This window comes from Pipra filicauda, unplaced genomic scaffold (genome assembly GCF_003945595.2).
Source record: "Pipra filicauda isolate LSUMZ 115617 unplaced genomic scaffold, ASM394559v2 scaffold228_size1260155_pilon, whole genome shotgun sequence".
NCBI lineage: Eukaryota > Metazoa > Chordata > Aves > Passeriformes > Pipridae > Pipra > Pipra filicauda.
The window spans coordinates 939752-1000699 of record NW_024104341.1 but is presented as its reverse complement, the minus strand read 5'-3'; the positions used below and the strand labels follow the sequence as shown (position 1 = coordinate 1000699).

At 37.6% G+C, this 60948-nt stretch overlaps 2 protein-coding genes across 6 annotated transcripts; both read right to left on the bottom strand.

Moving 5' to 3' along the window:
* Positions 1-1047: 1047 nt before the first annotated feature.
* Positions 1048-36014, bottom strand: CENPE (centromere protein E). 5 transcript variants are annotated; one of them, XM_027717922.2, is made up of 42 exons: positions 35924-36014; positions 35606-35697; positions 34108-34197; positions 33911-34029; positions 32740-32859; positions 31902-31983; positions 31636-31703; positions 31483-31554; positions 29919-29970; positions 29010-29097; positions 28700-28826; positions 27911-28030; positions 26453-26611; positions 25952-26096; positions 24684-24778; positions 24307-24363; positions 24059-24226; positions 22006-22080; positions 21640-21759; positions 21396-21530; positions 20596-20773; positions 20014-20168; positions 18689-19003; positions 17572-17883; positions 17219-17377; positions 16220-16426; positions 15026-15310; positions 14761-14919; positions 13623-13865; positions 12843-12963; positions 12655-12788; positions 12426-12572; positions 10801-11013; positions 9369-9578; positions 7746-7955; positions 6432-6653; positions 5597-5800; positions 4900-5012; positions 4298-4395; positions 3576-3735; positions 2867-3129; positions 1048-1981 (listed from the first exon to the last, which is right to left on the bottom strand). In XM_027717922.2, exons 1-42 carry the CDS (start codon positions 35977-35979, stop codon positions 1884-1886), a joined length of 6246 nt encoding a protein of 2081 aa, XP_027573723.1. In that variant the 5' UTR covers positions 35980-36014; the 3' UTR covers positions 1048-1883. The 5 variants fall into 5 exon arrangements, with proteins under 5 accessions (XP_027573723.1, XP_027573722.1, XP_039237441.1 ...); XM_027717921.2 differs by having other exon boundaries at positions 12655-12963; XM_039381507.1 differs by having other exon boundaries at positions 12655-12963; positions 16238-16426.
* A 930-nt stretch (positions 36015-36944) lies between these two features.
* On the bottom strand, positions 36945-44200 carry LOC113986306 (radial spoke head protein 6 homolog A-like). Its single transcript, XM_027717919.2, has 6 exons — positions 43463-44200; positions 42723-42957; positions 40327-41064; positions 39083-39224; positions 38127-38244; positions 36945-37508 (listed from the first exon to the last, which is right to left on the bottom strand). Exons 1-6 carry the CDS (start codon positions 43684-43686, stop codon positions 37286-37288), a joined length of 1680 nt encoding a protein of 559 aa, XP_027573720.1. The 5' UTR covers positions 43687-44200; the 3' UTR covers positions 36945-37285.
* Positions 44201-60948: the final 16748 nt, after the last annotated feature.

The following is a 60948-nucleotide window of genomic DNA, read 5'->3' as shown; positions in this document are numbered from 1 at the left end:
TATATGAAAGAGGTAGCTCTCATATATATATACACACCTTTTTCCCTTCTGGAAGAAAAAAAAGACAGTTTAATTCATTTATTAGAACACCAAAATGCTGGTACTCGAAGGAAGTATCTTTCAATCATAGTGGAAAATAAAAAAAACCCCAACCCAACCCAAAAAATCCTCCAACCAACCCCTAAACAAAAAACCTGCGACAAATACATCAGCACTTTGCATTTGTCCCTGTAAGAAAATAAATTGCTCTTGCCTGCCTATGGCTGTGGTCAGAAAGAAGACATTTCAGTTCTGAACTCCATAATGGTATTTAGAATCTGTGTATTTTTGGCTAGTAATATCTTCAAATGCTTCCCAAAGCATGTTACAGGTCAGAGCTTGAGAGATAAATGCTTGCAATTTCTTAGTAGTTACCACAGTTGGCAGTTTTCAGCTACTCAAGGGAAATGGATAGTTGGTTCTTTATTACAGATCTCTGAAGTACCTCCATTAGGTAAATAATCCCTGTGTGACTCTTCCAATTCCAGTAACTGCTGAACGCCCAGGAACGTGTCAACGTAGCCATTTGCTTATCACTTTGGGTGACCCAAAATGGAATACTTATGAGACTGAGCATCACTGAGAGCTTTATTCCTTTAAAATAAGGATGATGCTTTTGATGCAGTTATCTTTCTTAGATACGACTTTCTTATCTCATAATAATGGTTTCATTTTTAATGGAGTTGATCCAAGGCTTTGAATGCCAAATTCCTATTTAGTTGGCAGTAGAGGGTGTGGGGGCAGGAAAGAGAGGAGGATCTATGTTTTAGACTTCAACCATTTCCTGACAGAGAGAGACTCAGAAAGAATTAAACAAAATTCCACTGACAGACTTGTGCAATAGTAAGCTTCTGCACAAGTAATTGCTGCAAAAAATTATAGAGATCAGAGACAAGAAGCATAATAATGATGGAAGTGATGAGATTAGTATAAAAAATAGCCTTTAGACACTGAATATTGTAATCAACATCCCTGGATCATACCACAAGTGAACTGAACAACAGAAAAAACTTTAAATACTTAACACATGAAAGTTTATTGTCAAACTTTCTTATATAAAACATACATAACAACATTCTCACAATACAGATAAGTAGGCTAGTAAGAGAGTCCATCTTGCACGAATGATCTGGTCTACATTTAATTCACAAGAGTAGCAGAAGAGCATTAAGTCCATTGCTTACTATTAAAAAAAACCTCCAATACATAACTTCAAACAGATATATTGAAAGATGGTCCAAAATTCAAAGTTACTCTTGGTATCATAATTGGTTGAGCTGCAGAAACATTCTAAGGAGTTTAAGAGGAACCCTGATTGTGTGCTCTATAAACAGAAAATTAGTAACTTCAGTTGCAGATTGTAGTGAAAATGCAGTTTCTGGGGACTTAGAGAAAGCATGGTATAAAAACCACATGCTGAGAAACAAAAAGAATATTTCTTTCCAAGTCAACAGCAATCAGAAGATACAAATATCAACCGTCCAGAAGAGGGCTGTTTTAGGAATGACAGAATGAAAAGTTTAAGACTGAGAACTTTCACAGTAGGTTAGTTTATGATCCATTTCCATTTTTTTCTTCAATATAGTATCTTTTCTTTCTTTGCCATCAAAACCCCCCACAACATCAAAACACCAAAGTAGAACATCATCAGATAAGCAGGTTGTGGACATCATGACTACTTTTCCATTTTTGACCTCAAATTCCAGTTTCCCAATCGTGGGAAGTAGCAACTCCAAGACAGCAAGGATGGAAGAGGCTGATGGCTTTTAATCTGAAGCAATTATCTTTTGTATATGCAGATTCTGGCTGTAGCCACTGCAAAGGCAGCTTCCAACACAGCACCTTTACTGGGTGCTACAATCAGGGGCCTTATCTTTGTCTGAAGTCCCAAACAAGTGCTTAAGATGTTCTTCTGTGGACTGTGTGGCCGCAGGACACGTATCTGTACAGAAGACAAGAACATTAAAGCCTTTCTCAATTAGACAAGCTGTAGGAATACAGTGATTTAATCTTGACTAGTGTTTTGTATGTCAACTATCAAAGTTTGCCCCTGAGTAGCTTTGTGTTGTGAGGAACTCTGTACTATTACCAAGTTGGCCATCACAAAAACAGCAATGAGTCATGTTCTCTCTGAGAGTCTCCTAGTGATACCTCAAAAATGGGTTAACTCTTCAACATGTCTGCTGGGGCCTTCTGAAAGTTGGGGGAAGCAGTGTAATGATGAGGGCAGTAGCATTAATACACTAGCAGAGACCACTAGGAGAGTGGTCACTAGGAGGTGACTTCCCCAGAAGTCACCAGGCCAGATATAAGAAATCAGGAGTGGAGCTAAGGAACTGAAGTCACCATCAAAACTGCTATTACTGCAGCTGGAGCCAGGCAGTGTGGCAGATGCAACACCAAAGACTAAAGCCTACCATCTCAAAAAAAGTCAACCAGCCATTAACTTTCAGTAATTTTACCAGAAGTCTGTGATTAACCAATATAAAGTTAAACATTTTAGAGCATCATTATCTAAAAATGATATTTTGCTGATTCACTTTTAAAAATCAGTCATCACTTTGACTGCAGAAAAGAAAGAAGTTTGTATAATCTTCAGGAGGTGAATGATTCATTTAAATATTTCTGTTATGTAGAGCATATATAGCCTCACAACTCACATGGTCAGCTTTTCAACAGTCAGCTGACTAACCATTCAGGGAAACTGTGTTATCGTGCAAGTTTCAGGTCTGAATATATAAGTACAGAGCATTTACCCTCAACTCAGACTATCCCTTACATTTCTCCTCTCCAAATCTTTACAGGACAACACCACTATGTTACATACCTGTTAGCATACCGAGGTTGGAATTATCAAAGAAATTTGTTGGACAACTCAGTGGCAGAGGTTTTGATAGGTCCTGAGTCACAATTTCCTGAGAAACAGGTTCCTTGGAGGGCGAAAGCATTTGTTCTTTAAAGAAATATGATACTGTCTTTTTTGGAGACTGTCGTATTGTCTCTCGAGTATTTTCTCTTGAGGATCGTTCTCTCCATTTTAGTGCTCTTTCTTTCCATTTCCTGAGTTCCTCTTTCAGCTGACGCTCATTACTGTAAAGAAAAAAACCCCAGCATTTAATTAAGAATAAAAAAAACAAAACACAGTTCCTTTAAGGAAAAATTCTGGAACACCAGACAGTTCCTATATTTTCAGATGACATACTACAGACATGGCAATGCAATAGTTGTGTATCTTTCAGAGGAAATTTTTTTTTATTTTTTTAAGCTAAAATTCCTCCCAGCATACAATTCAAGTGTATCTTCCAACATTTAAGAGATTCTTATGAAAATAAGCAATTTAAAGTTCCAAAGCCATTTATGGCTTTATAAACCATAAATCACTGGCTTTAAGTAAAAATTTATGAAGTGAAAAAATCTAGCAAATTTCAAATTAATGATTAGTTACTTCTATAGGTGTCCCAGAAAGAAACACTAATGACATGCATGGTTAAATACAACAAATGTTTTGACATTTTGCCAGTCAGCTTTACACTTACCTTAGTAGAAGGTCATTTTGTTTCTTCAGGTGCAAGTTTTCTTTCTGTATCTTAGCTTGCTCAGATTTTAGCACGAGTATTTGTGTGCTCTGCACAATACCACTGCCACCACCACAAGTAAGGGGTATTTGGGATTCCTGAGGAGCTGCTTCTTTCAGCACTAGAAAAACAATTTTATAGAGATGTGTGTGCGTTGTTTGGACAGGGCTTAAAACCAACTCAATATACTTTTTAGCCTATTCATTCTTGTGGTCCTATATGTAAAACCTCCCTAGGTTACAAGTGCTATTACAACAGCTATTCTTTTTTCTACACAAACACACCTCCCAATATTCCCACTGCCAGGGAGATACTAAGAAACATAAGATTCTTCATTGGGTCATTTAGAATTAAAATAGTTTGTTTCAGGTATGTCATAACTATGACTAGAACTAGCTATTTGTATGTGCAGTCAGTCAAGGAAAAAATGGCAATGTGAGCTACGACCACAGCAGCTTGTCTCTCCACAAGTGCAAATGTGGCCAGAGAAGTAAACACAAGAACTGCTGTCATTCTAATGTAGTGTATCTGGAGCTAATGTAGTCTGCTTTCCATCTCATCTTTCAATGCACCCAGTTCTCCTCATAGCCTTTGAGATACAAGGCCTGCACCTCAACCTCGTCTTTAACCATATAACCTTAAAACGTAATGTCAAGAGTCCCTTCTATTTATCTTGAATTTACCAGTAACATCTTGGTCTTGGTGTGCTCTTCTGAGTTCTTCTTTTAGCTTTGTTAACTCTTGTTCTCGGTGTTCTGACAGAGCTTTATAATTAGCAAGTCTATGAGGCAGGAAGGGAGGGAAAAAACCAAAACCAGAAAACCTCAGTTTAATAGTTATTACAGTTGCAGAAGGGCTAATTTGAATTCCAATGAGCTATCAAATACAAGAAATACCCAAGTTATACAAGAAGAACTACATAAACCTGGTTGTCAGTTAGATTTTAGGTAAAGTGCACAAATCCAAAAGTTGGACTAATTATTCTCTGCGTATCCCCTCTCTCTAGTGAATTAGAGAAAGCTTTCAATTACTGCTTTCCCCTTGCCTTCTTTTGTCAGAACAGTTATTTCAGTTATGGCTGAACATGGTTGGTTGAGAAATTTTGGTGGGTGTATAGGGAAGGAGTTGTGTAAGCAACCTAAGGTGCATATACATTTTGCCTTCTCTGGAATCTAGACACAATAAAACCCTGTGACAGCTAAAGCTTAATGCTTACTTCTTATTATGTGGGAACATAGAGAAGTAGAAGCTAAGAACAAAGTAGCAACATAAAATTTGAACTTACTTCATTTCAAAAAAGTTGGATTGTTTCATTCTTTCCATATCACATTTTACCAATTGTGTTTTGAGATGATCAATTTCTTCTTTGTACAACTCAGAACCTTTATCTAATTTTGCCTGAAATGAAAATATTTAGTACAAAGAAAGGCTTGTTACTTAACAATGGAATTAAGGGTTGTTTACCTTGTATCTTTACTATGATCTGCTAGATTTTGCAGGACAAGAATGGGAGCAGGAAGTTATTTTCACTAAGGTGGCCAGCATTACCAACTAGCACTATAGTAGCAGTTGGTATCCTACTCTCATGTATTACATGCAATCATATTTTAGCAAGTTTTGCTGACTTCTGCACAGGTGTAAGTCTGGGAATTTTGGACTAGCGTGCAAATGTATTACATTGAAAAAGCAGATCAGGCTTCAGTTTAAAAGTTTTAAATTTTTTTAGAACGTTTCACAAATGCATTACAGATAAATTTACCTTCTAATATTATAATATGGGTTGTAAATTTTGCCTCTGAAGGTTGTGCTGGTAGAATATGAAACTGCAATGCTAAATATGCAAGTAGAGTGTTTTACTCTAGGAATGCCATACAGAACAATATGTTGACTTTAGAGCACTATGTCTCATTACAGCTGTTCTCAAGCATGCTTGTTTTCTTTCATCAGAGGAAAATGAGAATAGTAAAGTATTTTGCTCATACCTGAAGACTCTGATTCTCTGTTAAGGCAGTCCTGAGGCACTTATCCATCTCATTCAGTTTGGCTTGCAATTGGGTGAGCTCACTTGTCTCTGTTTTTATACTTATCTGTGCTTGTAACTTGTTTATTCTGTCATCTTTCTCTTTGACATTTTCTCCTACTTCATTTATTACATTTTCCAACTTCTGAATTTTTACTTCCATAGCCTATTGAAATATATCAATCAGTTATGAGTAGTTATGTCAAGAGACAGTAGCTGTAACAGCACACAGTCATATTCTTAGCAAAACCAAAAAACCCAAAACACAAAAAAAATCCAACACTACAGGCTCAATGGCAACTCTTTGTGTCTAGATCATTATTTTGTGTCCCCTTTTAACAGTCTGGAACACTCAAGTCTAAGAAAAGAAAAAAAGGTTTTGAAGAAGGGTAACTGTGACAAAAATCCTAGGAAAGAGAAAATGAGTCCTCAATTCCTATGATTAGAGAGAGCTTTTCTCCAGCTTTGCATTTGACATAGTGAATACCATGTACTTACAGGAAGCATCCAGAGTATCACACTACTAAAATCAATACTTCAAAACCAAATGAAAACATGTAATATGAATTTCTAAACTGACATCTATTTGTGTACAGAAATCAGGTAATTAAAATACTCACATTATAGGCAAGAGCTCAAACTTGAAAATAAAAAAGCTACTAAAATGTACACTCTGGGCTAACATATTATGGTGGCACAGATTTATAGTTGCCAATCAATCTTTATTTTCATTTTGGAGTACTCTCACTCAGAAAGCAAGCATCAAAGAAGTTTTCCTTAGAAACAAGCATTAGTACCTTTACATCTTGTTCTGCAGCCTTTAATTTATTATGAAGCCTATAGTTTTCTTCTTTTAACATGAGACTGGCAGAGCTATCAGGGGCCAGTTTTTCTTTTAGAGTGTTTAGATCCTGAAGCAACTCTTCATTTTTCTCTTTTCTCTGTTTCAATTCAACATCAGCATTTTTACTGTCATTGGAAGTTCTGGCATCCAGTTCTGAAGAAAGCTGAAGGAGCATCTGCAGTAGCGTCATAGAGATAAAATTTTAAATAATTTCTGAATCAGCTAGAAATAAGGCAAGTAAAAAAACAGGAAGTATCTTGGCCTGTATTAATTTCACATTCTTGTTTCAGTGTCCCATTTGAAAATGCTTGCTATCAGAAATGTAATCAGTAACATTTATAAGAACGGTTTCGTTTCCAAAAGAGAAGATGATAGTACATTGCAGGATTACCAGTGTTTCTGTGTTAACTCAAGCACTATTACAGAAACAAAGGAATATATTAGAAAGACTTCTTGAATATCAGTAACAGAAAGAAACACAACTATTCAGAATTTTTTGCTAGAACATAGTCACTGACTGAAGAAATTTAAACCGTTTTAGAGAAAAAATACACATTGGGCTATTCTAGAAACCCATATATTTAATACGTCAGACAAAGAAAAGCTTCACACTTGTCAGGAAATTACAAATATACGAGATTTTTGTTTGTTTGTTAAAAGCTTTGATCCACAAGCTTTTTTCCAAAAAACTTGCCAACACTGGGAAATCCTGATGAAATCAAGACTGGCTATTGATTCTACAGAAGAAACTTTTTAAAATAGGCTAAACTTAACATTTAATCAGGAAGATGAAATCTCATGAAATCCGCTCATGATGCACTTAACCCTGAAAAATGCTGTCTTATTTTCCAAAGAGGGCAAGACGTAAGAAGAAAGAAAAGAGAAAGGAAGGCTGCCCTATCTCTAGAACAACTTGACTTTTTGAAATTAGAAAAGTGTAATATGAATTACAATTGAGTTTTAAAAATGGCTAAAGTAGCATTGATGAAGTTTGGCAAGCAAAGCTATATAACGATTTTGAACTTACAGTTTCCAGAATTCAGATTAAGACGACCAGAAAGCAAGTTTCCAGGTTTGGATGCATGAGGAAATCTCTAAGATGTAAGAGTACTTAGAAGATTTTTATAGTAAAGTAAGAGTATAGTAAGTGCTGATAATAAATGAATAATCATTCAAGAGCCTTTGTATGTTTTGTTTTCAATCAGATTAGGCATTTACAGACTGCTTATACCAAATACATTTCTGATTCTATAACATTTAATTTTACCTTTACTTTAGGAGTCCAGAAGTTAATGACTTGCAAAAGCCTTTCAGTATCTTTCTTTAACTCTTCTTCCAGTTCCTCTGCATTACAGTGAGTTCCTGAACAAGCTTCCCAGAACTGTACTGTTTCTTTTCTAGCACTTTCTTGCTGCTGTAATTCTGCCTCTATACAGAGAAGTTCACTTTCCATTTCTGATACGTCTTTGAGAATGCTCTTAAAAAAGGGAATTAAAATTTAAATATCACTTTGATAACCATATGTCTAAATATACATTCTGTCCTCTTGGCTATCAATACAGCAGGAAGTCTGTTTTAGCATCTATTTATCATATAAAAGGAGTTTTGCTATACATTACACCCTACTGGGAAAATGAGAAGACAATTGCTGGGGCAGGTGGGAAGGGGAAAAAGTAAAAGTTGATTTCATTGTTTTAGAAGTCATCTTGGTACTAGGCAGTACGTATTTTACAGGGCAAATAAGTAAATAACATTCCCACTATTTTCTAACCTATTAATTTTATTTTCAGCCACTTTACAAAACGGAATCTAGTAGCATAAAAAAATACTAACACAATTCCTTCATCCTCCTTAGGTGAAGTTTTAACAGATCATAGAATCATAGAATCAGCTGGGTTGGAAGGGACCGCCGAGATCATCAAGTCCAACCCTTGATCCAACACTGCCATGGTTACTAGACCATGGCACTTAGTGCCACATGCAGTCTCTTTTTAAAAATCTCCAGGGACGGAGAATCCAACTACTTCCCTGGGCAGCCCATTCCAATGTCTGACCACCCTCTCTGTAAAGAAATTCTTTCTAATATCTAACCTAAACCTCCCTGGCACAACTTGAGACCGTGCCCTCTTGTCTTGCTGATAGTTGCCTGGGAAAAGAGACCAACCCCCACCTGGCTACAACCTCCTTTCAGGGAGTTGTAGAGAGTGATGAGGTCTCCCCTGAGCCTCCTCTTCTCCAGGCTGAACAACCCCAGCTCCCTCAGCCTCTCCTCACAGGACTTGTCCTCGAGTCCCTTCACCAGCCTTGTTGCCCTCCTCTGGACCGGCTCCAGCACCTCAATGTCCTTCCTGAACTGAGGGTCCCAGAACTGGACACAGTACTCCAGGTGTGGCCTCACCAGTGCTGAGTCCAGGGGAAGGATCACTTCCCTGCTCCTGCTGGCCACACTGTTCCTGATCCAGGCCAGGATGCCATTGGCCTTCCTGGCCACCTGGGCACACTGCTGGCTCATGTTCAGCTTCCTGTCAATCCAAACTCCCAGGTCCCTCTCTGCCTGACTGCTCTCCAGCCACTCTGTCCCCAGCCTGTAGCGCTGCAGGGGGTTGTTGTGGCCAAAGTGCAGGACCCAGCACTTGGGTTGAACCTCATTCTGTTGGAACCAGCCCAACTCTCCAACCTGTCCAGGTCCCTCTGCAGAGCCCTCTTGCCTTCCAGCTGATCGACACTCCCCCCTAGCTTAGTGTCATCTGCAAATCTGCTGCTGATGGACTCAATCCCCTTATCTAAATCATCAACCAGATAAACCTAATGCCATTAGATGAGCACCACCACAGCACCCCACGGCTTGAAAGATGAAGTCTTTAATATCTGAATTTTTTTCAAATATTACCTCTGCATCCAAGTGGAAACTCTGCAGCCCTTCACTGATGTTTAATTCTTGAGACGGTATTTCATTCTGGTTCAAATGAATCTTCCTGAGATACTGAATCTCGGCTTGTAGATGATCTTGTCTTCTCTTTTCCTCAAGCAATTCCATTTTATATTTGTTAACAGTAGTATGATAGTCTCTTTTCTTTGTGCAAACACGACTGAACATAAACTGTTGTAGAAGCACAGGATGTATCAGTGAGCATGCTTAAAACAGTACCCTGCATCCAGCTAAAATTCCATATTTTACAATTTATTCTATTTACTCTCCAAGCCTGCAGGTGTCCAGAATAATTAACACATGACTAAGAAAATTAGATTCATGTGTTTTATAGCAATGGCATATAAGACTTTTAGCCAAGACAGCATTTTTCAAGTATACCGTTTCTCGTAGACTCCTAAAAAGGCCAAAAAGTCTAAAAAGCTCCAGACAGCCTTCCATGAATCTCAACTTTGAAAAGCAAACTAATTTTTGGAATATTTATTTCCTCTTAGAGTTATGAAAGGTGCAGATGATCTATGAGAATAATATCAGTGTGATGATTTAAAATTTTTGTTCTAGTTGAGATGACTAGTTTAATGTCTTAAACATCTTTAACCATAAAAAGTTAAAAGCCATCTATGGGGAAAAAAAAGAAAAAAATCAAACCTAAAACCCCTACTCGAAGTTATAAAATAAGGCTATTTGGATTATTAGTTCAGCTGCTTAGTTAATGGATATCTATAGACATGACTGACTCTTAAGATCATGTCCAGTGTTTTTTGTAAACTGGACATGAACCTTGCCCTCTCTCCCCAGGCCCATCCATGTTTCCCTCCCCCAACCAACAAACCCCCAACCCTTAATATTTCATGGTAAATAAAGAAACAGAAAAAACATTATCATTTACGGTACTTCTGCATATGACAACAGGAATACTCTCCCAATTAACCTTAACTTTTTTCTGATAATTATAGTTCAATGAAGAAACTGATTCCAATTTGGGGAAGGTCTGCAAGACTATAAAATCAAACTACTTGGCTAGTTTTACAGAGTAAACGTGCATCTCCAATACAATTTGCACATCTCTTTCTCCCACAAAGAAATACACTATAAGTCATCTATAATTTGATTTATGGAGTACAGAAAAAAATTTCAATTCCTAATTAAAATGGAATAATATTAATGAAATAATACTGTGCAAAGCAGCTGAACTATAGTCAAAAACTAAGATTGATTAACATAACTACGCAGTGCCAGTTGTCTAAGATTGTAAAGCATTTACTTCTATCAGCTTGTTTTCTACAATATATGGATTCACAAAAATCAAAGCTATAGTACATAAAATCCTGGCTGTCAATATTGAGAAAAAAGAACCAAACTCAAGCAATATGAAGCATCCACATCTTGGTACCTTCAGTTTGTTCAATAAACTCTGGAGATGACCGTTTAGTTTCTCATTTTCAGTTTGAAGTCTTTTGACTTGTTTACTCTGTACCAAGGAAAGCTGAGGCAGTATCACAGCTATCAGTGCTTTCTGACTATTCAGTTCACTCTTCAGCTTAAGAGACACTGTAGAGAGGCATTCACACCTCTTCCCCATATTTGAGAATTTCTCAAGAAGCTCCTAAATGCAAGTGAAACAAATTAATTCATTCACAATAAGGGAAAGTGTGATTAGCTATAAACAGAAGCTTAAAATAAACGACCAGACTCCAGAACTAACCTGTACAGTATGTATTGGTTTTACAACAGAAAAGTTAATAGGACTAAGACTTCAGTTTTGACTTGCCACAGGGATAAGATAGAAACACTACGCTAGGGACAAAAGCAGAAAATTTCTTAGTCTCCCAGCAAGTCATTTCACAAACTCAAATTATTTTCGTGGTTTAGATCGCCCAGCCACATCCAGACTTGTAGATCAGGCCTCAAATAAAATTGTTGCCTGTTCACAAGTTTGTCAGCTGGCCTTGTGTCAGGGTGGGCTCCCACATTATTTACTTGGTCCTTTCTCAAAGGAAAGAGATCATAAAATTGTTCCTAGCACTTTGCCATAAAAAGAAAGGTGTGATCAAGCAGCGAACAGGGTGAGGAATGCAACAGGCTTGAAGGTACTCCCCAGTAGAGGGCAACTCAAGTATTGCCTCTCAAGCTACATTATACATTTTAAAGCATAAAACTCCTTTGGCATACTCTCTCCATCGTTCATTGCTAATTGAAAGAACCAGGATTCACCAGTTTTAACTCTTTTACCCCACAGTAAAAACACTGGAACTGACATATGCTCTGCATCCAACAAGAGCAAGTACTAGATACTTGAGAAAACTGTACAAGAAAGAGGTACACAAGATTCCACCTATTACAGAAGTCAAAGGGAAGAGTGCCGTTAAAAGGGATCAATTGATATTACTTCCCTCATTATTAGCTCCCTACTGCTGATCTAGGATAGAGATGGAGAAAGCTACATGTGATTGATTTTTGCAATTTGGTTCTTTACCACTGTTGTCGTTAACTGAAGCAGCACTCAGGGCTCCTCTAGCACATACAGAATAATGCCTGAATCTGCTGCACAGACATATAGTCTGCAGTACAATACTACCGTACTTTAAAATTCATAAATTCTGGTTTATTTTGGCTTTCAGTAGGTTAATAGTATTTCTCATATCTGTGTGAAAGTGTACTCAGGATAGTAAACCAACAAAAGGTCTGAGGATTTACAGGAGTTAATTTATTTGAAGCCAATTTATTATTTGATGGGGAGTAATGGAAGGGAGCATTTGGGGGAGATTTTGCAAAAAATTGGGGTTACTGGACAGTAATGAAAGCAAGTAAGATGTTCTGTGAACATTAAATCGAACTTTTCAGTTGAGACAAGATGTGCAAACACTGAACAGCAACAGCAAATCAACTGATCCCATGGTTTGCAGCTCAGCAAGATATGCAAACCATTTTATACGTAATACAAGAGGTTTATGCTCCAGGACAAGTGGCATTAAGATTTTACATGGATCCTTAGAAGAATCAGAGAAATAAGTTTACCTTAATGTTCAAGCTTTTTTCCTTCAGGCTGTCATCAGCCACCTGCTCTGCAATAACCACTGAGTTTACCTGAATGGACATATCATTCAGGTTTCTCTGCTTCAGTTGGTCTAAAGCACGTTCCAGTTTTGCATTTGTTTCAACACACTAAAATAAAGCCAGACATATTTAAGTACCATTCAAGAAGAGAATTTATGAGTAACTTAGATATGCAAATTGCAACACCCACCATCTCACAATTTCTTTGCAATTCTGTCTTGAGCTGGTCCCGCTCAGTCCTGACGTCCTGAAGAAGTTTTTGTAGCTCATCTTTTTCTCGATTAACTGATGCAATTTGTTCCTGAAGAAGTTTTTGTAGCTCATCTTTTTCTCGATTAACTGATGCAATTTGTTCCTGAAGAAGTTTTTGTAGCTCATCTTTTTCTCGATTAACTGATGCAATTTGTTCTCTAAGTTGGAAAGAGTGACTAGTTCTTTCAGCTAATAACTGGTCTTTTTCACATGATACACTATTTAGTGTGTCAGTTAACTGTTGAATCTACAATAAATAGTGGAGAAAAAGAAAGAAATTACAATTGCAATTTGATAGCCGTGGTCTGAATACTCTGCTATGAAGTACTCAGATCAGTTTTGTCAAATACAAAGAACACAATTTCCAATAACTAAAATTCACATTAACAGCGAGAGAAGTTTAAAAATAATTTTGCTGTTCTAATAACTCAGAAAAAGAAATTCTAAAGAAAAGGAGTAGCCTGACACCCAGAGAACTCTTAGTCAACTTTAGTGTTCTGTAAAGCAAGAAAGCAAATGAAAAGGCAGTCAACATATGTCCATATCGCAAGAAAATTAAAAGAAACAGAAGATAAGCATAAAAGATGGACATTGGATTTATATTTGCTCTAATGAACAGTGACATTTCCTAATCTGAAGCAATCCTCAACCATACTTCCTGATAAACAAAGGAACAGTTTGACAGGTGAAAGTCTAAGGAGTGAAGACTGAAAAAAGACTGAATTGGCAAGAGCTGAGTGCAAGACTCTCAAACTTTACCTGTTATATAGAAAGTGTGCAAAGCAAGCATAAAAATGACATGCTGGGAACTAAAATTTAAACAGGCTTTGTGTTCAACAAAAGTTTAGCACATCAGTAATAAAACATCAGAAGACAAAGTAACTACTAAACCCCAAACCCCTTCACCTTGCTTGTAAGGCTGTCCTCCAAAATCTCTGACCGTCTCTGGACCTTTAACAAATGTTCTTCCCTTTCTTTACAAGTCTCCACCATTTGTTGCAGCTCATCTTTCTCCTTACTAAGTACAGTGATTTTCTCAAGCTGCTGACAAACTTGCTCATTCATTGTCCTTTCAATTTGTTCTTTTTCTGCCAGTAGCTTGCCATATTCAGATGAGACATGAGTCAGCCTTTCAGTTACTTCAGTGAGCTGAAAGAACAAATCAAACCCAGTATTAATATTTCTAATCATCTGTAGTGTGGGTACAACTAATTTGATAGTTTGGAGAGAAACCAACCAGTAACATTCCAAGTTCCTAAATTTTCTTGTCCCACTAATCAGGTTCTGATCTGAGGAGAAGGTTATCCGATCATATTTCATAAGTTTTATTTGCACATATGGGTTGTTATAACAGGATTATCATACAGAAGACATGTCCATTAGTTTCCTGCTATAATTAGCAAAACCAATATAACGGTTTTCTTAAAAGTCAACAAAATTTCAGTGCTTCTCTCTCATTGAGAGTCAAAAGTGAATGTGGGAAAACCTACAGGCCATTCTAATTCCATAAAAATGTCTCCATTGCTGTATCCACACCAGATGGAAGACATTACACACGTAAGAATGAACCCTAAAAACCTAAAAGCTTAAGACATGAAATAATAAGTAGATAGGAAATTTCTAATAGTGCAACAAGTAAAGCATGAGCTAAACTGCCTTAAAGTTGCTCAAGGCTTTTCGGGGCTACATAGCTAAAATACATTATTAAAATTTTTAAAAAATTTAAGACTGGGAAAACACATTGAGGTTCAAAGTGCAGTATTGATGGCAAAAAAAATTCTGTCATTCAGCACTAAGACATATTTAGTTATAAATAAGGGTGGTAGGTTGCAGGTCAAACTGCATTTAATCATCCTTTCCTTGCCTCTGTTTTCATGGAATTCTTTTGAGAAGTAGTACAGGGCAAGAAAAAAAGAAAGTAAAAACTATCAGTTAAGTTTCATTATTTACATTTCCTGGACCCCCTGCAAACTGAAGCCTGCAGAAGACATGGGCTGCCATACATGATGGAATTTTTAGTTTACTTGATAAAACTCTTTCTGACCTTCTGCTGCAGTTCATCAGTTTGTTCCTTCAATGCCTCTTGCGCTTTCGAGAGTTGATTTTCTTTCTCTGAAATGTTTTCTTTCAGCTCCACAATAGTCTCCTGATGTTGTCCAAGAGATCTGTGAGTACACTGCAACTCCTTCTGCATCTCTGAATTCTTTGGACACAATTGAAGTACATTAACACCTGAACAACGCTTCCAAAACCTAAGGCAGAAGTTTACTAAAGCTATTATCCTACAGGAACAGGACTATTTTTATTACCTTTCGTATTGTCTCCTGTACAGTTTCTCTTAGCTGGTCTCTCTCGTTCTGGAGATTTTCCAGTTGCATTTTAAGATCATCCTCTTCTCTTTCTGTCTGGGTGCTCACTTCCTGACAGTCATGCAGTTTTGGAATAAAATCTCTTCTCCCTATTTTATCAGATTCTCCCTGGTATTCACTGGCCTTCACTTCCTCCATTTCATACAATTTCCTTTGTGCCTGGCTGAGCTCTTCTCTCAGAACAAGTAACTCTTGCTCAAGAGATTTTTCTTGGACCTGTGGTACCTATTTTATGCAAAGATAGATGTCAGCACATGTAGAAAATAGCTTTAAGAGAAGTATACCTGAGCTTTGACATGTGGAGTATGTAAAATAAAGGTGCTGTCTTAGAGAGATTTGTGGCTTTCTTAGAATAATAAAATTTGTCTGAACACAACATGCAATTCAAGGTTTTTGAAATAAGGGACATGTAAAAATAAGATTTGAAGCAAGGACTTATGAAAGAAGTTACCAGAAGCAGAATTTCATTGTCATAATTTAAGCATGGGGTGAACAACAACAATGATGAAAACAAAAACGCCCAACAAATCCCTCCCCCTCCCAAAACTGGAGATCTTATCTTTATTTCTAGTCTCACCAGTAGTTGACAATGGTGTCAGGACAATTATTTACCTGAGATTTGTCCACTCTCCCTTCCATATTAAAACGGATACACATACTTTACTTTTTTTGTTTTGAAGTCTATCTGTCTGTCATTCTGTCTGTCTACACAGACACAGGTGCAATCAGCACATCTAACTACAGGAAGGGTTGGTTGCAATGTCCCTTTCACTGCCAGGAAAAGAGTCAGTTCTAGCTATGCTTTAGAAAGCAGAACCACCCATTCCACACAAGCAGTTTTTAGCTTCAGATACTTAATTGTAGAACCACTTAATTATAGAACCCTGTGCAGACCAATGCAGAACATCACCAGCCTCTATCAAGTTAATACTCTACTCACAGTCACATTCTACTACTACGTGTCCATATACACCAATATGGGTGGGGTAAACTGCAAGTAAACAATAATAAACCTCTTGTGTAATGTTGTACAGTCATGGACCAGGACCCTTTTCTCCAATGTGTTTTGTAAATTATTTCACCGAGGTGAAAGTTTAAACAACTTGCTCTCCATTACAGCCTCAGCATAATTACCCAAGTTCCTTCCCCAGCCTCTTTTTTCAGATGTAAACTGTCCAGCTTCTCTTGCAATGAGCGGTTCTCTTGTGTAAGGAAAATGATTTGTTCCTTTTGCTCCTGAAGCTGATCACTTTCTCTCCAGCTATGACTTTCTGATTTTTCCTCAGCAAGCTGATCTCTCTCTGATTTGATGACTTTCATTTCTTCTGTCATTTGTGAGATCTATAAAAAAAAATATGCAAGGATAGTGTTTCCATCAGTTCAAAATTGAATGCAACATTTTTGTTTGATTCACTTTGCTACAGTGTTTTTAACATTAAACCATTCTGACCAAACAAGAAAAGCTACAAATCCAAGTCTGTGACCTTTGTCACCTGTTATATTTTAATTTCTAAGCTTTTAGCAATATCTGCTGCAATATTGGCCAGATTTTTAAGTAAAAAAAGTCTGAGAGGAAGAAGCCAAAGAAACCCATTTTGTTAATACTGTTGCATCTGTTCTAAAGCACACAAACGCTGAATACAAAACCATTGACTTGCTGGTAGCTAATATACTTCAAGAAAAATCTCATTGTATGTACTGGCACAAAAACCAGTGGATCAGCTTTCTGCTATATGTTGGGAACTGAGTTGCCATTGCCAATCACATGACACTTCTCAGTGGGACTGAGTGTTATAAATCATTAACCTCATTCCTTCCCTTTAAGTAACTCTTATCTCATCTTCCATTTGCCATCAAATGCCAACACTCAAATCCACAACCAAGGGGCACACTAGTTAAGCAAAAGTTTATTAGAGTGTATTTCACAGCTTGAAGCTCAACAGAAACAGATCAGCAGCTGGTAAAGGCTTGGGTCAAGCAGTGCTATTTTCTTGCCCACCTGCTACCAAGGAGCTAGAAATTTTCTAAGAACATGCAGAAGAGACTATAAGCAGGTTGACTGGCTTGTTCTCATTCTGTTGGAAAACACGCTGAAAGCATTTTTATTTTAAATTTTTAAACATAAAGTTTTACCTGTGTTTCGAGTTCTTTAATGGTCTTTCCTAGTGCCTCTTCAACACTCAAAACATGAGATTCGTTTTCAGAAATATATTTTTCCAACTTCTTGACAGTGGCCTGGGATTGCTTGAGAGAACTTTGCGTATTTCTCAGTTCTTCATGTGCCAAGATATTCTTTAGAATACAAGAGAGAAAATCCACAAAGAAAATACAAATATCTTGCAATATTAGTAGGCATTCCTTGATTTAAAAATCCCACACAACCTGCTGCTCCCATGCACCCCTAAGTATTTCAATACAGTTTATAGTGTTCTTACGCTCTTCCTCTTAACACGTATGGTCTATTTCTATAAGGCCAAAATTCCTACCATTGAAACAGTGTCCTTTATATCCTCTTTGAGTTGGTCTGTCTCAGCTTGGAGAGACTCTGCTTTTTGCTTCAGGTCATCTTTTTCCTGGGTTAGAGTTTTTATTTCTTCCTGACATTCAGTTAGCTGCTGAAGAACTGCCTGGATCTCTGAATCCTTAGCTTCCAGTCTCAATTCACTCATCCTTTCTTCCACTTTTAATTGCTCCATTTCATTTAACTTCTGCTGAGTCCGAATAAAATCTTCTCTTAGCTCAAGAAGTTGTTTTTGTTCTGCTGTTTTTTCTTCCAGTTCTTTCATTTTGCTCGAGAGCTTTAGATTGCAAAGGAAAAGGTCAGATATTTTCATTGTAATGTAGAACTCCATTATGTGTACATGTTCTCACAGAATCTTATATGAGCTTAGAAGGGCTGAGAGATAGGAAGTTCATAATTTCTCTTTAAGTTACTGCTTATACTCTTACCCATGTCAAATAAGCATTTTTTTATGCAACTTTCCTGTGGTTTCTTCTTAGAAGCAAAAGTCTTACTAAAACATAGCACCACACATGAAACTGTAGCATATTTTAGAAATTATCAAATCCATAGCTGGAATATGACAGACACACCAGTGCCCAAAGCTTTGTCAAAAATATGTATCTTTGTATCTTTGGCTCCCTTTTCTTCTTAAATGTTTTCTTTAATATTTTTTTTTTCCTTTCTAATGCCTAATTTCTGTAGCAATTCTCTTTGGTTTGAATATCTTGTGTTCTAAAAGGTCTCCACTTTGTTTCTATGACTTTATATAGAGAAGGTCAGAGTGGCATTAAAAAAAAACTACATAATAAAGATATAACTTAAGAATGGGAAAAGAAGAATTAAAAGATCAAGTAAGGAAGGAGAACCTGGAGCAATATATACACTTCTTTGCCTACAAAAAAAAAGACCATTGAAAAGCATAATCCTTCAGCATTATACCCTTGGTACAGAATAAGTAATATCCACTCATGCTAGAGGAAATCAATGATATTGTCATTTATAGCTTTAAGAGTACTCCTCCAAAAACTTTTTTCCTTTTTTTAATACTATAAGTTAATTTCTCAAGTCCTGTCTGTAAAAAAGAACAAGGTGACACTGACCTCTAATTTAATTTCATCCAGAGTTGTTTTAGACTCTTGTGCTTCTTTAGAAAGACATTCTATTTGGAGCTTCATTTTTTCATTATTTTCTGATGTAGCTATGTATTTTTGTTCCATTTCTTCATGGAGCTGTTTAAGTGCCACATATTCTTGATCAGACTTCATATATTTCAGTTGTGCATCTGCTAGATCGTCTTTTGATTTTTCAATTTCTTCAGTCATGTGTTTAAGTTTAATTTCATTATCAGCTACTTCAGAAAGCAGCTTTTCATTTTCCAATTTTAATGAACATAACTCCTCACATTTTTCGAGGATCTGCCAACAGAAAAGCAATATTAATAGTATTTTCTCAATCAGTATTTGTCATAACTACTAAAAACCATGTACATATGCAGATATAGGAAACAAAGTACAGGCAAGCATATTTCAAAATACAGTTCTGCTTTGTTGGTAGGGAACTGTCTAGCAAGGAACCCTTAAAAGAGAGGGAAGACAGTCAAGCCCCTTCCAAATTCTGGAAATCACTCCTCTAACTCTAGATGTTCTTTACTACTTCTTTTTTCTTATGTCTGAGCTAAGACTGGACTCCTCAACTGCATATTTAGGTGTATCAGTACTTTCTTCATGCTACAGAGTTTATGAAGTTGTTACCATCTAATGAAGTTTTGTTGATTAGTGGAAGTAGACCACTGGATGGTTTGGAACTTTTTGCAAAGTGTTAATGAGCTGGTGAGATTACTTGCCTTGAATAGTTTTCATTGCACATACTTAGTAGCGGGTATTTAAGGACAAAGAAACCCAGAAAGTGTTTGCAAACAAACCCCTTAAAACATATTTCCAGCACACTTAGTCTAGAGCTTTGACCTGCCAGGAAAAAAATAGTTTGCTCACACATTTTCCACAATTAGCAAGGTAAATCTCTCACTTCTCAAGTAGCATTTCTGCCAAGAGATCTTGACATATTCTCTTTGCCCAAACTGATAAAAAAACCCCAGTTTTAGAATAGTATCCAGGATCAAACACTATTATATCTATCAGCTATCAATAGTGACCACAGCAAATAGGCACACAAATGTTGGACTAGAAAATCCAAATAAACTATAGTAGACTCTGACTAAATATGTGATCTTAAACTTATTCCTAGGTAAAAATATTAAATACCTGAGAAACAATAATTTAACAAACTTAATTGTAAAATCTCAGGTTATTTGATTCAAAACAACTTTTGGCTTTAAAACTTCATATCCAATAGGCCTCCATTAATACATTACCAGTCAAGTACAATACAAAATAAAGAAAAAAAAAGGTTAGGGGTTTTTTTTTACCTCTTTCTTCTGCATCTCCACAGTATTTGGTAGAGACTGAAATTCTGATAGCTCGTTTACTTGTTTTTGTAGAAGTGCATTCTCTTCCAAAGCTTTTTCTAATTCTCCTTTTAAGTCAGCTGCCTTTTTTTCCAGCTCCATAGGAGTGAGCAAATCTAGAGAATTAACAAGTTTAGACTGATAAGCGAGTGCAAGAGAAGAAAATCATGTTTTAAAATAAGCAGAAGATTTATAATGCATTCTGGATGTCAGATAAGTATAATTCTAGACAATTATACAATGGCCAACAATTAAGCTCCTGGTCTGAATTTGGTCATCACTTGTTAGGTTGGCATCCAGTTTATCTTAAATTCTCCCCAACAGCCTTCACTAACTTAACTGTCTTTGTGCAAAACATAAAACATTCCATAAGTTGCAGTTTTCCAAAAAGTTCAAGAACGTGCTAAAGCAGTTACTACGTACCAGATACTCCAGTATTTTTATATTGTCAGAATCTCCAAGTCTTCCCTATTTCCCCCCTCCCCAAGACAAGAAAAAGGGAGGAAATGGGGTGAGGGGAACAAGCACCACCTGGAACAGTACCTTTTGGAACTTTACCCTCCATGAGTGAAGTTAGTCTTAAGTTTTCTTGAAATACAGATTGCAACTCTCTCTGCAAGTCAGCTTGCATTTTTCGGTAACTGGCTTTTCCCGCTTCTATTTGGCTTTGATATATTTGAACATCCTTTTGCATTTGGTTGTGATTATTTAAGAGTTCATTCTTCAGGAAAACAATAAAACATGTAAGTCACACACAAAATAAAAGTCTACTTGCTTACAATTTAAATACTGCATCTGGTACATTTTTCTGTTGTCACTCTGAACAGCTTTGGCTTTGATAAATATGGCCGAATAAGCCAATATTTAACAACTGCATTCTTGTCAGAGCCCTCTCAGAAAACACACCTTAGAGGTCAGGGCTGTAACTGCTGCTACTATTTGGTCTTTACTCCTTCAAAGCTCAAACTAAGCTCCATACCACTTTTGAGTTCACATCTCTTATTCTCTTTTGTTCTCTGGCAAAATGAGGTTTGAAGTCTTACATTCTAGTAATGCCCTAAAAACTGTTCCTTTATTGTGGCTTTCTACTGGTAAACCTAAAACTAACCACCCGCTCCTGTGGCAGAAGCCTTTATTTTCTTTTTATCTCTTTCCTGAAGAGCTGTTTTCCATGAATTTCATAATAAAAACATTACTTAGACTATTTTGAGAAAGCTAATGACTTGTGCTTTCTTGTGAAGCTTGTGCTCCACTACTCTGATTGCCTTCTTCACTGGTCTGGAAGCAGACAGGCCCTTAACAGCATTTGGTACAGCTGTAAATGCAGTTCAACAAGTACTTGCCATCTTCTCCTTCAGCTCCAAATTTTCGGTTCTGAGAAAAGCAGATTCTTTTTTGGCATCCAAGGCTATGGCTTCACTATCTAAGAGGGATTTATTCAGCTGCTGAATTTCCTCAACTAGCTTATCAGAATCTCCCTGAAAAATATTCAAAGAATTAAAAAATTATTTAGACATAATAAAGAAAACGTGTTCATTATAATGTGGTTAAAATGTGAATACAACCCAGCAGAAAACTGAGGTTTACCACTGAAAAAGATAGCTCTTTTTCCACTCTTGCTTTTTGTAATTCTTCCACAAGATTCTGTAATATCTTTATTTTGTTGTCTTTCTCTTTCAGCTGTTCCGATTTGGAATTGTTTTCTGCCTAAAAGTTGAAGGAAAAAGAGAGAAGGAAGATTTTAGTGCCCAGTTTGGTTTTTCAGGTCAGAATTTATCAAAAACCTACACAGAAAGAGTTCATGGGTTTTAGACATATCCTCCTTTTAGCTGGTAAGACTAACCAAAGCCCAATGATGTCTATCATGTCCACAGCAGATACAGTAGTTCAAGATAAACAAATCAAGAACATTTCATACAATCTTACTGCATGTAAATGCATGGAGAGGCTCACCTTAAGTTCCTCATTGTATGCTTCAGAATTTGAAACTAGATTCTTTAAGTTGGTAATTTCATGCATTAGTTGTATCTGTGGAGCAAATTGAAGCAAAATTGCAGAGGATGTTAGAAAGCACCCACACCAATAGTTTTTAGTCGCCAACACCATGAAAACAAGCAAGGTCTATCTTGTGTTTTCTTCTGTAGTAGTGGGCAAACCATATATACATACACACATCTATTGAAACAGCTACAAAGCAAGATGCTACATATTCTTTCAAACGGATAGATAAGATGCAAAGCTCTGTTTTTAGCTTCCCAGTAATTAGAAAGGATTCAAGTTATCTACAATAGCTTGAGAAGCAAGAGCGATGTGATCAAAGCAATTCATGGAGAAATTGTACAGACAGGACACAAATTCTAGTCATGTTAAGCAGCTTTTTGTGACACAATGCCGTTATTTATGATTTAATCTATTCACTAACAGGAATGAGAAGGTGCCAAAATTGAAGTAAAGCAAGCCATGAACACGTTCAGTGGCATTCTCTGAAAGAAGGTACAAGTAGAAGACTACATAGAGAGGCACTTCTGAAACTTAAGACCTCCTTTCTTTTGGTCTTTGTTAGAAAAGCTTTAAAATAAGCACCCATCTACAAGTACTTTTGTATAGTCACAAGCATAAGTAAGGAGAAAATCCAATCTGTAATTTTAAGATCAGTGAAAAGCTTTAAAACAAGCACTCTCCTGTGAGTATTCTTATGCAATTTACTTTTATAAACTGATGGATTTCAACTAATGTAGTGAAGTATGTGACCTTTCAGTATTGCTGTAATTAATCTATTACATGGGCATCAGTAAATGCTTACATTTTATGGACTGTATTCAGGTCCATAAAACTTGAATCATTCAAAAAGCAATTCTTGTAACAGAGACTGCTTTAGGACACTGTATCTGTATTAGATACAGTTTTCCATGCAAAGTTCTTGTGTAACTGAGGATTTGTTAAACATTGGCTAAGGCAGATAGCACAATTAACCCAGCATACAAAGGATCTTCTCAAAAGAATCTTAGATACAAAATAAATTATAATATCTTATGGATCCATTTTCTTTAAGGTCCATAAATCTTTGTAGGGAACACAATGAAACTAAGCAGTGATATTGTTAAATTGTAACCTGAAACAACACTGCAAGAGGAGGTAACAAACGTCAACCTTAGTGTCATGATCAGAGGATATTGAACAGTCTGATGTGGACAAGTAAACTCCAGCAAAGGCACCAGGAAAGAAATAGAATAATACATCCATGTCTCAATACCTCAGGTTGCTGGTTTTGTGTTTTCTTTGGGCATTAATTTATTTCACAGTCTAGCCTTTGGGCAGCTAGAACCTAATACAATTAGTATGTATTTAAAGTTACAGAATCAGAGCATAAAACATTTGGACAAACAAGATACTCCACCAACTGCACAAGGAGGTGAAGAGAACTGAAAATCAGCATTTCCTACATCCTAAGTTATCTAATAGATAAGTTTATGATTTTTCTGACTTCCTGGCACAAAATATGTTTCAATTTTCCAGACATTAGTATTCACACTATTATTTTAAAATATTTCATGATGAAGTTAAATAGTATGTTAAAAGTTAATGCTCACATAGTCCATAGATTACCAAAAGCCAGAGCTATCTAGTAAACCAAGACATTGTGCACAAGAAAGATGTGAAATATAGTTTAGCAATCACACATTAACTTCAAAACAGGTCTAAAATGTATTTAAGCAGCAAAACAACTGTCTTACTGAAGTCTAGAGTGAAATTCAGATCATGTGTATATAAAAATAATATATAGATACATATAGACATACACACTAATATACATTTAACCATATACAAGTCGCCAAAAATTTGTCTGAATTTTACACTCCAAGTAAATCCAGTTTAAATCCTGGGTTCATTCATTCTGTTGGTAAATGTAGCTGTTTGTGAATCAACATCCAAGTCTATGTACACTGAATAAACTCTAGAAAACATTTGAGCATAGAGAATTCATATCTATTTCAATGCACCTTACCTCATGATCTTTTTGAGTTTGTTTTTCCAGTGCTTCAAATTCATCTATTTCTTTTTTTTCCTTCAGTTTCTCCTTTATTTCATTTATTTCTAATTTCAACTGCTCATTTTCCAACACTAGGTTATCCAGGTTAGCTTGCAGGACGCTGGCCTTATTTACAGCAATATCCTGAAGAAGCAGCACAGAAAACTTTAGAAGCTGTTGCTGGAACGTCAGTCTTATTTCTAGAAAATTCAGAACAGACCTACCTTTTCAAGTGCTATCGCTTCACAGAGTTGCACAGATTCTTCAAAGTCTTTTTGAGTCTAGAAAAAGAATCACTCTCAATTAACAGATCTACAAGATCAAGTTGAGTATTATATTCTTTGTTGCTTGTCTTTTCACAGCTAGTCCTCTCTATATACCAAAGTTTACTGGATCATTTGCCACAAATGCATAGAAGCAGAGAACCATCCCACAGCTTTGCAGAGATGTCCAGATAACTTTCTAACCAGTTATAATAATTCTGCAGACACATAGAATAATACTGGTGTCCTACAGAACAATAAGGTTGATCTTACTGAGAAGTATATTATGCATATATGCATATGCACAGTATTACAACTGAAATAGATTATGATGTTACCCAAGTCATTTTAGGTCCAGCGATCCATTCTACTTCTGAAATTTGATCAGGAACCATCAGATACTGGTTATCACATTCAGAATTATCTAACATAGCTGAAAAGAAAGATGTATTAAAGAAAGTATGAGTAGATTTTAAACTAGACATCAGGAATTTTCTTATAAAACAATTGTAAGACATTGGAAATAGTCATTCAATGGCAAAACATAGCACACCGAGTAGTTCTGACTCATGATTTTCTGTCATGAAAGGGAACACCACTGAAGTCCAGTCTCTACACTTATGCTGACCACCATATCACAAGCTAATGAATACTAAACCAAATCCAGAATCAACTTATTCTCTTTGGGAAATTAAGTAATGCAATGCTTGCAAACTTATCTATCAGGAATTTCATAGAACCATAGAAAGGTTTGGGTTAGAAGGGACCTCAAAGACCATCTAGTTGCATCTCCCCTCCCCCCATGGGCAGGGACACCTTTCACTAGACCAGGTTGCTCAAAGCCCCATTCAACCTGGCCTTGAACGCTTCCAAGGGATGGGGCAACCACAACCTCTCTGGGCAACCTGTTCTAGTGCCTCACCATCCTCACAATTAGGATTTTTTTCCCAATACTCAGTCTAAACCCACTCTCAATTTACAGCCATTCCCCCTTCTCCTATCGCTACATGCCCTCTCCAGCTTTCCTGTGGGCCCCTTTCAGATCCTGGAAAGGCACAATAAGGTCACCCCAAAGCCTTCTCTTCTCCAAGCTGAAAAATCCCAATTTTCTCAGCCTTTGCTCATAGGAGAGGTGTGGTGCTCCATCTCTCTGATCATCTTTGTGGCCTTCTCTGGACTCGCTCCAGCAGGTCCATGTCCTTCCTGTGCTGGGGACCCCAGAGCTGGACACAGCACTCCAGCTGAGGTCTCACGAGACCAGAGTAAACAGAGGGGCATGCTACACGTTATTTCAGGGACCTGCTGGCCATGCTACACGTTATTTCACCTGGGATAGCAACTATATTCCCACTTTTTAAATAAAATGAACCTTATTTCCAACACAAGAATGACCATAATTAGTGTGCTAAATCCACTTCCCTTCCTGGCAGCATTCTTTTCTGGCAGATAAACATGGAATATTATTTGAGTACAGTGGCAACTAAATTTAGCTTTTGTATTGTTAACAAATTGATTTGCTTTTTAACTTAGATCTATTAAAAAGGAATTATTTCTGATTTCAAAGTTGCTTTGCAGACTTTCCTTATTTTTTCCTGAGGTTACTTACAATCATCTGCATCTGGTAATGCTGACAGAGACATTTTCATTTTTTTTGTTTCAGTCGGCATATCTTTTTCGAAGTCTTCAAAATAGCTCACATTTGCCTGTTTTATTTTACCAGGAGCCCAAGTAACTCTTCTTCTTCTCTTGGCCTTTAAAAAAGCATTTACAGAAAAGTGATAAAAATCAAACCAGTAGGCAGAGTAAATGTTGCATTAAGCTAGTTCTGCAACAGTACCAGCAACTAACTAGACAGGGTTTTGCAGTTTCCTCAAAATTTACAGCATGGTAGTTTGAAAGGAAAAGTGTCTGCAGTCTTTTCACTGCAAAGCAATACTGAATTATACTTGGAAGTTATTTTATAAGTTAGCCTCTTAAAAATATGGGAAAAAAAGTGAAAATTGCTTATCATACTTATTCTTCATTGTCAATATAACCCTATGTATTTAATATTACCTTTCACAAAGTATTTCAGAGTCATCAAGTAAGATCTAGAACAGGTGCTTACTTTAACATTGTCTTTTGAGGCAAAGGAAGCAGCGGTCACCAGCATCTCAGTTAAATTTCGTATCTTGTCTTCCTGTACTTTCTGGAGAGAATTTTTTTCTTCCAGCAGCTGGGCCAATTGGTCCTTTTCTATTGCATGAATTTGAGTCTTTACAGACACCTTCCATAAAAAGAATATTAATCAAACTGACATTTTAAGAGCACAAACTACTCCTATGGAAGAGACACAATTACTGATATTTAAAAACAACTACACACATATATTCTTTAAAACCTGGAAGAGGAGTCTTTAGTCTTTCATAATGAAACTAACAACTTAGTCTACAATTTACCTGCAGACTAAGTATTTAAAAGGGGTCAAAACTCCCAGAAACAATACAGCCTCAGATTTTTCTAGGCATAAAAAAAAAAAAAAAAGCATTCTTTCAAATATAACATCGATTAGATGACCTTCCCATGGTGCCAGAAGCCTGAAACTCTTTCAGAACTATGATTCAATTGTCAAGTAACAGCAAGCTACTCTAATGCATGTGGACTCTAAATCCAAGTACTGAAAATGTATTGTTTTGAAAGTAACAGCTGTTTTTTGACAACTTTATCATAAGCTTACAATGCTGTAGAGTAATTCAAAGTCACATGGAATTTTCCAACAAACTTTTCTGTACGACTTTCCTCACTACTTACTATCTCAGAAGATAGCAAACATACTCCTAGGTGCAAATTAAATACTGTTAAAAATAAGAGGTCAGTTATTTTTCATAAATTTTTTTCTAAGGATATTTATAATTTGCAACATAATATATGTGCATACTTTGATTTTATTCACCACAACAGTATGTTCAGCATTGTTTTTTTCCTGTGCTTTATGTTTTAATATCTATGCTCTAACAAGACTTGCAAGATTGCTCCACAACTACATTGATTTTTAGAGAAAGATGAACATATGGGAGATTACACTGTTTTGTGGGAAGTTACTGTTGTTCATTTTCTAAATGTATCTTCTGACTTTACATGACCTAAGTTTTGCCAGTGATCTTAATGCAGTTGCAACTTCTTGCAACTCCAACTAAGGTTAAACATCAGTAAGGGGGAAAAAATATGGATTAAGCTGTGGTCTTTAATGGACATTCAGTAACTTCTTATATTGCAATTAATTTTGATCTGTTAAAGTGTGCTATAACGCGTGACAAATTTCTATTTCTTAATTATATTAACCTAGTGAAAGAAAGCAATTCTCTTAGTTGATCTCAGTGTTAGCTTTCACAGATATATGGACTATCATCAGTTGTTCTAGACTATACATCACCTTTTCAACTTCTATTCTCTCAATAAAAATGACATATCACTTTAAACACTTTACCTACTCCTGCAAATTTAACTGCTTTTGGTTTAAAACAGGTAGTTTCCAAACAGCTATCAGTGCTATGGATAGATTAATTTTAAGAAGTTTATTACACACTTCCTCCAGCTGCTTTTTCAAGTCCACAATTTCTTTTCGGTATCTCTTCAGGAGGGCATTATCATCAAGTACTTCATTGACTTTTGGTGTATTCTTCATTCCTTTGGCTGTATTGGCAAACTGAAAGAATATGCTTTCATGGGCAATAGTTCGAGAACAAATATTCTAAAAAGACTTACTCTGTCCCATATTTCCCAACAGAATTAAAGGGAGAGTTTATTAGATAAAGTGCAGCATATAATAGGGATACAAATATCGAAATTGGTTTATTTTTAATGTATTCTGAGATTTGAAAAGTAAGTTTTCTTTGCTTGATATTAATATCTAAAACATGAAGCATAACATTTAAGGAAATATATCCCACATTATTTTTATTTAATAGAAAGCTCAAAAGACCACCAAAAAGGAAGACGATCCTACCTACAGAACAGTGTTCTTTAACAGTTCAATTACTCTCCTTTCCTGTAGTACCTGTCTTAAATCTTGTGTTAGCAAAGACTTGTTCTAACTGTGTTTGGAAAAGGCAAATGAGAAGAGAGGTTATCTCCTGTCTGCAAGAGAAGGAGCTTTGTTCCAACTCCCAGAAAGCTCTAGGTAGACAACTTAATACAAAATGACGACTGTGAAAAGGTTCTGTATACAAAACAAATATTTCAAATTCTGAGTCCACAGAAGCCCTTTAGAACATCCAAGTCATTAAAGATCCATCAGATTACATTTTCCACCCTCCCCTATCTACAACAAAGCCTTCAGCCAGAATAGTGCTGAAGAACAGGTGAGAAGCTTTACCTGAAGAGTACTGAGTGTTTCATCAAAAGAAACTGGAGTAATTGTACAAATAATAACAGTTTTAGCATTTCCTCCAAGGGAGTTCTGCAGAATTCGAGTCAGCTTGCTGTCTCTGTAATTTATGAAGCTAATGAAAAAGAGGAAAGAAAAAAAAATCATTCAGATTTTTGCATAGAAGAAACTCGCAGTAAATACATTTTCTAGAGATAATAGGTTATTTGAAACAGTTACCTACAAAATATTATAAATAAAGGATTTTAATTTCTTAGTTTAGTAGTGACTTATAACAGGTGTATGAACAGTTGCTTACCCAGAAGGGTCATCACAAAGTTTTTTGATAACTTGACCCAGAATGAACAAGCTCCGATTTATATTGCAGCCTTCTTTCAATCGGACACCTAGGTACCACACAGTAATGTTTTTAATTATTATTATTATTTTAAATTTAAAACATTAAGATACGTTTTCAACCTGTCAAGCTTGTGTGCTATGTTATGCTCAGAAGGATTATCCAAGAGTTGAATCTCAAGTGCCACAATGCACTATGAGCCATCAGCAGGCCGTATCAAATCCTTCATAATAGCCAAAAAAACATCGAAGTAAGAGAGTAATCACAAATGAACATTTAGAACCTTTATAGAGTAAGTAGGTGGTGCTATAAGAACTTTAATTTTGTTTCCTGTTTAAATTTTGCAATTGCAACATTTACATGCATAACAAACCAGCCTTAGATACAAGTTTTGGGTTAGTCATTCTTCATGAGAGAGAATATTTACTTGTGTCCCTCTCAGATCACTTTTTTCTGATAAAGACATTTTTGTGCAGCTTCATGCTGTCACTTTTAACAGCCAAGCTTCTCAATAGCTAAAGAACAAGCCATCTACTCCCTCTTCACCTTTATATAAAAGTCCCTAAAAAGCTTCTAGTGATTTTGTTATTACAGGTGAATCTTTACTGAGTCATTTCCATTCTATTAGTTCAGTGCATGACTGTTGCCAGGCCTGCTACTCTAGAAAAGGAATATTACTACTTAATTGTTTGCACTTTACAGCATTTACAGTATTTTCCTGACTAGAACGTGCTCTACCAAGGGGAAAAGAGCTTATTTATAAACAGTAAGTAACACAATAGCACATAGATCAAAGAATTTCCTATCACAGTCTCTTGTTAGGGTTAATTAACAGAAATAGTCATCAGGAGAGCCCCATTTAATACTCACCTTCAGATCCTGTTTGACTAGCTCTTTCGCTGCCTGCCAGATCTACCAAGTTCTGCAAATTTATTAAGTATTTCACAGGTTACTTCTGAGAAAATTTAGTTTAAATCCTCTTAATTCTAAATCTCTGCTAAGAATTTCATAAACCACAGTTTATTAAAAAACCCCAAGAGGTCTGTCATTATTGGAAGTAACCATAGCTGCTATACACACATCAACCCATACTTTCAAGGTACAAAAGTACACAGAATAAGTTTGTATGAACTCTATTACACCACCCCAAACAGTATTTCAAACTTGCAGTGCAAGAACCCCTACCCTCAGTAACAAAAAGATGATACTTCTGTACTGAGAAACTGTGCTTAGCTACTAATTCAAGCCATAGGAATCTTTCATGGAAAAAAGAGCCTAGATGAGATTATCTAGCACACTGTCCTGAATCAGCTGTATGTCTCTCCTTGCCTGTCACTGTGGGGATACAGAAAAGAAGAAATTAAATACCAGAGGAAAAGCCTCCCTCTGAATCTGGTTCAAAGTCAATTAGAACTTCACAACAATCCATAATGATTTGCCTGAGCAAGTAGCCCTCACTTTAGCTGGTTTTTGTTTCAGAAGGGTAAAATCCTGTACTAACTCCATCAAGCAGCAACAGACCAAAAAGGCCAAAAACCTCTCCCCTTACCCCAGGTAGTAAAGGTTAGTATAAGGTCAGGTGGAACAGGCCAAAGGGTAGGGGTGGTGTAAGAAGAGTAGATACCATAACTTATGGCAAGAAAAAAAGGAGGCAGTAGCTTGCTGAAATAGTGCCTGAGCAGTGTTTACTTTTAGACTCTGAGCTTTTTCACATGAAGCCAAAACAGAAAGCTCTTTCCGCAATGCACGTGATTAATGCTATTGCCAGTTCCAGAGTGCTTTTGCAGATTTTAGCAAGCTCAAATGGTTTCATACTAATTCCATTCCTCCAGTTTTTCAGATTATTTTCTGAGAATCAAGAAAAGGCTGTAGAGAAGGCTTCTGAAACCATAACACTCCCCTAGAGATCAGCAGTTGTATTCCCCCCAGTTTATGATACTTCATATACCAATAATCCACCAAAGAGATGCTAAGAGGGGTTACTTGTGAAAAAAATGAATCTTCTGGTTATTGGAGCTGCAGGGCAAATGTTCTTTTAACAACAACTAAATTTGAGGATAAGAGAAGTCTTAAGGTTACCCATTTTACAAGTTATTTCACTGAGCTTGTGGGTGGTCAGAAACAATAGTAGGGGAAGATGTACTTCACAAAATGCAAGAGCACTCTGACATAGCCCCTTCCGCTCCTGGAAGGGCTACGTAACACTCCCCAGTTCAGTATAGGTAATTCCCATGTCAGCATTTCCTTCAGTGGGAAGTTATCCTCTAGGTAATGCCCCAGGGGTCTCCCTCTATACTTAAGAAATGTCTGCTAGAAGTTAACAACAAAGCATATTTGTAAGTCATTATGAAGTATCATTATTCTCTCAAACAAGTGGTAACAGTAAATTCTCTAACTAAGCTGTACTCCAAGAAACCATTAAATAGACACTTACCAAGTGGGAAACCATGACTGCTCCATCACAGTTTGCATTTGCAGGGTCACTTCGTTCTCTGCTTTCAATGATCTAGAAATGCAGTAAAGTGCAATCAAGTTTTTGTCACTTTGAAAACAATACAACCACTCCTAATAGTGAAGCAGTTTTTACCATTCTGAAGATCGTGTGAGAACGGCTGCTGTGTTCATTCATTTTTGTTTCTCCATAATGACGATTTCCTGCCAAAAACAATATTAAAATAGTTCTGCTTCTATTTTGATAAAATGGAGATAAATAGAAAAAAAGCATAATTTTAAAACTTTCTCAAAAACACTGATTTCTGAATATAAACTCAAAAAGATACCCCACGGTTCTAGATATACCTGATCCATCAATGTTTTTTTTAAATATCAGCTGACAGTGGCTAAATAACTTACTTTCTCCTTTTCTTATCCATTCCATAACTTGTTCTGGGGCAACCACTACTTCTTCAATCAGATCTTCTACATATGTATTCCTCTATAGAATAAACACAGTCATAAATTCTCCTGAACTCCAAAACTCACTTCAATACACAAAGTTAACATAACCAGCAATTATTATGCTATTTATTCAACAGCTGAATGTCTTTTTACTCCAAACACAAGGGATGGATAAAGTTTAGACCTTATTCAAAACTGTGGCTTAAAGGCACAAGAATCAAAACCCAGAGATTTAGAAAGTTTCCAAAAAACAGAAGTGCTGGGGGAAATATCCTTCTGGACATCTTCTGAGGGAATCCAGGAATACATTTTTCAGTAAATGTTATAAGGATATAATCATACAACTGGTAAATTTCTCTTCTTCCCATATTCCAAAAACATCCATTGTTTAGGGCATCAAAATTAAAAAAAAAAACCACAAAACAACCAAAACAACAATCAACCAATTTTTATTATTTGCTACAAAACTTTATATAAAGAAACTGAACACGGCGTTAAAGTAGATTTCTTTTTCTATGGTGATCATCTTCCTGAATAGTTCCAGTCTCATGGTTATTCCATGATTATAGTAGAAGAAAAGTGTATCTACTTTGAAAAAGGTAAACTAGCTACAGAAAGCCCAAAGTCACTGTTGTTATTCTACTATATCAAGTGTCCTTCTGCTAATGCTGAGGATACAATTACACAATTTGACCCAGGAAAGCTTTCAACTAGATGCCTCTGAAGGCATTTTGTTTTCAAATTCTTTTACTACAAGCAGATACAACACTTACATTACATAAGATCCACTTACATTAAAGTCCTCACGAATTCCCAGAGGCTTCTTTTTCCTACTATCACAAAGTAAATCTGTAATGGTTTCATTATAGATTTCCATGTAAGAAACTCTTAGCAAGAATTCTCTATCTGGGATCTAACGTTGAAAGAGAAAAAAAAAATTATTAACAGACTAACTGATGAATATCTTTTAATGCAAGTATTCTTAACTCAGAGATGTATGTTTAGATATTGTTCTACAGATTTCTTTCCCCTCATCCTCTATGCAGCATTAGCATCTACCAATACAGAATAATTTTTCTTCTATACCACCTCTTTCCAGCTGCATTAAAGATATACCACTTCTAATAGGTTGTAAAATTAAGATAACTGCCCCACAGAAGCATGAGAATGGTTTTCCCACTTAAATACCCTTTTCATAACCAATTTCCTCCTACGCAGAGAGGCTCTTTCCTCTCTGTGTACCCTGTCTTCTCTCTCTGCTTGTTTGGATTTACTTTGCTGCTGCTTCTTCCCCTACCTCCCTGGTAGAGAATATTGGAGTGAGAAAAGGCTGCACAATGGACTCAGGGAAAGTTTTCTTGGCTTCAGTTACTTTCATAAACCTCCCAAGGTACCCTGCACCTCCTTAAAGGAGCAGAGAGCATTTCACTTAACTGATTACCTGATACCCTCAAGGCAGAAGTAAGCGCTCTACAAATCATGTTTTAGAAATTACTGTTTTAACTTACACCTTCTCCTTACTTTTATTAACCTTGAGCAATTAGCAATTCTTTTGTAAGTCTGAAATAAGTAAATATAGTGTCATATTCTTCCCACCAAAAAAAAAGTCTTTATTGCTGTTAATTTTTTAGACTTTTAAAATAGCAGAATAAACACAAAGCTTCATGTTACCTTATCTACCACATGAAAAAGTGAGCATCTATTTATACTTGTAATCAATGTTGAACATATTTGCAAGTTTAAGAACCCTCATCAGTGTTGCTCTTATTTAATTTCAACTAAAGTCCCATTAGCTTTTTGTTTTAAACCACTCATCTTTTCCGGGCTAGCAAAGCAACTGCAACATATAGTCTAATATAAATTCACTTCCTTCATAAGCTCCTTGATACTAAAATAAACTTTTATGTAATGATCACAAATATTACTAGTCCTTTCAGTCACTTCAATTTAATGGAATTGCTCACCTCACAAATAATTTTGAAAACATGTTGAATTGCCTTAGGGATAATGCCCACAGAATCTTCATTTCCCATCATTGTGTAAGTCTTCCCTGAAGCAGTCTGTCCGTAAGCAAAAATTGTGCCTAGAACGATAGTAGAGTTTTACCAACTATTTCTAAAACAGTTTACAAACAGGATTTAAACACAGTTTTAAAACTTACCATTATAACCTCGCACAGCTGACTGTATAATTGGAACAGCTACACCATCATATAACTGCTGAGTGTTGTCACTGGAGTGAAAGACACGATCTTAAAAACAAATTAAAATAAAGCATGTGAATCCCTTGTATTGCAAGTCAAAACCAACCTATCATCTTACTCAGTATCACTGACTTCAAATCCAATAAATAGGCATCACTGTTTGTAGAGTAATTCAAACATAAAATATCACTGTGGCACTACTAATCAGGCTTTTAGAATTTTATTTTAAAATAAATATTAAGCACAAAACCAGGAAAGATGCGATGCACAGATGACTGTAAGAATGGAGGACACAGTTAAAACAGTCATCCTATTTAGTATAGTTATGGCTAATTTATCTCTGAGGATTGTAAATCAGACAAGACAGGCTAATTGTCCTCGTGCAGCCCATGGAGGACCATCAGGGTGCAGAGATCAACCTGCAGCCCATGGAGGAGCCTACTCTGCAGGAGGTGGATATCTGAAGGAGGCTGTGACTCTGTGGGAGGCCCAGGTTGGAGCAGGGTCCTGCTGGGGACCTGCAGCCCGTGGAGAGGGAAGCCCATGCTGGAGCAGGTTTTTCCCAAGTAGGACTTGTGGCCCCTGTGGGGGACCCACGTCGGTACAGCTCATTCATGAAGGACTGCACCCCATGGAGGAGTGACCCACGGGACAGCAGTTTCATGAAGAACTGCTGCCTGAGGGATGGACTCATGCTGGAGAGGTCCATCAAGGACTGTGTCCTGTGGGAGATCCCATGGGAGCAGGGGAAGGACTCCTCTCCCTGAGTAGCAGCAGAAACAACAACTCACCATAACCCCCATTCCTTGTCTCCCTGCAATACTGGCGGGGAGGAGGGAGAGCACGGAAGGAAGCAGGGGTGGGGTGAAGGTCTTTTTAGATTATTTTACCTCTCACTCTTTTGCTCTGATCCTGTTAGTAATAAATTCAATTAATATCTCCACTTTGAGTCTGTTTTGCCCGTGAAGGTAATCAGTAAGTGACCTCTCCCAGCTCTTATCTCAACTCAAGAATCCTTAGCTGTTTTTTTTTCTCTCCTCTGTCCAGTTGCAGAGGGAGAGTGAGAGAGTGACTTTAGTGGGTACTTGGCAACCAGCCACGGTCAACTCACTACCCCCCACCCCCTTCTCCCTAAATGCTCTGGACTAGCCCTGGTCTAGTCTGTAACTGGATTTCATGTGAAAAGAATCGAGTTCATGTGTTCCAAAGCCATTAGAGCATAAATCAGAACAGAGAAAGCAACGTCCACCAGGAAGCTGACTTCAAAAGCACATTCCCAGTGTTGCCTAAACCAGAAATCCTCTGTGCCTCCACGACATTGCTTCAGAATTATGAAATTGGAAAAGTTGAGGGACACTGCAGGAAGCTCAGGGCACTCACGTCGACACGTTCAAGCAGTACAGTAGCGGAGGTCCGCATAAGCATCAAAGCAAAGCAATTGCTTTCACATTCTTACCGTAACTAAATATTTTGGTACCATTCACGTCGGAAACAGTATTATTTTCGCTCTTCCAATGCAGGGACACTTTATCTCCTGAAGCATTTTCTCTAAGAGAAGAAGATACTCTGTTACCTTCATCGGGCCAGGGCTCTGCTCCCGTAACACGGACCCCTGACCGCGACACCCTCTACCCCGGAGGGATCTGGACCCTCCTTCCGCCACGGGGATAGACACCGTCTTCCTGCCCCGGCCCCCTCACGGTGCGAGGAGTATGGCAGCATTCCGGGGTAAACGCCGCTGCAGCCTTCCCCTCCCGCCTGCCCGGAGCCTCACCTGGCGATGAGCGGCCGCACACGCACGCAGACCGTGACCGCGCCCTCGTCCGCCATGCCCGCCCGGGACAAGGGAGACCGGGAACCGGGACAGGGACCCGACACGGCTCTGGACAGGCACGGCCCGCCCCAACCGCCACCGCAGTTTGAACTGCTCCAGAGACCGCTCCCTATTGGCCCACGTGCGACGGAAGCCGCACGCGGAGCGTACCACTCGCCAGCAGCTGGGGGGGGGGAAGGAGCGAGGGAGACGGGCAAGGAAAGCGCAGTGAGGGACAGGCTGATCAGCCCCTAAGCTCTACCGTGAAACCCCCCCTCCCGTCTGCCGGCAGCTCTGTGGTGGTGCCGCCCAGGGATGCGAGCGGCGCGCGCCGGCGCGGCCGTGGTGCGGGGATGGAGGGGTGGCTGCCCTGGGGAAAAGGCTCCAGGAGCATCGAGTTTGACCGTAAACCCAGCACTGCCGTATTCACTGCTAAGTCGTGTCCTGAAATGCCACAGCTACAGGTCATTTAAATACCTTCAGGGATGGTGGCTCCACCACTGCCCTGGGCAGCCGGTTCCAATCCATGGCAGCCTTTTCCATAGAGAAATTTTTCCTAATATCCAAATCTAAACCTCTCCTGGCGCAACTTCAGGCTGTTTGCTCCTCTTATATCGCTTGTAACTGAGGAGGAGGCTGATACCCACCTGGCTACAACCTCCTTTCAGGTACTTGTAGAGAGAGATAAGGTCACCCCTCAGCCTCCTTTCTCCAGGATAAACACCCCCAGCTCCCTCAGCCGCTCCTCATCAGACTTGTGCTCCCGACCCTTCACCAGCTCTGTTGCATTTCTCTGGATACACTCCAGCACCTCAATGTCTCTCTTGCAGTGAGGGGCCCAAAACTGAACACAGGATTCGAAGTGCGGCCTCAGCAGTGCTGCTGATCAGTGTCATCATGCACTTGGCCAGTACCTCGATAAGCTGTCTACTGAATCTAAACAGTATGCTTTCACACACAAAAGCACACATTTCACACATTGTTATGTGATTATAATTTTTTTTATTTAAAATGTACTGAAGTGAGGGTTAGAAAAACAGTGTGAACATTTGGTGGATTACAGTTCTTAGTTTAAATCAATATCATTTTAGCAAGCAGACTGCACAGTCATCTAAGAAAAAGGCTAAGTCATTCATTGCACAGTCTTCATGAAGGGCTTTAGGGGTGGAGAAGGAGTGGAAGGTAGTTGCAAAGAGAAGCCTAGAGAAATCAAAAAAGAAGGTATGCTCCAATTGCATTTCTTTTAAGGTCAACAAATTAATGACTACATCATGAAAATACTATTCACGTTTAAAGTTTTAAAACAATGTTGTCCCCCACATTTTAATCATCCCCCTCTTCTTCCTCTTCCTCTTCCTCTTCTTCACCTGCAGCTAAAGCTTCCTGCGCAGCCTTGAAAGCCAGTTCCTCTTCCAGAGTGGGGTCTCTTGCCTCAGTGATCGCTGGACCACTGGGATATTCTTCTTGCACTGGTGGGGGCAGGATGGGAGTGTAGTTTTCTGGACTGTATTTGTGACCCCAGCCAAAGTAGATGTTCTCAAATTTCCTGAGAAAGAGAAGTGAAAGAAAACATTCAGCCCCTGACAAAATATCAGCAGAGATACTGTCAGGCTTCCTTACTCTGCTGCACAAAAAGTTACAGATATCCTATAACAGAATAATTTAAAAGATGGCACCCTTTTTAACCGCTCTAATGGTTGATTAAAATGATGAAGTGTCACTGCACTATATTGCAATATGACTCCAACTTCACAGGCAACAACATAGCGCCACTTCTGACACCAACTCCAGTGCCTTTTTAAAAGCAGGTGGAGGTCATGACTGCACTATTTGTAGTGGAAACAAACGAACATTAGAACCACAGAATGTAGATGTTTTTGTAGAAAGTACCACAGACCCAAGAACACAAGTTTTAAATCAAGGACTGTGCCCAAATACTAACTGGACATTTACATCCACTAATTTTATACCAGTCTTTCCAATGATTATTTGTTTTCACTCTTAAATAAATATTTACTGTTGCTGTGCACATTCAAGTGGCCTTCTCCATCAGTCTCCGGAATAGTTAGAATTCAGTCAATGAATTAATAATAAAGCAACTTTGCCAGATGCCTGTGTGTAGCATATACAGTCTGTGTTGTAACCATGTCAACTAGATTCTCACCTGCCAGATGCAAAGGCATATGCTCCAGGCCACCGGTTAGACTGGATAATTGCAACAGAGTGTTGTGGGATCAGGTTTGTAGAATGCTGAGCTGTCCAAGCAGGGATGTCTTTAATTCCTGGAGGCAGCCAAACACACACTGTCTATGAATAAACGCACTTAGAAGCCTCTACAAAACATTTAAGACTGAGCTACAAGATTTTCAGAATTACAGAAAGACTTACAGAATTCAAGCAACAGTTATATTAAGTTGCATGTTAGAAGAGCCAAAAGTCAGAAACAATAAACTGTATTTGAACAAGTGGCTCGAATGTATGAGCAGGTAGCATAGGAATTCTAAGAGACCCACAGGAGTGCTACTCAAATTCAGTAGCATTAACCATGGTTTCTTTTGTCAAGGACTTTTTAGCACTTATGGATACATTATATAGTTATATTTCACCTCCATTAAAGAATAGAGAGTAAGAAAATAATTTAATATTGATGTAATCTAATATTCAGGCTCCCTTATTCCCATGATTTGCTGCAGTAATATGCTAAAACATCTAAATGTTTATACAAATACCGAACATCAGTGTATGTGTGTACATATTAATTAATTAATTTATTTACACATGCACACACACTTTTTTTTTTGCCCTAAAAAGATGAGGTAAAAATAGCTGAATGCATTTCAGCTGTCCTGAATGTGCAATAACCTGACAAGTCTAAGTTATTTTTTTCCCTTTAATCTCAACAAGATTGTTACCTAGTAAACCTGATTATTTCAGTTTTAATGTCAATACTGTTAACCATTTTGCTTTTGACTGATTCTCTAAAAGAATGCATTTACTCCACAGGGGCAAACTATATTCCTCCAAAAAGTGCCAGAGTCCTATAACTTCAAATATTTACTACCTAAATGCCAACATTCCTAGTGGCTCTCTATCAAAAACTTCATGTTCCATGAAGAATACCTTCATCTTCAGAGAGCAGAGTAAGAAGGGGTGGTCCTGTTTCTGCCTGTTGCTCATCCATCTCCTCTTCCTCCTCTTCATCCTCTTCCTCTTCTTCATTTTTTTCCTCTAATTTTTGAGGATTAATCCAAACGCAGCGACCCTACAATTGATACGGAAAAATAATAAATACATGTAACAATCACTGAAAGAATGCAAGTCAGTTAAAACAATTGGCTCAGACACACACACAGAGTTAAGGGGTAGGGAGAAGAAAAATATGTATTCCATAACCGATATATTGTTGGCAGAATATTGTATCCTCTTGGCAGAGCATTTCCTATATCCCTCTTTCCTCTCTCCTTCCTCACTCATCCCTACTTACTATTTCAGAATAACCTTATACCTCTGCCATTAGTTTTTTGTGATTTTGCAGTCTTCAGTTCCTGATCAGTTTCATTTATATCCTTGCTAGACTACCAGTTACTGCAAACTAAGAGGCGTAACGTATGGACTTTACCTCTTCCTTTAAAATCTACCTTGTTATTTAGCTACCAGTCAGAGGAATGTGTTCTTAAGACTCTAGTGCATATAAACTTTATTTTTTACAACTGTTGTTTTGCTGGTGGTAAGTTTAAACCTCATTTCCTACCATTTGCTGTTATATTACACTAGCATTCTTGAACTGGTAGATTGGCCAGCCAACCATCCAGCAATGATCATCAAATTAGTAATACCTCTTTCTAGCACAGGCCTGATAGCACATGCTCTTAAGCTTTTTCACTTGCATGTTTTACAGCAGAAAGTATAAAACAAAAAGAAGAAAACAACAAATAAGTTCAATTTAGCATACAATCAAAAGCTATCTGCATTTTAGCATCCTACCCAAGAAAGGAAAATTTTAAACATTTTTGTCAAGTAAGGATATCAAAGCAGAGAACCTAATACAGAAGATTAACAGAAATCACAGTTATCAGGGTCTAACTCCATACTGTTATCTAAAGATAGGTTTCAACCTCAAGAACGCATAATTGAAAAAAGTACTAAATCTAGAAGGTTCCTAAATATATATATATATGTACATGTGCAAGATATTTACATATTATATATAAAATATATCTTCTGTATAAAAACGTTGCAGTCCAATACCATAGTCTGAAGGTGCAGGTGAGGAGTGTCATTGACATTCTGTACTGTACAAGTACTGCAGTGTGAATGGTATCCGAATGGTGCTCGGTGTGAGCACATACCTGCTGAGCACATACCTGCTTCAGAATATTCTTTACATGGTGTGCCCACGTGGAGAGAGAATCCACCATTTCAGCCACAGCAGGAGGCTCAAATTCAGGATTTTCTTCATATGTGTCCCCACCTTCTTCCTCTTCTTCCTCTTCTGGAAACTGGTAAAATCCAGTGGGAGAGACATGGGTTCCTGCTGAGATTCGAGCTATCTGCGCACGCAGGTAATTGGCCTCATTTCCAGGAAAAGGAGGAAAGCTCACAACAGGAGCATCCAGCCGACCAGTGAAGAACTTCTTGATTTTCCTGGCACAGACAATCTGGGCTGGTGTCACTGGAGGCAACTTCACCCAGGGTTTGCCTGGCTCATTACAGACAAAGTAGACATATTTATTAGCCCCAGTCCCGTTTTCTTCTTTTGGGATATCAGGTGGGGGTTTATAGGTGGACTTTGGTGGTTCATCTTCTTTTTCTTTTTCCTCATCTTGCTCTTCGACCTCATCCATCCCTTTCACTTCTTCCTCAGTAACTTCCTCTCCTGCTTCCTCCTCCTCTTCCCCTTCACGTAATTGTGCTTCTGCTATAATATAGTTCATTTCCAGGCCCAAAATCTTGCCCCAGAAGCGACAGGTCTGGATTGGCTGAACACTAGTTAGGTTTTTAAGGGCAAGGAATATGTAATAGGATTCATCTTTGCTCAAGCCAACTCCAGCCTGTTCAAAATAAAAGGCTGTTTCCATTACATTCGGTAGAGGGGAATGTCCCTGGGAAAGAAGATTTGGAGTTAGAGCTAAAGAATAATATAATTATCTATTTGAAAAATTAAACATGTTATGTACTGAACATTATACTTCTCTTTCCTGTAGTGCTACTCATTCTCTCAAAGTGCTTTGCAGACATTCATTCACTACATCTTTCACTATCATTTAGAAAAATTAAAAATGCCTTTTAAGGATAAAGAAGAAAACTCAGATGAACTGCAGCTTTTAGAACACAGGATTTAAAAGTTCAAACTCCTAATTACGGCAACATAAGGAAAGTCAGAATTCTTACACAGAATCTACAAAGGACTTCAGTGCTAGGGCATGTCAGCTAAGAGGCCTGTAAACAGTGACACTGTGTTTCCTTCTATTTGTGACAGATGGATTTGGGGGAAAATATAATACAGACTTTATATATTGAGCCACCAGACCAGCAATATTTCTCTGAAGTGAATGCTGTTTATTTGAAGACCTTGGCATACAGCTCCATGCATTTTTTAAAATACTGCCCCCTGCTCTTACTGAAGTCCATAGGAAGACCCCATCTGGCTTCAGTGGAAGCAGAACTAGTCCAGTAATGATTTAATTAAGTATTTCCATTCGCTTTATTAACCTTCTCTCATTTCATGGGGGTACGTGATCATATAACACAGACAGAGTTATTAGAAATTGGACATGACAGCATAGGGAATTTGGAGGAATTAGTGCTAGCTTCGTATGGAATTTCTTTAGACCTTCCAAGTTTCTTATATCAAAGCAAGATTGACAGGAGTATGAAAAATTCAGAATTCTTTTCTGAAATAACCTGCTTTTTTGCCATTTTTTCTATCCTATATTGTTACTGTAAGATACATAATAGACTACGGAAAAGATGAAGGACTATCTCTTCTGTTGTTGGTATTTCTACTCTGCAATGGCAATCCATTTGAATATATACTGGTAACCTAATATGAAAATCAACATCTTGTTGGTTGCTTTCCCTTGGTTATTATATGAATTCTCATTTATATTCTTATAATTCTCGTTATAAGAATTCTAATTTTTCATTAGGGACAAATGCTTCTGAATATATGCAACTGAATAATGAAAAATCCTGTTTTAAGAAGGGGCTTTTCAAGTCTAGTAATTCTTCATTAAAACCATATGTTGTTTCAGTTGGAGAAGGACAGACTGGAACCACAGTTGGAGCTGGAAAGATCACAAAATTCTGCATTCTCTGTTTTACACTAGCAGCCGTGCACAGTATTCTGTAACTGGCGTCTAATATTATGGTCTCTTTAGATAAAGAAATGTCCCTTTTAGATAAAGAAAAGAAACTTGGAAGCAATATTCCATGCTGAACTGGCATATGGGAGATGTTATAAACTTTACTTTCTGTTCATCATCTCTAGAACATCCACAATTTTAAAGGCTGGGGATAGTAGATTTACTACATGGAAAAATCCCAACTAAGTAACCGGATGGGTTTTCTTCTTCACAGCTAGACATGGGACCAGCTCAGCTACGGAGAGGGCACATGATACTGTGATTGCAATTATTTATATGCTCGTGAGAGGCAGCGCTACAGAAGAGACCACAACTTCCTCCCTTTCTCTTCACACCATCCACCCACCCATTCCCTGATACAGAGGGTAATCTGTTTCACTCTGATAATAACTCACTATCTCTTCTTCTATTATTTCTTCATTTTCTTCTCCATTTTCCTTGATGAACAAAGCTTTACACTTTTCTGCAGCTTCATATGTTGGAGGAATCTCATATTCGTCTCGAAGAGTGTCCATTTTTTTCTGAAATCGAGCCCACTTCACATCCTTGCTGATATTCTCAATTATGTCTACTGTATTTGTGGGCTGTTCATCCAGGATCTTTGTTAGCACATTAGCAAGATGATCGTATCTGTCATATAAATGTAAATATTGTTGGCCAACTACAAAAAATTATGTCAGAATATTATGCTTTTAATATCTGAAGTAGAAGCTAATCATCTGGAACTTTGGAGAAGTCATTGGAATAATTAGAAGAAAGGCGCTCATGGAGCATTATGAAAAATTAGACTTAAAACTAGCCTGATTATACTTGGGAGCAGTCTCATCTTCCATTTTTTGTATATACCCCCCCATCTTAGGAACTGAAGCTGAATTTAAACTTGCTCTTAATCAAATCAATTTCTTTTTGGACTCCCTATAAAATTCCCTTAGGAATTTTGATTCTGAAAGATGTTGGACACATGCAAGTATCACGTAGTGATGAAATGTTGCATTTATAACATATTGTCCCATTCTGTATATACCTCCCTGGTATCCTTCCCTTTCTTAACATAACCCTTTGCCCTTTCACCAACACTAATCTTCTCTCCACTTATACTTCCTACCATTTTTGATTGACTCTTTTTCATACTTACAAGTTCAGGCCAGATGTTGTGCTGGTCTTCAGTAAATAGGCTTTTGCATTCTGGATTGCCAGCATTCGGGCTTTTGGATCGGGTATCTGATCATCATATGGGCTGTAATCTGGCTGATCAAGACCATAACCTGGTTCGTGTGGCTGATAAGGGCCATGCCCACGTTCATAGGCATATGTGTGATCAGCACCCTGGGAAGGGTTTAATCCTGGCGACTGATCCATGATTTTGCCTGCCCCCCCCGGGCCTGATGGGAGGCTCGTCCCAGCGCTTATCTCTGACTGATGTTTCTTTCTGGCCCCTGCAGCTTGTCAGCGGCTTGCTCTGCTGGCCGCGGATGACGGAGGTGTTGAACTGGGCTCTGCGAGTGATACGGTCCTTGTCCCGGTGCACGGCACTAGCCGACACCTCCCTTTTTGTCCTGTGCTTGGAGGGGTGCTTGTGGCTGAGAGATGCTCTCCCTCGGTCCTGGTGGCTGCTCAGCCCCTTGCCTTATCTCTCGGTATTCCTAGGGAGCTGGTCCCGGTTCCCGCTGAGGCTGATGAGGGTCTCAGCGGGCGGCTGCCCGGGGTCCCGCTGTGGCAGCGTGCGGCTCGGCCCGGCGGGGGCCTTGTGTCCGTGCTACAGGTGGCCTCGCTCCTGCCCTTCCCACGGCACAGCCCGGGGCGGGGCCCCCTGTGAGCCCGGCGGGTGCGGTGCTGTCCGGCCGGCCCGGGGCACACGCAGCCCCTCAGCCGCCGCCGCCCCGCGGGTGCCGCAGCAACGGCCGCGCCGGCGGCGCAGCGGGCGGGGCGTCGCCGGGGGAACGGGGTGGCGGGCGCGGCCGAGGCGCCGGGAGGGAGCGGAACTCCGGCCACCTGCCCCAGCTGGCACTCCTTCCACAGCGGTGTTCAAGCGCTTCCCTCCCAGCGGAACCACGGGGGTCCCGGTGAAAGGAAAGTGTTGAAGGCCGGGCTGGATGGGGCCCTGAGCAACCTGGTCTAGTGACACTCCCCCCCCTTCCCCCCCGCCCATGGCAGGGGGGTGGGAATTAGGTGATCTTTAAGGTCCCTTCCAACCCAAACCAGTCTGATTCTATGAAACCGTGAAGTGCTGTTAGTGCTTTGCCTTGAACATTTGTGGTATGAGGATCTTTCAGATGCTCTCTGAGAGCAGAAGAGTGGAACTTCAAATCTGAGTTTTGTTTTAAAAGGATGTTAGTTTGCCTTCTTTGCTTTCATGTGCCTTTTAGTAGTGATATATCATGCAGTTCATGAGGTACAAAGTTTTTAGGAGAAGAGAAATACTGTAAAATCTGATAATTGCTTAAAAAAATTTAAGATTCAAGATTCAAGGGGGGAAAAGCAGGTGTAAATTAAGTTAGAATGAAGGTGCTCTGATAGGAAGCAGTTTTGTCATGCAGTGCTGTCAGTGTTAATCATAGAATTGTAGAATATGCGGAGTTGGAAGGGACCCATCAGGATTATCAAATCCAGCTCCTGGTCCTATGCAGGACACACCAAGAATCACACCATGTGCCTGAGAGCATTGTCCAAACACTATTTGAACTCTGTCAGGCTTGGTGTTGTGACTACTTCCCTGGGGAGCCTGTTCCAGTGCTCAACCACCCTCTGGGTGAACTTTTCCCCTGATATCCAAACTAAACCTTCCGACTCAGCTTCATGCCATTTCCTCAAGTCCTGTCAGTGGTCACAAGAGTGAAGAGTTAAGGAGGCAGAGGGCCGTAATGTAAGTAGCTTCCATTTTGCAAGAGTATTCGAACACTAAATTGTTTTAAAGATTTGGTTTTATTTCTAATTATCCTGCTCTGGTTTGATTGGTAATAAATTCAGTTGATTTCCCCAAGCTGAGTCTGTATTGCCTCTGACAGTAATTGGTGAATGATCTTCCTGCTCTTATCTTGACCCATTGCGGTTTCTCTCCCCTCTCTAGTTTAAAAGAAGGAGTATAGAGCAGCTTTGGTGGGCACCTGGCACCCCCACTACAGTGCTGTACAAATGTCAGCAAAATGCCCTATTAAAGTTTTAAGTTGTATTAAATAGTGCAATACCTAAACTGTAAAATATACTTCTCTCTCACTGTTGGATCAGTTAATGTAAGTTTTAAAAAATTTGGTTTATTTTGGATATCTATTAGAAGTAACCAGAGAAAATTATCAGATGGGGCATGGCAAACTTCTGTCAAGTTCCAGGACAGTAAATGCCAGAAAGTATCATTAGGAATCTGACTCCTGAAACAGCAGCAAAACATACTTTTCCACATTCTTTAATAGGTAGAGCATTTATGTGAAGAATTAAAAAGTTTCTGTATTGTGTTCCTGTGATTCCAACCAGTAAGACATTACCATAAAAATGTTGCTTCTGCTGAGTTTCAACTGGTAGAATTTTTATTATTGACCTACTGATCTTTTCAAGGAATATGCTCAGATTCATTTTGCAGAACTTGCACATTGACTGCAGAGGGCGGTACAGTACTTGCAAATTACTTGTGAATTCCTTTTGATTTGATATCCATATCTCATACTTGGAGAAAAAACTTGTTGAGTAATTTACTTCTATAAAAACTGTGTGGAATTAAGTTACTTTTCTACCTGTGATACTGTGTGAAACGGATGCTCAAGAGAGGAAACTGCTTTATCTTTTCAATCTTGTTCAGGAAATAAAGAAAACTAGGGGTACCTATATTGCAAGGGCTCAGGACAAAGAGTACATCAGTGCAGAAAGATGTTTCAGCAAGGTGCTGTCATGATCTTTCGTCAATACAGAAAAGTAGGAAATGCATATGTGCAATATTGTTGCAGAATCTTACTCTGATGATCACTGTCAGTAGCATGGGTTAATTAGCTGAACAGTAGCTAAGGTATTAATGTTTTTCCTTTCGAGGGAGATATGTTAATTGTCTCTGCTGTTAATTGTCTCTGCTGGGGCTAGGTAGGCATGGTTTCTTGTCCTGTGGATTCAATTCTGCTTTCAGTAGCCTTTTTTTTTAAATTTTTTTTAAACTGAAGTCTTTCCTGTTACTGGTTTCAAAATGGAGATCCAAAGGTGGTATGGTTGCATATAGGACTGGACATCTGTTGTATTTGTATAGTTTCATTAGTGAATTTTGAACATGCTTGCTTTTGAACTGGGAAGGGAATGACAGGCAATCTGAATAGAGCTTCCCTTTTCAGCTGGCAATGGTTCTGTGCTCTGTTGATTTCTGCTCAAGCAACTATTGAATTGAAAAGCCCAGACTCAGGTCCCACGTGTGTCTTCCTAGAAGATTCACTTCATCACGAGACCAATAAGTAGCACCTGTAACTACTGAGGTGAACCTGATCTTTACTGTGCAGTGGGCAAGGCAAATTTAACTTAATTCCAGCCCCAACAGTAGAAATCGTCTAGCGTTGCTTTCTGTGCAGAGCCTGATACATCAAGTGGCTGTCAGGTGTGCTGCCAGCCCACTTAAGAGGAGGGCATAATTAGTAGATTCTTGTAGGATTTGGTACGACATAGGTTTCAAACTGCATACTATGGTCAAGACTATGCCTGAGCATATGAAGATGATCTTTAGCTTTTCCTTTGTACTGTGTTTATGAATTAAATACTTATGCTTCCTCTTACTGCTTCTAAATGACTTCAAGAGGGAAGGTACTTGAAAAGTGCAGATTCCGGTTTGTTACCATTGTTAATTCTCATGGAAAGACTATTAACTACATAACTACTTTTAATTTTTTTTTTTTTCATAAATGTATTCAGTTTAGAAGCCAGTGATATTAATTTCTCCTGCAGTTCCAAAAAAGCCACATGCAATTTCTGTGCTTGGTTAAACACAGAGCAAGTGCTTTTAATTGTGTAATGGAATTTCCTCTTTTATTACTTTTTTTAAACCAAAGAGGATCAAAATGTATTTCTGCATCACTTTCAGAGCAGTCCATCTGATTGAAATTCTTCTTTGTATGTCACTTCCAATAGCATGTGCAGAGAGGAATGGATACTCCTGCAAGTTCTCCTTAAAATATGGCAGATTTTTTTTTGTTAGTTACAAGATTATCATTGAATCAGTAGTGCTGGCATGCCCCTGTCTTCTTCCATAGGGCTTGATTCTTTCCTCTTCTTCAGGCTATATTCTGAAGTCAAACCATATTCCTCAGGTGGTCATAGACATTAGATTAGCACTGACAGTCTGAGATGCTTTTCTATATGAGGCGATACTATTGGAAAGCTGAGAGACCATCATCCTTCTGCAGGGGGCTGATAGGAAATACATATACTGCTCTGAAGAAAATAATAATGATTTTTGAAGATCTGGTGCTGGCTTTTGCTCTTATTGAAGTCAGCAGGAGGTTTGATACTGACTTCTGTGAAAGTAAGATTAGGTTCTTTATCATTTCATTTTCATTTTTCAACATAAACCAGGATATATGCTGGGAGACAAACTGATTTTACTTCTGACTTATGGTGGAGAGTTACCGTGGTTAAGCCCGAGTGTGAGTTTGCATCCTGAAGTGTGAATTCTGTATTTTGCATCCCCCGAGTTCAGAAAATCACCATGAGTTACAGGATAGCTATAATTGTGCAGTGGCAGCAACGCTGGCAGAGACCAGCAAAATTTCAAAGGGGTAAAAAATTTTTTATCACGTTATAATCTGAGTGCTAAACCTTCATTGTAAACAAAGCTTTTGTTCAAACTATGTTATTACTGTGACATGGTGAGGATTTTTGCTAGGAGAAGTGCAGGAAATTGAATTTGATAGTTCTTTAGACATTGGAATGTAATGTCTTTGAATGTATGATTTATTTTACTGAAGGTGATGGTATTTCTCTGGCTTTGGTCACTGTGTGACTGACTAAAAATTGCTGTTGACAACACAATTAGTGCTTCCTGAGTGCTGTATCTCTAATTTATGATAATGTTCATTTATGCTGGTGTAGTATTTTGTACCTGTCAGTGTCATCAGGGTGTGGTGGGTTTGGGTTGCTATTTATGAGGAGAAAGCTTAGCTTTCTGGCAAAGAGGGTGTGGCAGTTGTGAATCTTTTAAATACATGCTGGGTTTAACCAGTGTCAGCTGAGGTACTTGGTGCTGGTGCTCAGAACCATCTGTTTCCTCCAAGTCTCTTAGGTCACAACTGCAGGTTTTGGAGGCTGTGTGGTGTGACACTTTCTAGGGTGGGATGAAAGGCAGTGGTGATTCGTGCTAGAGATACAGAGATACAGAGTTTAAGCAGCACTGTTTTGGATCTATATGGCTTCTGTTACGTGTTTTTGTTGACTGTTACACAGAAATCTGAATGTCTGTGTGGGATGGAGTCGTCTTCTTGAGAAGGTCTGACTGTGCATAATTGTGTTTCTGTACAATTCTCATTGACTGAACCTGTTTCAGTCGTTCATGTTGAAGACACCCAAATCTGTTCCTCTGAGCTGTACAGATCCTGATGATTGTGGTGTTTCAACAGTGGAAAAACGGACTATTGGAGTTTAAGATCTTTGATTGCTACAACAGTGTTACCAGGCATCAGTAATGTGGTGGAATTAGCTTCAAATACCCTCCTCTGCTCTGGCTTGTTGCAGGCTTGTGAAATCTTGACAGGCTTGTTTTCTCCTTGCTGTCCATCTAAATTTCTCCTTTTTGGGGGGACACAGGGGTGAAGGGGAGGGTGGTTTTGTTCATTGTGGAAGTTCTTGGGGATTTTGTGTCAGTTAAAATGGAGCAATGATTTATTGTCATTAATAAAAGGGAGGTTCACTTTTCACTTTGCAGATCTGGAACTTTTACTGTATTTTTGAGAGTGGAAAGCCCAGCTTTTATATTTATTAGAGTGTGCATTTAATTTACAATGATTATCTATAAAGATTTTATTCTTACGCAAAACTGAGCAAGTGCAATCACTTCAATATAATTTTAAACTTCAGTCAGTTCCTATTTTGTTTTTCCCTAGCTGTGTGTGTTATAGCACTTCTCATTGGAGAGAGAATGGATTCGATGATTTTTTTTTCCTCTACTGCAGCACTGGTATAAAACAGGTTATAATGATTCAGCAGTATTTTACAAAACTATATAAAACATGGGGAAATAGAGAACCAGTCCTGACAGTTTACTCTTTCAAATGATTAGGAGAAGGACTATCTGAGCATATTCTTTGCTATTTATCACATACTTATAAAATAAGTATTCTGAAATCAAAATCCTTCAGAAGTAGAGATGAAATTGTTTTCATTAGACTCTAGAAATGGCTAGGAGGTTTTGTGGAACTTAATGATATTCAGAAGAGGTTTAAGTATTTCACTGGCGTTAGTCATACGTATAAGTTCACGCTTAAATTCTTTACAGGAGGAGCTTGCCACATTAGACTCAATAAATATGAAGTTCTACTCAAAAATCCATCTTTACATTGCAGTCCTGTCAGAAAATTCATGCTACTGAATATGACTTTTAGGAAATACAACTTTTCAGACCATGTTTTTTTTCAACAATGCCTAAGCAAGTTTTCCTATATTATGGTGTTTTACTGTGTGATATGTAATAATTGACATTTGAGGATAGCAGTATATTCAGAAACAGTATGTTTAAATTGTATCTACTGAATTAATAATGGAATTGCATTCTTAATTTAAAATAATACTCAAAGCGTAATGGGGAAGCAAGCCTATAAAGTTCACTTTGATTTCCAAAAAGAGAAATCTAGAAATCTACCTCTATCATTGTGATCTCATGAAATGCCAGTAGATCATTCATTTTATCTGGAAATATTTTCTATACGTTCAAACACTCTTTCATTGTCAATTGGATGTCTATGTTCAGTCTCCATTGTTGCAGATGATTTTGTCCCATTTTCTTTTTTTCCAGAGATGTAGAACTTCCTGTAAACAACCTTATTCTAGTAACAAACATGCTCACTTGAAAACGAATTTTGTTTTCTTCTTTGTTTTCCTCTTTATTATGTTGGATAGGGCTTCTATTTTCAGTTAGTCATTTAGTCACCATGTCTTTTTTTTCTGTCTATGAAAAGCATGACAAAAACAAGGCAAAAATTTGCATCAGCAATCAGAGTACTATATTTAGGGGAAGTAAACAGGAGTACCTATGAAGTGTCTCAGAGATGTTTCCCCATATTTTATATTAAGAACTTTGCAATATCATTTGATTTTTTTTTTGGCGGTATCAATTTCCACTCTATTTTACATATAAATAAGTTTTTCATAGAAAATACACTATTAATTTAGGTAGTAGAATAGATTCTATTAGTCTGTGTTTTTCTTGCAAAATATTTATGTAACTGTTCTAAACAGTCTTGCTCACCTGCATTTGAAACTTACTTCCTTCTTCTACGTTTTGTTTATGAAAACTGCTTCTTTAGCTGTCAGTGTTAATAAGTGTTCAAAGCATTCATGTTAAACCATAAATTTGTTTGTATTCCTTTGTCTAAATAGGAAAAAACCTGTGTCCATGTAAGAGCATCTTAAAAGGTACCTTAAGTATGTAAAACCTAGAGGTTATAACATTTTATTTTTATCTGTCTGGAGTGAGATTGATGCTTAGAGTTAATATGCATCAGGTAAAATGTTTGGAATTCAAAAAAACATGACAATCCATGCATTGAGCAAGGATTGCTTAACTGAATGATGTGGAAATTATCATGATATGCTATAAATTATTCATCTCTCTCTTTAATCACCCTTCTCATAATGGAGAGGGTCATGATTATCTGTTTCAGACTCCAAATTTGTAGATCTCCTACTGAAGGAGAAAGCAACTTTCTCCCTTTTCCTTTGCTGTCCAAGGAAATAAGTAGGACTTGTTTTCAAAAGAACAGCTGCTGGGAGCATACACCCTTTATATCAGCCTGGGTAGAGCTGAGGAGCTGAGAGACCTGAATTCAGATCCCTTCTGGCTAAGACTCAAACCATATTCCCTGCATCTGAATAATGGAACTGAATCTGTCTGAGGGGACTTGGGTACACTGCAAAATTCTGCTGTTCTTTTCCTAGCTTAATAGTCAAAATTTTTCCTTTTCATCTTTTATAAAGCAAAACCATGACCTTGGAGCACAATCATGAGTGATTTCTTATGAGATCCCAGTACAGTGAGTAAAAAGATGAAAACAATAAGAGCTAATACTTCACAGCCAACAGTGGTTTTCCAGGCTATGGTAATAACTCTAAGCAGAAAACATGAGGAGCAAATGTTAAGGTGTTAAAATAATTCACAAAAGAGCTTGAGACTTCTCCATAAAGAATCTAGATCCAAGCACCACCTGTTAATCCAATAGTGGTTTCCTTCCTGAGGTGACCATAATTTCATTCAGAGGGCCAAATTCCATTGTGGAGTTAATTAGTGAAATTCCCTATACCTCAGTGAGACAGTTATGATTCAGACTTCTGTCTGCCAGGAATCTGCATTATGGCTTTTTCATTTATGATATTTCACAGAAGGACATACTAAGTTTACGCATCTAAAAAAAATACTTTTTATCACAGATATAAGTGTTAAGCAATAGGAATAATGCTTCGAGTTTGAAAGAGCAGCCAAGCTTCTTACTTTCAACGTGGTGTATTTACAGATTGAAAATAAATCATTAAAAGAAAACTTTCAGCAGCTATGCCTACTACCTGTGTTGCAGTTCCACTCCCCTTGACAACTCATGCTAATTGGTGTTTAAGGTTGAGATTTAATAAATGCTACTCAGTGTTGTGAGGTACTGCTTTACCTACTGCTTTGAAACAAATGTCAAAAACTTGGGTGAATAGGTTTAGTTAGTTTGTTATTTGTATTCAAAAGAATATTGTGGCTGTGGAATTCTGAGTTAACAGGCTTAATTATGCACCATTTGACTTTGAATTTTCTTCTCCTGCGCCTGAGGACACATCTTGTTAACGTTCTTCTTTCTGTTGAAATTAAAATAACATCCAGTTGGTTTCATTACCAGGTTTGTGAATGCTGTACCTGTTTTGAAGAGGCACTTCCTCAGCCTAGGATCTTAGAATAGCTCTGACCCAAAACTTCTTTTAATACCTAATTGAGAGTTAGAACTTTGTTTGAATTACATATATATTTTGTATTAATCTCTGTATGACAATTGAGCAATTCTTGCCATGTATTCTTAATGCACCTTTCACTCTGTATATTCAATAATTTTGTGATTGAAAAGTTATGTTTGAATAATTAAAGCCAGCAATAAAACGACTGGATTATTCTGAGATTGCTCTCAAAAACAAAAAACAACCAAACCAAGCAACCCCTCAAACAACAACAAAAAATCAGGTCCAGTTTTAAATCCTATGGTTCATGTTAGCTTTCTCTTCATTTACTGAAGTACTGTTTGCTCTTCAGTACTGAAGCACAACAAAATTGGAGGAAAAAGGCTTCTAAATAGAAGTATTAATATTTGGGGGTTTATGTCTCTTAAAATTTTTGAAGTCTTTCTGTCTGTATTATGAAAACATAGAAATCCAAGTATAATAGGCATCAAGAAATGTTTAACGTGTAATGGTAAAACTTGCCATGTATCTTACTTCTGGGAAACAGTTTCTGAAATTCTGGATTTCTTCTAGAAATTATATTTATTCCCCAAGCCTTATTTGCTCCCTGTTTTAGTTTTAGTGCTAGGTTTTTTTGAAAGCTACCACTGTAGACATAGATGTATCTTCCATCTGCAGCTGATATACTGTTCATTTCCTCTAAGCACATGTTATAAATTCATTTACCTACAGCTATCTTTCGTTCCACCTCTTCCTCCTGAATGTGGAATTTGCCCTTCAGTGACTTTGAGAACTCATAATTTAGGGTCCATGAGCTCTATATAAATTAACACAATCACCTGGGGTGCATGAGGAGAGGAATGAAAGTCTATTAATTAATTTCCTGCTAAAGAGAACATGGTTACTAAGTTAGGGAGGTCCGCTGTTAACAGAGAAGTCATTCTGTGAGCTTGCTCGTTTCATACTAGTTTAATTATACAGAAGTTATGGGAAAAAGAGAAGAGCACTTTTTAGCAAAGAACTACTAAATGTGTCAGTGGTTGAAGATACTGTGTTGAAATGAATGTGTTGTAACTGTAATGAATTTTTACATTTTATTTTGGACAAAGATAGTGAGAGGAAGAGAAATAGTCATAATACTTTCTAAATGGGTATGACTGTAATTATAAGGATATTTTCAACTGGTTTGAATCAGAACAATTCTGTTGCAATCCATGAAACTCCATGCCTTTGCTTGATGAAAATCTCTCTTGTGGTATCTGTCTCTTGATATTTCTTGATGCTAACTTGCTATCTTTTTTACCTTCATCTTTTTCTACCTATTTTAATTCCAAAGCGAAGGATCAAGAGTGTTTTGAGATGAGCAGGTAAGATTAAATTGTCAAGCTGATGGACCTTTTACTAATCAACAAATTGATTAAGTTTCTGGAAAGATTTGTCTGGTAGACCTCTGAGATCTAGCCCAGAAAGATCAAGAAAAAATCATGGCGAGTTTAAAAAACTTGAAAAAGGCCTGGTCTGACTCTCGTTGCATGTTTGTACTCTCAGTATCAGCTGGCTGGATTCCTTCTGGCTCTCAGATTCAGAGGAAGGGCAATACTGTACACAGGAGGCAAAATTTATAGAAAACATTTCTCTAGTTAGATGTAATGTACTTTCAAGAGCATTAGTTTTGTCTAGTAATGCATTTGCTCCTGTAGACAGGCAGTGGAGTGAAGTAATAGGGTTTAGAAGCAGTTATTGTTTGATGAAGGAAGAATATAATTTATTTGTTGTCAGAAACAATAAAGGGACTACCATGCCTGGTTTATAGTATTCAGACATTGAAATTTGTTAAATCAGTAGATACACAAGAGTAAAAAATGAAAAGGAAACATTAGTTTTCTTATCATTATTTCATGTGTTGCATCTGGAAACATATAAGACTTGGTGTTCAAACAGTACATTGACCTCTCTTTAAATGCCACAACTGCATTTTCCTCCATTATTTTATATATCATTATGTAAACATCAGTTAACCTCCCTCTTGTCTCAATTAAATATGTTTAACAAGTAATCAGTCTGAATTAACAGCAGGAGACTTCATGCCATTCATATATTTATAAGTGGTGTGTTGAGATAATTCTGTGAATATATTTGGCAATGAAGGGAATCTGCTGTGATTCACCAGTTTCCTGGGAGAAGACTCAGGGCACACATCATCTTAATTATGCAGTGTTGCTTTAGGCCTCTGACACCAATGATGAAATTAAATAACAGTTCATTAGTTTCTATTTATCAGATACTTGCACTGATGGAGCTTTTACATTTCATCTATAAAGAAGGGCCTTTACAATTCTATCTTTAAAGATTTTTCTGCTAATACCTTTGGGGGACAGAATGGAAAATACTTTAACATTTTACAAATGCATAGTAAATAAATCATACGATTCCCAAAACTTAAACACACAAATCAGGTGCTCAGAAGTATTCAATCTTCATTTAATGTACTCAGGAATAAAATATAACAGGGATTAGGTATATGAGATAATTTTTACTTGTTATGGATAGTATAGCAGCCTTTTAGGTTTTTATACTGTTTTAATTAAGTCTAGATTTGTAGCCAATTAGAATGTTTGCACATACTGTCCACTCATGACTTCATTTTAATCACTATTTTGTGTTTCTCTAAAACTGGGTATTACCTGTTTGCTTAATATGAAGGAGTACCTAGGGTAGCAAATCTTGTGCTTTATTTACATGGAAGATTTGAATCCATAAACAGAGTGAAGCCCTGTAGAAGATTAATTCTAGTTCTAGATTTAAAAATGTGGGCTGGTTCTACCATGGCTGAATGAGTTTCATAGCCTGAAAACAAATCTAAAACTAAATGAATGTTGTCTTTCACCAACTTGTAAATAGTGCACACCAGTGGCAGCATTTTCTCAGTAGCTGTTGGAAGTCACAAATGTTAATAATGTAAAAGCCTTACAAGTGGACAGTTCACTCAACCTCCTGGAAAAAGTAGAAAAGATTTCCTTAAATTACTTGAGACTTATATATTATGGCATATAATCTATATGCCATCTGATGAGATACAGGTGAGTATTCAGTATTTAAGTATTTTATTGTTTTCCAACAAGCTGAATTGCAGAAGTTAGTAACATTTCTTTAAAGATACACTTCTGAACTTCATACAGAGAGCAGTTAGGAAAACTCTTGCTTTTGGGGAGCTACAAGAACAAACATTATTTCTCAGACGGCTCTGTGTGCAAAATCAAAGAGCTCTTATCCTTTTGTCATTAGGTAAATGCGTCTTGCTCTTACAGGTATTTTTGCTTTATTTTTTGATGCTGATGTGCAAGCAGATGTGAACACCAACCCACATCTTATTTGTAGAAGGTAGGAATTAATTCTTGTAACAGCTGCTGTGGTGACTGACATCTGTGTTAGTGTGAGGCTTTTTTATGCATCATGGTTGTGTAATTATGGCAGGAACAGTTTTAGTCTGACTTAGAATATAGATGCACTAATATACTCAACTTTTGTTGTAGAAGATATTTCGTATTTGAAATATATAATTTCTGTCACTTGTCTGATAGTTTCAAGTGAAATGCCTTTAGTCTTGGAAGTGGAACATTGTCAAAATGGTAGCAAGAATTGACTTATAGTCAATTGATGGTCAATGTTTCAAGCATCTTCAAGTCTAATTGTTGATCCTAATATGAAGAACATATAGTATCAATATGCTGATATCAGCACTGATCATCTGGAAGGGGCAGCAGAACTGAACTCTACTCTCTGCTAACTGTTTTTTTCCTGTGCCATATGAATTCGTAAAATGAATAAATAAAAAGGCAAAACATGATACTGCTTTAGGCAGGGCCAGGCAATAGCACAGTTTTACTAGAAAAATTACTTAAACTAGTAAATTACTTGTGTATGTAGTCATTCTTTAAAGCAGACATTATGCTGCACACATATTGTGAATGGTAATTTATCAAACTGAGTTGCTTTTAAATAAAACTCGTTCTCTGCAATTCGTGATGAACAGAGTTATTTGGTTGATGTTGATATGCTTGGATCTAACATAGTTGTTATGAGTAGGTCAGCTTAATTAAAATATCATGAATTTATATATTTTTTTTTCTAATTCAAAATTGGAAGTGCTTTCAGAATTACCAGCCAATGAAAATGGAATTAGATAATTTTGGGCCTGTTTTATTCCTTAGCTTTTACTCAAGTTAGCAGGCCTCACTTCTAGAGGATATGCTTGCTTTCTTAAAAAAAAGCCAAAAAAGCAAAAAAAACTCTCAAACAAACAACCCCAACCCCTCCCCTCTCTAACTCCAAAACACCCTTGTGTTTTCCTTCTTGAGGAAAAGTGGGGTTTAAAAAAAATCCCTTGTTTTCATATGTTTGTTTCAGTCTTGAAAAACCCATTGTAGTTCTTCATTCTGAGTAGGGGGATGACACTATGTCCTTGAGATGACACCACGTTCTTTCTAAATAGTAAAAATAGAGAAAATTTTGGAATGTGTTTCTGCTGGGTCAGTACATTTCTTTGCCAGTCTTGACAAGTCAATACTTTCAGTTAAATCTATTTATGTTACAGAAAAAAAAATTGGACTAATATGTGACTCCAAAATAAGGCGTTCAATCTGCTGTATGAGTAGAAATTATCCTTTTCATGCAATGGTTAATTTTGAAATGTTCATTGATCTTCTTGAGTGAAAAGATGACTGCTGTTTCAGTTGGTGGGACAGTTTCAGTTTATAGAAAAGGTTTACCGCAAACAAATGTTCAAATAGTTCTCCCCAACAGAGGCAGCCATTCGATGTCTTATTGTCAGGAATAAGTAAATCCTGTAAAATTTAAATCAATTCCAAACACCAGTGGAACTCACATTTAGGATTTCATTTCAGTTCTGTTAAAAGATGCATATTAGCCACAAAACCCAAATCCCAAATTATGTTCCCAATTCTCTCAAAATTAAAGTTTATTCTCATGTAGCTGAAAGTGTACTAGAATGATCTATGGTATGGTATTGAAATATAGAATTGAGTTTAATGTGCTTAAGTCCTGAGTTTATAGTGTTTAGGTTTTGCCTTTTTAAAAAAAAAAAAAAAAAAATTAAATTTCCACTTCCTTCCTACTTTTTTTTTTTTTTTTTTTTTTCTATATGTAAGCTTTCTGCAGGTGTTTTGGTAGCTCTGCTTTGCTTGTGGTACTAATCCTTTCTTACAGGCTTGCCAGTCAAGTCTTGCTATGTTCATCACGCTGAATTTCTTTTTCTCAGCATCAGCTAAATTTAATCACTCCCCTGAGCAGAGATGGAAATTGAACTTGCCTCCAGCACACTTCAACTCAGTAAATACTGGTGTGATAGGAGTGAGAAAATGGAAGAGGCTGAAAAACCCACTGCACGTAATCCCTTAATCCAATATTTAGGATCCTGGGTTTGTCTGTACAAATATTGAATACTGCCCCAGAACAGCAAAGAAGCAGTTCAGCATTAAAAGAGATATAAGCACTGTTCTTTCTGTGGAGAGTATTGGGAAGGAATACATTTTCTTTCCAGAAAAAGTAGAGGTGTAGGTGGCCAGATGTTATTTATTTTTACCATTATGATGTGAAAAATTATTTGATTATTCCATCCTAGTCTTCCTTTCTTTGGTCCACAGCTGCCCTCTAGTTAGATATCATCTGCCTTTTAGCATTTTCAGTTGGTTTGAGTTTGAATGATCTGATTATCTTCTGTTCTTATCTGTGTTCGTTATAGTCTCTCAGCATAGTTTAGAGCCCTAAATCTGCCCTATAGCTGCAGCTGAGAGAGGAGAGAAGGAGGATAAGGAGAGAAATTTTACTGAGTTTGAGAGATCAAATTGTAGGCAGATATTTCACATCTTTTCCTGATACAAACTGCTTCTGATGTTCTGTGTTCTGCTTATATTAGAAGAAATCAAGAGAAAACTTGATTAGTAGGTAAAAGGATTATTAGGTAAAATTATTAAATGAGAACAAAGCCCCTGACTGAATTCAGTAAGCCAGCGAAGTAATTCTGAAATTACTGAGACCCCCCCACCTAATTTCATAGCTGAACATAAATATACCTGAGAATGAGTTGGAAGTTGCTTTTGCCAGCCATACAATGATTGTAAAATTTTAAAGTCCCATTCTACGCTCATCTGCCCAGACATTAATGTGGAGCAATTCTGCTGAATAAAGTTTAGTTACAGGGGTGGTGCAAGTATGCAAGTGGTGCAAGAAAGACAAGAACTGGCTATTTGGTAGAGATCGTCCAGTTTTTCTTCTTCAGGGTACTTACAGTGGATGACAGACAGTACCCTGGGAGTGGTCTAGGAATACAAGATGTGTTTCCATTGCAAAGTTAACTTCTGTATATGACTGAAGGGGACATAACCAGTAATTATTTTCCCAGGTATTTTAAATGTGCTCTTTTTTCTAATTCTGTTAAATACTGTTAAATACTGGAGAAGATTTGTAGGGTTTACTCTCTCCTTCCTCCCCTTCTGTAAATAAATCAGCTAGCCCTTTTGCAGAAATGTGGTTATTTGTCGAAAGGACAGGCAAGATAAAAATATTATCAATACTCGATTGCTAGTCCAGCTATCCAAATAAAGCCCCGTATTTCCTATGTTACCAGGAGTCTTCCTCAATCCTTGATAATTTTTTGGTGTTTCTTATGTTGACACAGAAATGCTGTAGGGAAATTGTACTCGTTATCATTATACACTATACATTGTACTTATTTTTTCCTACAAAGTAGGGAAGATAGGTCACCCTACTGCTTTTGAGTTGCATACAATGTGCGTGTGTGGTCTCTTTAGCACAGCATAGCCACTCAGCTGGAGAACTGGAAGCTTGAAGAAAACTAGCCACATAGTGTCCTGGGGAGGAGGAAGGACAGGAAAAGATATCCTCAATTTCTTAATCACTAGTAAATTGGAACCTATTTTTGACTGGAACTTAGGTAAGAATATAAAAAAACTTGGTATGCCTATCATCCAGTCTTCTCCCCGCCCTGCCACTGAAGTGCTCTGAAAAGGAATGTTTTGTTTTCTAGGAAGAATCTCCTGAAGAGATGTCATGCTTTTTGGGAGTTTGCAGGCAAAGAAGATACAAAGTAAGTTTTCTTAGAAGAGCACTAAAATATGAAATAATGCTGATGTGCTTTTTGTCTGCTGTCAGCTTTCAGGTTCTGTACTTGTCAAATCTCCTTATGTAAAGCTGGCAGAATATTTGATCAAATCTGCAAATTTTGATGTGCTTTTTATCAAGAGAGCACATAAAAACCCAATAGGGTTTGGGTTTTTTTATGTTTTTTTTTTTTTGTCTGTAAACTAGAGTCTTTTTAATTTGTTAGTACTTTGTATTCCTTCTCTATACGTATACCTTAGCAAAAAAAACATATTCTGTTGCTTGCTGCTTTCACATAGCTGTGTGGTTTTGGATTCCACAGAAGGTAAAATGTGTTACTAAGTTGTATTAGTGGTGTCATCTTGCCTTGGAACATAGAAGTGTTGCAAGATACAGTTAGTGCTGGTCATGACATACTAGTTGCTTTCTCATCCCTCCTATTAATGAATTCATGCCCAATGATGTCACTGCATATGGATCTCAATAAGACCTTCAACTAGAGCTTGTAGCTAAGATGAGACTTCATAATAAAAGTAGGTAAGCTGAAAAGTATAATACAAAAGAGCCTGTAAGAAAGGGTCACAAGAACTTGGGCTAAATCTATAATGAAGATCTCTTGCCAAAATCTGATTGGTATGACAGCATTTTGTCCTCATCCCTTGCTCTGGTTCTTAAAAATGTTGTTGCATGCCACTGAAAGCAAAGAATAGGAGATGTCAGTAGCTGTGTTAGACTGGCTCAGGTGTTTCTCCTTAACCACGGAGCCTGATTTACTGTTTCTCCAGTGCTGCTGTGCTTGACTATCAAGGACTTGGGAAAATTTTTTTATTGCTGTTTCTTGGCTTTCTAGAGGTATCTCTGTGGAGTCTCTAGCAAGAGATTGTGAAGGTTTACTAAACTTCGATCCAGACCCTGAAAAGGTAGTAATCTTTTATTGCATATTGTCTTTGTGAAGTTCCCTGAAGTACAGAGGGATAAGAGGGCAGGATACTGTTTTTCAGCAGCTAAAATGCCCCATGAAGCTAAGTTATTCAGAGCGGACAGGTATCTAACACATTTTGAAAAATCCATATACTGTTAAATCTTTCTATGCTCCCCTGGACACATTAAAACTGTGTCAGATAAGCACCGTCAGCTTCAGGTGATATTATGCTTTGAAGCATGAACGTAAAGTTAATACACAAATTTGGCTTCTGATTTTTCCAATTTAGTTTTACTTTGTGTTAGAAATGGAGATTGCATCAGCTATTTATCAGATTTATCAAGTTTTGAACTAAATAAAAGCAGCCTATATTCCTCAGCAAGATGACTCCTAAGCCAGCTGCTTGACTCTTGGCATGTCAAAGCAGAGCAGCACCTACTCTGCTGCTCAGGTTTTTTTGC

Bases quoted from the DNA above. Each gene is read 5' to 3' on its own strand.
- CENPE (XM_027717921.2), bottom strand. From the start codon at position 35,979: ATGGCGGACGAGGGCGCGGTCACGGTCTGCGTGCGTGTGCGGCCGCTC. The intron at 13,866-14,760 runs GTCAGAAAGAGT...TTGTTCTTTCAG, and splicing joins CTGATGAACTGCAGCAGAAG to CTCACTGAAGTAACTGAAAG. The intron at 6,654-7,745 runs GTAAAATTAAAT...ACGCTACTGCAG, and splicing joins TCTGGACTCCTAAAGTAAAG to ATGCTCCTTCAGCTTTCTTC.
- LOC113986306 (XM_027717919.2), bottom strand. From the start codon at position 43,686: ATGGATCAGTCGCCAGGATTAAACCCTTCCCAGGGTGCTGATCACACA. The intron at 41,065-42,722 runs GTGAGTTATTAT...CTTCTTTCCCAG, and splicing joins AAATAATAGAAGAAGAGATA to GGACATTCCCCTCTACCGAA. The intron at 37,509-38,126 runs GTGAGAATCTAG...TCTCTTTCTCAG, and splicing joins TATGCCTTTGCATCTGGCAG to GAAATTTGAGAACATCTACT.